This window comes from Chiloscyllium plagiosum, chromosome 20 (assembly GCF_004010195.1).
Source record: "Chiloscyllium plagiosum isolate BGI_BamShark_2017 chromosome 20, ASM401019v2, whole genome shotgun sequence".
NCBI lineage: Eukaryota > Metazoa > Chordata > Chondrichthyes > Orectolobiformes > Hemiscylliidae > Chiloscyllium > Chiloscyllium plagiosum.
In genome coordinates, this window is record NC_057729.1 from 18133157 (window position 1) to 18205245 (window position 72089).

Sequence of the window (72089 nt, forward strand, 5' to 3'; positions counted from 1 at the left end):
TAAATTGATTTGTCATAGCTGGTATTGAGCTTCTTGAGTGGAGAGGCAAAAGGAGAGTATGCCTTCACAATCCTAACTTGTACGTTGTAGATGGTGGACAGGCTCTGCAGGAAAAGGTGACTTATTTGCTGCAGAATTCCCAGCATCTCACCTGCTCTTGGTTTATATGGATGGCCTGCAGTGTTTATATGGATGGCCCCAGTTCAGTTTCTAATCAATGGTAATCCCCAAGATGTTGATAGTGACGGATTCAGCGGTGGTAATGCCTCTGAATATGAAAGGTCCATGGTTAGACTCTCCCTTGTTGAAGGTCATTCTTGCCTGCCAGTTGTATGGCTCAAATGTTGCTTATCATCCAAGTCTAGATGTTATCCATGTCTTATACGTATGGACATGAGCTGCCTTATATGTGAAGAGTTGCTAAACATTGTGAGACCATCCCCCTTTCTGACCTTATGATGGAGGGAAGATACTCTGACAAAATTTTTGTTTTCTCTTGATGAGAAAACAAGAATAACCCAGTAGTCATTTTATTTTTCAGCGAAGTACTTAAGATACTTTTCTATAATAAGCCGTTATATAAATGCAAGTTGTTGTTAACAAACAGCAAATTCTGTATCCCCCAGCCCTCCCTATAATATCATAGTGTTGAAATGGGAGACAGGTCACAAATCTTCTATGATAAATCATTGTTTTTCAGGGCATCAAAACAAAATCTCCACTGTTCCCTATGTCTCTCCTTGCTTCTCTAACCTCAGGTTTTAAAAGCCGAGGTTGGTATTGCCTAATCCCTACTGTCTGATATATGTTGTCTTTTCTTTAGCTGTCTCCAACTTTCGTGTTGTCCTGCACTCTGGGCCTTGGCCCTTCACCTTGGTTTCTCAATAAAAATGGTAATGAGGTTTTCACGTTCACCTAATTGTACTGTATAGTTTCATTACATACAACTACATAAAGTAAAGCAATGTGGAACAGTGTCAATATTACAATAATCAATTCCTTCTCTTATTATACACACTTTCTGTTCAACTTTTAAAAGTAAACATAAATTAAAACCTTATGGTGTGAAAGAAAGACACGCAGTTCATTGAGTTCATTTTGTCTGTTTGGAAATGCATTTTTGCATCACCCATCACTTTGAGTTTGCTCCTCCCTTGAATAAACCTAACAGCCCCACTTTATATTCTGCACTTTAATGCTCTGCTTTTCTGCAATGTGTACTATTGGAACCTTGTCAAATTCTTTTTTGAAGGTCACCACAGAAAAAGAATTAACTACACAAGACAGCATTTTCTTCTATAATTTCATTATTTTGTGTCCTTATTTCACTTGAGTTGAACTCATGCTTTTAAAGTTTATAGTCTATCAAATTCATTTTAACTTTCAGAGATTAATTCAAAAGTACATTTTAGTAATTGGAAAGAGGCCTGTAAAACATTTTTAATGACTTCTGAAATGTGATTAGTAACGTTCCATTTGAAGTGAAGAAATTATGTGCAACAAATCAGTTTCTTTGATGTCATGGAGTTAGCTTTCTGAAATATTTGATTTCTTGCTATCCCAGGAAGTGAGGTTATCCAAAAATGTCTCAAGCTTGCACGTTCATCTAAGTAAGCAGCTACTAACAATTTTAGCAGCTTTATCTCAATAAAACTAAAAAGGGTAGATTGCAAAAGTTGGAAATCTAGAAAATTAATGGAAACATAGGAAAAGTCTCATATGTAAAGAGAAAAGGCAGGTTACAACATTTTATATGTTCTGATGTTGGCTTTGCACTCAAAACCATTGTTTTCTCTTTACATTCTGTTTTATATTGTATACATTATTAGAGGTAGGAACTAAACTGTTATGTATAAGTTTTTCAGAAGGAAAGATTTTCACAACTTTACTTGCAAGTGTGTAATAAGTAATGAAACCAGTTCTAAGCAATTTGTTGCAGTCTGTGCAGATATTTCTTCTGGACATCAGAATTAAACAAGAAAGAATTCTCATTCCTTGATGACTGAAGTATTTTTAGTCAAATGACACAAAATCTCTATCTATATATCACAGTCCTTTACATCGTTGCTGATTCATATCTCGTCTGTTACCTTTCTCAAATGTGGGTAGATTTTCCATTCAAATTTTCATTTAAAACATTGTCATAGAAATGGTACAATAATATTCTCTAAATAGTTGCACATTGGTCATGTTAGCATTCACTGACCCAGCCTACAATTTCAGAAACAAGAATTCAAATTCCATTGTAGCAACTCATGGAATTTAAATTCAATTGATGAATAAATCTGGATTAAAAAGTAAATTTCATTAATGATTATCATGAAACTACCACAATGTTGGAAGCTAAAACTATCTACTGTCTAATTCCCTTAGGGAAGGGAATCTGTTACACTTACCTGAGCTAGTCTACTTGTGACTCTGGGCAACAGCAATATAGTAGACTCTCAGCTGTCTTTAACGCAGCCTAACATGCATTTGGTTGTATCAAACTACAAAAAAATGTCAAAGAAGAACAAAACTGAATGGCATACCCATCGTTGATGTAGACATCAGAAGCAACAATGGCTCACCCTGCCATGACAAGTCTTCATTGCCAAAATTCAGAGAGCTGTCCTACAGACCGGTCAAACAATCATCATTCTCACTGAATGATGACTTTACAGTTAATAGCCTCCATCAACATTCCTGGGTATTTTCTATCCCCACTCTAGGACTGACCAAATGTAGGTAGTAATACAAAGGCACACAATTAGGAGGGAAAGGCCCTTGAAGTTTTCAACATTGACTTAGGATCCCATGAAGTCTCAAGCACAGTGGAGGCTAGAAAGCTGCACCAGAATATACAACGTGGTCAGAGGTCACTTCAGGAGGAACTGCCAGATCTTCTTAAACTGTATATCTGCAAAGGTAAAGTTTACTTGCATAGGCCAGGAACAGCAGGTAAAGAGGTTACAATGTTGAGAAATGCAGGATCCTCTCAATGTATGATGTTGAAAGATGAGGAGATATGTACCTCTGAAGGACTGTTGCCAGAAATTCACAGTGAGGCAAGAAGCTCTCACTTACGTAGAGTGAGGTTAGAGTATCCAGTGAGTTGGAGTACTGGACAAACTCTCAGCTCCAAGAATGCATTTTGTCCTTGCTGGCTCACAGGTAGGAGTGCTGCCTACTGTGGTTGAAAAGCCAATGGAAACTCAGGCAAGTAAACTATTGTAGGACACATATCCTGGGATTTTTTCTGGACTGTGTAGTAATGAGGTCACAAAGTCAGCAGTTGAAACAGGAGAGATCAAAGAGTACAGATAAGAAGGCTGAAGTGGAATTAGCAGAGGCCCTGTTTGATCAGATGTTTGACACAATCCAGGAGCAGATGGATGACACAGCAGACATCTTTAGCTCAGATAAATTAACTGAGTTATAGCAGAAAGTTGAAAATTTAAAGCAATTGATTCAAAAGGCATGCACAGAAAAAGAATCCAAATGCATCCCTGAATGCTATTATCTTAGAAATGATGTCTTAATGATGAAATGGATGCCATCACATATTCAGGCAGATGAGAAATGGGCAGAAGTTCATCAAGTTGTATTGCCAGTGGGTTATAGAATGGAGGTGTTGCGAGTGGCACATGAATGACCATTTAGGGGTGAGGAAAACCTCAAGCTACAAAACAAAAACATTTTACTGGCCTGGGCTACACAAGGATGTATTTGAATTTTGCCAGACATGTCATACATAGCAGGTAATTGGAAAACTACAGGCAGTAATAAGACCCACACCTTTAACGCCTATTCCTGCATTTGAGGAACCTTTTACAAGAGTCTTAATTGAATGCTTACGTCCCCTACCTAAAACAGAAAGTCGGAATTAGTATTGGTTAACAATAATGGATGTGTCCACTAGATTTCCAAAGACCATTCCATTATGTGGCTAAAAGAATTGTAGGGGAGTTACTCAAATCTTTCATTGGATATGGACTATCCACAGTGATACAATCAGATCAAGGGTCAAACTTCACATCGAATTTATTCAAGGACGTTATGGATAGCTTAGGAATAAAACAATTCAAATCTGCTGCGTACCATCCAGAGTTGCAGGGAGCATTAGAAAAGTAGCATCAGGCATTAAAAACCATGTTGAGGGCTTATAGTCAAGACTATCCAGATGATTGGGGTAAGGGAGTTCCGTTTGTATTTTTTTGCGATCAGAAATGCACCAAATGAATTGACCAAATCCAGTCCACTTGAATTAGTTTTTGGGTATGAAATAAAAGGACAGCTAAAATTGATTAAAGAGAAATTAGTAAATCAGAATTCAGCGACCACAGATTTGGACTATGTGTCATATTTTAGGGAACGATTAAATAGAGTGGCGGAGTTGGCTAGACAGCATTTAGAAGTATCACAGCATACAATGAAACAGGAAGCAGACAAGAAGTCAAAAGCTCACAATTTTGTTATTGGAGATAAGGTATTAGTGTTACTCCCAGTAATAGGTGAACCTTTAAAAGCAAGGTTTAATGGACCTTATCAAGTCAAAGGGAAATTGAGTGAGGTGAATTATTTGATAAGGACTCCAGACAGAAACAAATCTCACAGAATGCATCATGTGAATATGCTCAAAAGATATTTTTACAGGGAAGGAAAGTCAAAGGAAACTGGGTTATTGGTTACAACACAGAGTGAAGAACCTAGTTCAGAGAATTCTGAATTGGACATGCCGCAAATTAAATTGGACAATGAGGAAGTTTCAAAAATTGGGATAAATTATTGAGTTAACTTCCAGAGGAAAATCAAAATGACTTGAAAGAGTGATTACTATCACATGGGGAGATATGTAGAAATAAGCTGGGAAGTACGAACTTAATTATGTATGATGTAGGTGTAGGAGATGCAACATGCTTCTAGGCATAACCCACTAAAGTTGGCACAGGTTCAAAAGGAGATTGAACGCATGCTCCAAGATGACATAATCGAAGTGAGTTACAGTGACTGGAGTCAAAATCTAATGATACTCAATGGTTATGTCTGGATTTTGTAAAGTCAATGCTGTTACAAAGATGATGTACAACAAATTCCCCATTTGGAAGACTGTATTGAAAAGGTGGGACAAGCAACTTATGTTTCAAAGTTGGACTTTCTCAGAGGATACTGATAGATACCTTTATCTGAAAGAGCAAAGACTATTTCAGCTTTCATAACATTGAATGGACTGTGTCAGTTTAAAGTTGTGTCATTTGGTACGAAAAATGTGTCAGCCACATTTCGGAGACTAACCAATAAGGTCATTCTCTGGATTATCAAATTGCGTTGTATATATAGATGACCTGGTGATTTTTAGTCACACACGGAAGGAACATTTGTAACATTTATCAGACTTGTTTGATCGACTTCGGATGCAGACTTGGTGATTAATCTGACTAAAAGTGAATTTGCCAAAACCCAAATCACCTTCCTGGGCTATGTTATTGAGACGTGGCCCCACAGGATGCAAAAACAAAAGTAATTGGGGAGTTTTCCATACCATTGACAAAAATATCAGTACTATGATTCCTGGGATTGAGTGGATTTTATTGAAAATTCGTACCAAATGGTAGCAGTGTGACTGCTCCATTCACTGAATTACTAAAGAAAGGCAAGAAGTTTCAGTGGAGAGCGAACTGTCAGAAGGCATTTCAAAGCTGTGTTAACCACTGCCCAGTGATAGCCAAACCTAATTATGCAAAGCCATTCAAGGTGGCTATCGATGTGAGTGGTGTGGGTGTCAATGCTGTGCTCTTACAAGAAGATGATGATAAGATAGAAAAACTTATCAGGTATTTGTCCAGGAAACTGAATATTCTTGAGCAGAGATATTGGACAGTTGAGAAGGAGACTTTGAGCTTGGCGTGACATTACAACATTTCAATGTAATCATATACACTGATCATAAACCATTAAAGTTTGTGGAGAAATTTAGGGACAAAAATACCAGACTGCTTAGATGGAGCTTGTTGTTACAGCCATTCAATTTGAAAACTCTGCATGTGGCAGGATGAGAAAACTTGATTGGCGAAGCCTTGTCTAGACTTGAATGAGAAACAGAGGCATTTGGTAGCAGGAGTAAAACAGACTGAAACAGAAATGTAGTAGTGCATGTTTGCATGATTAGAAGCAATATATTGTATATTTGTGTTGTGGTGTACTAATAATTTTAGATTAAGGGGGTCTTAAAATGAAGCCATCTATGGATTTTGATTTTTTTTAAGGGGGGGAGATGTGATGAAGCTGCTCCTTTAACAAGGTTATGCTGTCCTAGGTTTGTTTTCAGAGAGGTCAGAAAAGCAGCAATTCTGAAAAGTCTCGGTTTGAAGGGAATTGGGGCCGTTAGATAGTTGCTAACAGATACTGCCTTAGGCAAAAGGCTTTCAAGTTAAAAAAAAAACACTTTTACATTGAAAGGGGAGTTCAGCTTTTCTCTAGTTTGGTTTGGTTTGGTTTTAGCTGTCTGGCTGTTCACTGAAAACAGGCTGCTGATCCAAGAAACAGCTACATGGAATAAGGTGTTCCACGCTGAATCTCTCTGCCAGCTCTCTCTCTCTCTCTCTCTCTGTCTCTCTATCTCTCTCCTGTAAGACCTTGCATTTGATTTGATTTCTTTTTGCCGAAGAGTGTTTATCGGGATTGTTGCAGGAATTTGGAACAGCATCATTAATTTGAGATAGTCTGTTGGGTTTTCAGATCGGTTAGTTATTCTCTATTCTGTTCTCTTTTGTTTGTGTTTCATTCGGTAATCTTGCAAATAAATTCAGTTTTTGCTTAAAACTAAGTGGTTGGGACAAGCTGCATCTCTCCTGGAATATCCACTCTCCACCTGTTTGAAACAATTGTCAAAGTTAGGGATGGGGCTACTTTCTTGAAATGTTTTGAGGGGTTCTGGCCTAACAAGTACATCAAAAAAGTTAAAGCTCTGCCAATTCTGATATTTTTACTTGTAGTTTAAGTAATTTAAGGGGATTTGGTCTGGTACATAACAGGTACCTATCCAACAATGTGGAAAATTGCTCAAATGTGTCCTGTACACCAAAAATAGGGCATATCCAACTCAGCTAATCACCACCTATCACTCTACCCCTGACCAATAGTAAAGTAATGGAAGATCAAGCAGCATCTGCTCAACAATAACCTGTACACTGATGCTCAGATTGAGTTCTGCCAGGGCCAATCAACTCCTGACCTCATTACAGCCTTGGTTCAAACATGGACAAAAATGCTGAATTCCAGAGGTGAGATGAGAATGCTTGTGACACTGAGACAGCATTTGACCGAGAGTGGCATCAAGGAGCCCTAGCAAAATGGTAGTCAATGAAAATCCGTGAAAAAAACCTCTCTGCTGGTTGAAGTCATACCTGTCACATAGAAAGATGATCGTGGTTGTTGGTGGTCAGTCATCTCAGCTCCAGTAGTCTAGAGGAGTTCCTCAGAGTAGTGTCCTCAATGAAGCAGGCTATGTTGACATACAGCAAGACATGGACAATATCCAGGCTTGGGCTGATAAGTGTCAAGTAATATCTGTGCCACTCTAATGCCAGTCAATAGCTATCTTCAATAATCAACAATTTAACCCCTTAAAAATGAATGGCATTATCATCACTGACTTCCCCACCAACAACATCCTAAGGGTAACCATCGGCTAGAAAGTGAACTGGAATAGTCATACAAATACAATGGCTACAAGAGCAGGTCAGAGGCTAGGAATACTGCAGCAAATGACTCACCTTCTGACTCCCCAACACATGTCCACCATCTGTCAGGCTCAGGTGAGTAGTATGGTGGAATACTCCCCACTTGCCTGAATGAGTGCAGCTCCAACAACACTCAAGAACCTTGACACCAGCCAGGACAAAATAACCTGCCCGACTGACACCGCATCCACAAAAATCCCTGAGGTTTCAGTAGCAGTAGTGTGTACTACCTACAAGATATCTATCTATTATCTATCTTCACCAAAGATAAATACTTGTGACCTGTACTGTTTAGGCAGCAGATGCATGAGAACACCATCACCTGTAAGTTTTCCTCTAAGCCACTCGCCAATATATTGCCATTCCTTCACTGTCACTGAGTCAAAATCCTGGAATTCTCTCCCCAATGGCATTGTGGGTCTACTGACAGCAAATCAAGAAGGCAGCTCACCAACACCTTCTCAAGGGCCTGACCTGCTGTGCTGTTCCAGCAATAAAGTTTCAACTTTGATCTCCAGCATCTGCAGACCTCACTTTCTCCTACTGACAGCAAATCAAGAAGGCAGCTCACCAACACCTTCTCAAGGGCAACAAGGAACAGGTAAAAAGTGTTGGCCCAGCCAGCAATGTCAAAGCACCATGAGTGAATTTAAAAAACTGGAGAATTATCCATGGCATCACCATTACCAATCAGAGCCAAATGCCAATCAAGCAGCATCCTGTTCCTATACTTTATGAAATGTTATTCTCCTTTACATTGGTATTCTTGCAATAGGTCTGAGGAGTACAAAAGGAAAAGTTTGGGAAAAAAGATCTCCTTTTCCAGCAATGCTTAAGTTCTGTACTACCATACAACTTTCGGCTTTTACTCTCTGCCCCTAAAAGTAGATAAAGCTCAGGTCAACATATGCTTCATTAAACACATTGTCAATCAATCATTCCATCTTCTATAGTTTATCGTCATAAACAGCCAGGTCTTTCTGCTTTTGCAGTCCCTTTTGAATTGCTGTCACATCCTTACTGGAGTATAATGCCCCACAATTATCTGCAATGGCCAGAATTTTACCTTGGTGGTGGCAGAGCAATAAATGGCATGTAATGAGTCTGGATATGTTGTGATCATCCACTGAATGTTACGTAGCACTGACACTGTGCTGAACGGGATTGAGTCAGAATACCTCCAGATCAAAACGACACAACCTTGAATTACTGTGATCATCATCATCAAGATTGTGTTCCTCCACAATCTGTGACCACAAGGAATGGCATATCCTTCAATCTACCATTATCACCAAGTCAACAGATCAACTCTGGATCGGTGAGGAGAGTGGGAAAACATGAAGGTGAGGCACTGACAGACCTAAAAATAAGATTCCTACCTGGTGAAGTTACAACTTTGACTGCATATAAGTAATTGCCAGAAGCAATGTGTGATAGATAGAGCTTAGAATCACATGACCAATGGTTCAGATCATAGATTTACATTACGAATCCATCAAGTTGTGAAAGGTGATAGTCAATGAAACATCCCTACGCTCTATGATACCAGTCAATGTGAAGTGGGAGATGGTACGGGGCAGGGTGACACTAGGCACATGGACACACAAGATGGCCCCCGAGACATCAGTTGGCCACTTGACAAATAAGATGGACGTCAGACCACAACATGGAGAGAGATAGCAGAGCAAATACAGACACGACCTGGGGACACCAGAATGCCAGCACAATGCACTGACAATCTAGTTGATTAGTTTAAGGCAGGTGGGGGAGAGAATACACATGAATAACGTATGCTGTCCACCGAAGTGTCTGGGTCCAGCCAACACCTTTGATAGAAATGCTAACAGCTTGATACGGACTCAATAGAGAGTGCTAATAGCCAGGGCTGCAGTAATTGTCCTTCTCAGGAAGAGCAATTAGTGCCCATTAATATAGCAACGGACTTCCGTGCAGACATTGAAACTGATAATGTCTGTGCTGAAGCTAACAACATACGAAGTGAAATTAACAAAGGCTGCGCTGGAACTGACAATGACTGTATCCGAAACTATCAACGATTCTCCCGGTCTCTCTCGCTCTCCTTCTCTCTCCGTCTCCCTCTCGCTCCCCATCTCTCTCTGTCTCCCCATGTCTCTCTCGCCTTCTCTCTTGCCCTCTCTCTCGCCCTCTGTGTCCGTCTCTCTCTCTCTTTCACTTTCTCTCCCTCTCTGTCTCTCTCGCCGTCTCTCTCCCACTCTTTCGTTCTTTCTTGCCCTGTCTCTCTCTCGCCGTCTCTCTCTCCCGCCTTCATTCTATCTGTCTCTATCGCCGTCTCTATCCCTTTCTCTCGCCCTCTTTGTCTCTGTCCCCGTCTCTCTCTTTTTTCTCTCTCTCTCTCTCTCGCCCTCTGTGCAAGATCACAACCACTAAGCAATTTAAAGGGGAAGGAGCCTCTGAGTGTGGGGAATGATTATTTAGGGTCTATCAGGAATGCTCACGGCAAGCAAACCCAGATCGGGGGGACTGGGCATTCATCCAAGCTTTTAAAGATGGGCTCCCTAGTGCCCACCAAGCCATCCTGAAAATGGGAGTAATAATGTCCCAGGATTATGATCTAGTTGTGTAGGCTAGCGGGGTGCAGGATGCAGAGCTCCTGCAACAAAGGCAAGACCTGACAAGCGCCTACCAGAATGGAGACAAGCATAGAATAAAACTATCCTGCCACAACTGTGGCCAGCAGGGACAATTTGCTAGAGAGTGTAAGGTCCCACGAGCAGGAGATAGACCAGGGAACACTGTAAAGTACTGCAGCCACTGCAAAAGAACTGGACACATAGAAGCAGTGTGCTGTGAAAAGCATGGGGCATCCCCAAGCACCACCAGGAACACTATGGAACTACGGGAGTACCAGGTCAGCAGAGCTGACAACCAGCTGCCCCATTCATGAGAGTAAGGGAGAGGGGAGAACTTACGTACCTGCAGAAATAGGAGGGAGGAAATGTGAAATGCTAGTAGACACAGGCACGGCCATATCTGTTACAAACTTACCCTTATCCCATACAAATCACATGATTCACTTAACTGGAGTAGGTGGGAATAAAACACCATCTTACCTAAGGGAAACAACCCTTGTAGAAATAAACAATATATATATGTATATATATATATATATCCCCATGAAATTCTATGTATGCCAAAATAACGAGGGCACCATAATGGGCAATGACCTCATGAGAGAATATAATGTTCTAATCAATTGTGCAAACAGGAATTGATTTGGCCCAGACAGGACGGTCGGAAGACTGAGATTGGGAAACTTACAAGTCATCTTGAGACGAGTAAAGTGGCTACAGCCACCAGCAGGGACAAGAGCCTTGAAAAGGGGGAATTCAGAGCCATCTGCACCTCCATCCCCAGAGCATTGCAGAAACAAAGTTAGATACAGGTCTACTTAACACAGACCCCATGAGCGTACCCCAGACCTGAGCATAAGCCCCACCGGCAATACCCAATAAAACCCAAAGCAGAAAAAGCAGTTGCAGAGATAATGCAAGGATGAGTGAAACAGGGAATCCTGAAAGCAACCACAACTACAACTAATTCCCCAATGCGGCCATTAATAAAGCCTGATGGGAGCTACTGGCTCACCATTGATTATACAGGACTAAATAAGGTCACCCTGAGATTGCACCCCATTGTAGCAGACCCCTCCACCATCTTAAATGGCTTGGTCCCTGAGCACAAGATGTTTACTGTTTTAGACATAGCCAACGGTTTCTGGTCTATCCCGTTACACCCTGAGTCCCAGAACAAATTTGCTTTATGGTAAGGAACGGGCAGTACACGTGGACTCGCCTGCCACAAGGGTTCCACAACAGCCCCATTTTCAGGGTGATGAGTAACATTCTGAAGAGAATAGATTTACCAGAGGGTAGCACTGCCCTCAGATATGTAAATGATATCATAATTGCCTCAGAGTCCAGGTCAGAACACCAGGAAGATTTATGTCTAGTATTGCAGGAATTGGCAACTGTAGGGTTAAAAGTCAGCAGAGGGCACATATTGGCAAAACGCAATTCTTATAACAGGGACACCTTATATCCCAGGAACTCAAGAAGGTAATCCAACAGATGGCGCAACCTGCCACTGTCAGAGGAGTCAGAAAGGTCATGGGGTTATTCAACTATAGTCGGAGCTTTATACCCGAGTTCGCAAAATTGGCTGAACGAATCCAGAGACTAACTAAAGGAGGCAAGTCTGCCTTGGAATCTGTAATCTGGGGGCCAGAGCAGGAGGAGGCATACAGTAAGCTTAAAACTCCACTCATATCGGCCCTCAGGATAGGGCTGCCAGATCCCAGCAAGGATTTTCACATCCACTGTGATAATGAGGGAGGATTTTACTCCGCAGTGGTCACCCAATACCACGATAGCAGGGGAAGGCCCTTTCAGTACTACTCGACTACAGAAGGGCCAGTAGTCACTGGGTTGCCCAGGCGCATAGCAGCCTTAGACTGTCATGCTTGAGCCGTTAGGGTTAGCAAGCCCATAGTAATGACAGGGAATGTCATCCTCCACACTAAACACATCCTAGTAATGATGCTAAACACAGGGAAACTCAGTGCCGTCCCCAATATGTGGGAGCAAAGTGGGAGGCAGTTCTTTTACCCCCAAGTCGGTCTGTGGTAATAATTAGGGATACAGGAGAAAACCCAACTGAGGGAATTCTAGACACAGGGGAACCACACAACTGTGGGGATATAGATGGGGATGAAGATAGGGGGTGAGTAAAAGATCCCCCCAGACAGCCAATGAGACCCTCTTCATGGACGGGTCATGAAAATACGTAGCAGGGTCGCCCCCAACAGGACGGGCTGTGGTAAATGATAACTGAGAAACAGTTATGTCCGGAAGGATTGATGGAAGTCAGTCTGCACAGGTAGCAGAACTGGCAGCACTCACCAAAGCACTGGAACTAGCAAAAGGAAAAATCGTGAATATATATACGGACAGTCAATATGCCTTCAATGTAGTCCATGACTACATGGTGGCATGGGGTAGAAGAGGAACCCCTATCAGACACTAATTAAGAACTCAGGCACTATTGCGTGCCAATGAACAGTCAAAAGAGGCTGCAGTAATAAAGATAAAAGCTGATCAAAAGGAGCCAACAAAGAGAGTCCAGGTTGGCTAAAATTCAAAGGAAATCAGGCAGCAGACCGAGCAGCTCAGAAAGCCCGAGAGCAAGAAGCCATTAACGTGACTGCAATAGCTACTATTGAATTAGTGAAAGATGCTATCCAAATTCAGCAGCTACAGGAGGACACCCCGTAGGAAGAGAGGGAGCATTGGAAACTGCAGAGGACATTCAAAGGGGAGGGTGGTGTCTGGAGGCAAGCAGGCAAGGTGGTAGCACCAGCATGTATACAGAACACGTTACTTGAACTGCACACAGGCTCTCCTATACAGGTAGAGAGGCCATTATAGCAAGCCTAGGGAGAGAGTGGTGGTGGAAGGGAATGGGAAGAGACGTGGCCAAGTACTGCCATAGATGCATGGTTTGTCCACATCATAACCCAGGGAGACCCATAACAGTTAGGATGGGACACCAGCCCAGACCTAGGGGACCCTGGGAACACCTTCAGGTGGATTTTACAGGGCCACTACCACCTTCCCGTGGTCATCATAGAGCAATTCACCCGGTGGGTAGAAGCATTCCTGACCAAAGGCTGCACTACGACCACTGTAGCCAGAATATTAGCAGAGGAGTACTCACAAGGTGGGAGGGCCCTCCCAGATGACTCTGACCAAGGGACACATTTTGCAGACAAAGTCATGAAGACTATCTGCCAATTACTTGGCATTAGACAAAAATTTCACATTCCCTATCACCCCCAGAGCTCAGGGATGACAGAGAGAATGAATAGAATGCTCAAAAATACTTTAGCTAAGGCTATGCAAACTCAGGCAGAATATGGGCTGAAGTGCTGCCAGCCATACTAATGAAATTAAGAGCCATCACGAATCAGGCAACCGGGCTAGCACCATATGAATTAATGACTGTGCGAGCAATGCAATTGCCAGAGACAATAATCAAAGGTGGCACCGATATGGGTCCACTAAAAGACAAAATTCAGTGGTATGTAATAGAATTAAGCCCCCAACTGAAAAGGATGCGGAAATCTGTAATTGACAAACAGGACAAAAAAGACAAGGGCAGGGGAACTCGAAGCCTTCTCTGAGGTCCCAGCAGCAGGAAGCCACATCCTAGTGCGAGCATTGTCTGACAAACCAGGCTTTGCCCCAAAATGGAATGGGCCATACATCCTATGGAAAGGCACATGGAAGCACTGGACCCAACTAAAACCTTTTAAAGACTCCTGTGACCAAACTAATGTCATTGACCATTCCCTAGGTGCAAACAGGAATGACAAACAAGACGTCACCCCGGGGAGAGTACCGAAAACCCAACAGAACAAACCACACAGAAGCATGACTGCGCCTCCTGACACAAACAAAGACTTTGACTGATAACTTTATTTTAACTGCAACATGTATATACCAGTATGTATTTCACTGTGTTTAAGTGTCACAACTGTTGGGAGCATATCAGGATTTGAGGATAACCCTATTTGTGGCCACCCAGGTGTGGACCCCTCATGATCTGTATACAGTGGACACTTCGGGAGCGCCATGAACAGGGCAGATCGGGAAATACAAATGGGGACTCCAGGGTTGATGCGTGCAGCTGGGCAGGACCACTGGTCCATGGGGCTGGGCCCCCCAGCCTAGGGAAGGGAAGACCCATTTAAAACCTGGTATTATCCACTCTGTTTCACAGGACAGGGATGGGGATGCGTTTATGCTCTGGTTCCCAAAAATGACTCATGCATCCAGACACAGAACACTTATCAGCGCTGTAAGGGCAATAGGGGACAGTTTATCTGCATCTGCTTGAACATGACCATGGGTGTCATGTGTGGTCAGTGCAATGGCACCCATGTCAGCTCTGCCACATGGATGTACCTGTTCGATACTTACCAGCAAGGGGGATCAGGGATGACATAGATGGACAAACAGAAGGACAGGGCAATGTCTGTTACTGAACGGTGACGGGATTTGTTTTCCTATTTAAGGACTTCGGCAACAGATAGCACAGATGTCCAAAACCTGTTCGCCGAAGGGACAATTGCACCCCTTATTGTACCGTGCCCCAGCAGGGGACATATTTGGAGAAGGATAGTGACCCGCTTCATCAGTCAGGAGTTCTGTGTTGACTGGCAGGCTCCCACCACTTTGGGATCATCATTGGGGTATGGATTCCTGGGATCTCTATCTTTGAAGGGCGCTGCTGGGGTTGTCAGCACTAAAAACCAAAATTACCTTGTATGTGGCCTGACTATCCTAGGCAATAGTACCTCGAAAGCTCTGGAAGCAATTAACATAGAGCTGGCTGAACTCAAACTCTACGCACAGCAGACACGTTACAAGGTAGATTATCAATTAGTATAGCACGGGGGAGTTTTTACAATTATTGGTGGCAATTGTATTACCCATGTTATTGATGACTCTTATAACATTACAGAAGCATCAAGAATATCCAAGACCAGACAAACAGTTTTCGACGGAGCCACAATTACAGACAGCTGGCTAAATTGGTTGCTGGGTAAATCTTGGGGACCCTATTTGGCACACAGTTCTCCTCATTGCACTCATGCTGGTATTCTGTGTGGGCCTCGGGTATTTAAAGCTCTGCTGTAAGGCACTACTGATGAGAACTATGCCAGCAGCGAGTGTCACCATGGAAGAGCTCCCAACGAAATTGCCACTCCATGATATGCCTCGGGAAGAGGCACTCCTAGAGATGACCTATCCCTACATGTGAATTGGGTGGTCTGTGGGAGATCTCCGAAGTCACTTGCTTCACCACAAAGGGGGGGAGTGAAGTAGGAGATGGCACGGGGCAGGGTAACACTAGGCACACAAGATGGCTGCTGAGCCATCAGTTGGCCACTTGACACATAAGATGGTCACTGGACCACAATATGGAGAGAGACAGCAGAGCAAATACAGACACTTGAAGAGCGCAGCTGGGGCTACCAGAATGCCAGCACAATGCACTCACAATCTAGTTGATTATTTTAAGACGGGTCGGGGAGAGAATGCACATGAGTAACGTACACTGCCCGCTGAAGTGTCTGGGTCCAGCCAACACCTTTTATAGAAATGCTAACAGCTTGATACAAACTCAATACAGAGTGTTAATAGCCAGGGCTGCACTGACAATGTCTGTGCTGAAACTGACAACAACCGCACTGAAATTAACAAAGGCTGCACTGGAACTTACAATGACTGTATCGAAACTATCAATGATTCTGCAATGATTACCACAAACAAACCATGTTGCAAAGACAATAATCTCATCACTGACCTATTGTGTTACAAGATGTATAAAAGTATCTTGACGTGTGTTCCGGGTCGAGAGAAGAACCGCAGCTGACCACTGTGCTGTTGGTGACTTTCTCTCCCCAGAGCTCCCGTATTTCCTTGTGCAATAAATTCTGTCATTGAACCCCGACTCTGACTCCGAGACTGGTGATTTTCCCCATAACAAATGCAAAAGACAAAGCTGCAGTATGTTCAATTATCTGTAAACAGAAGATCCATCTTGGCATTCACCAGTGGGTCCTGAGGCCAAACTTGAGCCAATTTCATTTATTGTATCTGATGTTAAGACTACAGTGAAAACTCTGAATTCAGAAAAGGATATGGACACCGATAATATTCCAGCTGTAATATTGAAGACATTTGGTCCAGAAAACACCTTCCTTGCTCCCACCTGCCCCCAATTCCCCTGCCTTCTGCACCAATAATCCTATCCACCCTCACATAAGCTTTTCTAATACAATTGTGACAAAGGTGGATAATGTAGTTAAGTTCTGTCTATAAAAAAAAATGAAAAAGCCAATTAACATCTAATGAGTCTCATTTAAATCACCAGAAAATGTGTTGAAGGTTGCCGGTATTGCTATCATGTAGCACTGAGGAACAGCCTGCTCATCAATGCATAGTTGGATCCAGCGAGGGATACTCAGCTCTGGACATCAATGAAGCATTGCCCCAAAAATGGACAAAAGAACTGACTTCCAAAGATGAGAACTGATTGATTTCCCTTGACATCAAAGTACCTTTTGACTGAGTGTGGCACCAAACAAAATTAATTCGTTGGAAATAAAGGGGAAAGTTTCCACCGGATGAAGTCATGTTGGGCATAAAGGAAGATAGTTGTGGTGTTGGAGGTCAATTATCTCAGCATCAGTATATTATTGCTGGAGTCTGGGACTAATCATTTCAATTGTTTCATCAATGGCCTTCACTCCAGCATAATGTCAGAAGTGGGGCTGTTTAAGGATGATTGCACAATGTACAGTGTCAATCACAACTCCTCACATACTGAAGCAATCTGTCTCCACCTGCAGCAAGACCTGGACAACATTCAGGCTTTAATTGAAAGGAACATTCACACCTCATGATAGCTAGGAAATTACTGCCTCTAAAAAGACAGAATTTAACCATCTCCACAAACGCTCTGTGAAAATACCATCACTTAATCTCATGATATCAACATCTTGGATAACTAGAAACTTAACTAGACTCATATATAATTCTTCTGGTTACCAAACTAGGACAATAACTGAGAATTTTGGATTGCTTTCTGACTCTCCACAATCTGTTCACTATCTACAAGGTAAAAGCCAAGTCTATGATGAAAAACACTGCAACCACATTCTGTAAAAAGTTGATTAATAATTACAGAACTATTACATATTAATAATTGTGTCAAGAGCACATCAGTAATTTTGAGCACGTTAGTTACTTAGCTGATGCATACAAAATGCTACTGAGTAGAAAAAATATGGCAAAAGCTCAAAGGAAGAGGAGTGACTGGAGATAACCAATTACCAGCTCACTCCTAAAGTGATAAGGTTGTTGACCGGATTGTGGCTATTTGAGAACATCATGCGTTTTTGGAAGCGTTCTCCTGTCCTTGAAATCTGTAATCAATCTCTTCTGTCTGCACTCTGTAACATCTGGAGAACTCATTCCACTACTGACACGACACAATATTTTGTAATAAATTTCTAATGTAATATCACTTAGGCCTATCTATCCAGGACATTTTGGGCTTCCCTTGTTATTTTTTGCTGAATTAAATTATTTCATCCCTTCAGTTATGAGGTGAGGCATTCACACCTGTCATAATCTACTATGTTTTATATTAAGCATACAGGCAGCCATGTGTGGCAGTTTCACTGGGTTGTGCATTATTCTGATTACTGACTTGCATTTCTATATTCCTTAGTAAAACTGGATTGATTTCCAGGTTCTATGTTCATGGAGACTCAAGAGAAAGATTGATCATGGTGTTACAGATTCTGGTGGCTTTCTGTTGTTGTGCTTCAAGGATAATTGGGTTTGCACTGCTGCATTTGTCCTTCATCTATCTGACTTAGAACTGGAATAGTGTGATAGTTTCTTGTTGTGAAGATGTGACTTTGTATTCCAAAGATTATATGATGGACGTTTCCAATCAGTTTTCTTTTGGGCAGATATGTCTGGTATAGGAAGGTTGGTGCTCAAGGAGTTGGTTTCTTTTTATTAGTACCTTCATGCACTTGTGCAGAAAATGTCTGGCGTCTCCTCATGTTTCAGTAGCAACAGTGCTACTTAGCAAAATTGAACAGTGTCCATTGAAATCTCACATCCAGCTTTATTGGTCTTGCTTCCCATTGATAATCATGGTATTGATTCATCAGTTGAAGGATGGGGAAGGGAATGGGGTGTGGGGGAGTTTATTTTGTCTTTGTTTAATCTGATGCCAAGAGAATTCATTTATGGTTTCACGTTCCTACTTGGAAAAATCCTACTCCCAGCTGTGTCATCCCGGCAATGAAATGAGTGAAAAGCACTTATTACTGAAGGAAAGTCTTAGGAGAGTGACATTTATTTTCACCTACCAATGGCTAGATTAAGACCAACCATATCATGACCTGAAGCTCTTGATGTGAAAGCAGCACCAACAGAAAATAAGATAACAGACAGATGCCATGTGGCTAGACTCAAAGGGAAGGCCACAAACAAGAAAACTGTAGGGCAAAGCTGATCAGTACATAGTTGCAAACCCAGAGAAAAAAGCAGGCAAGACACAAAAAGAATTACCCAGAATTCCTGTGGAGAGACGCCAGCAAAGCTCTGTGACAGGGTCACTTTTCATTTTGGGAGTGAGAAGTTGAATTTCAGGAATTTTGGGGGAGTAATGAATGAGTGAGTTAAATGACTGAATCATAAAAAGGTGGCATGCACATTTTAGGCCAAGAAAGAGCTCTGAACCTGTATTGGGAGGACCAAATTATAAACTGGGTGTTATGGGTTGGTTGGTTGAACAGGAATGCTGGAAAGGTACTACCTCATTGACTAAGAGAGGGTTGGTTGACATGTAGTATATGTTAATCATATCTGAAGATTTTGGGTGGAATACATCTGTTGGTGAAACCAATTTGAGGGCCATGTCAATTGCATTGTAAAGAGTTACTAATCCAGTCCCAGAATCAGTAGATTCCAATCACTCCAATTGTGACATGGGATCTTTTAGAGTCAGCAAAGCAAGCTGATAAATTAATTTAACACATCCTGCAAAAAAACTATCTCCAACAATATATTGCTCCTTTGGTTTTGTACTTAAGTGACACCTAGGATTATGTGCTCAGGACCTCAAATAGGTTTAGATTTATCAGTTCTACTGCTGATCTAAACTAACATGTCAGTCAGAGGGATTCTAGATTATTTGACAAGGTTATGGGTTTGAAAGGGAAATCATTTCACTGTAATTGTCAAACTAATATGTCATGATTATTTACATTCCATACATAAAACTTTGCAAAGTCATGCACCTCTTTATGAATTAATCACTGTAGTAAATTCTATCCTATCTGCTACCTGAGAGTAAGGTGTGCCTACAAAGAAAATTATTGATAAGCTGCAGCGCTATGATATAATTTTATCTCTATTTGCAGGTTATTCATAACGCAGGAGTAATGAGCACGTCATGGAGTTTGAGCTCTTAGATAACCCAAACCAGTTTCAGTTTATTCTGTTAATTTTATAGTTCAACGAGGACAAGGACATTCAAGGAACTTAAATGCCCACTGCTGTCTTACGTTATAACCATGGGAACATTGAACTTTTACCATTGTTTGAACCCCATGACATTTATTTGGGTTTCCCAATAACATCTTTGCAAAGCTTGACACTCTACTGTAGTAGTATCTAGGAAAACATAAAAGCACAATCATACAACAGCATTTTTTCAAACATGCAAACATTTTACTTTTTAATTTTTTTTAAAGTGCAATATTTGCATCACCTTTATTCAGGTCTTCTTTCAGCTTTTATCATTCCATCAGCAAAGAGGATTACTGTTTTCAGCTTTTGATATGGCCGCTCTTAATGCAGTCGGAGGTGGGTGAAAATAAATGCCGGGCTCCTAAGACTTCCCCTTAGTAACAAGTGCTCTCACTTCATTGCTAGAGTGACACACCTGAAACTAGGATTTTTCCAAGGAGGAATTTGAAATCAAAATGACCAAATTACCCAGTCTGATCCAAACATTAAACCACTGCTGGATTAGCGATAACGGTAATTCATACCTAAGTTACTAGCGCATACATTTCTAATGAAGAAAAATTAAAGTGGCCAGAGAACAGACACAAACATTCTGTCAGATGATTTTCTCAAGTTACAATGTATAGCAAACTCTCACCTGTGGTAGGAAAACTGCCATGTTCACAATTTCAGTGTGGAAACAGATTCAAAGGAAATCTTCCACTTATTGTCCTCCACTCCTTGAATGAATGCACCAAGTCTTGTTGGGTTGGATATTGCAGTTGCAGCCATCCTCCAGCACCTTGCACAAATAAAGATTGAGAGAGGGTAGATGAATTGAACAGATATTTTGTGTTGGTCATCACTAGATGGGCTCCAAGTAATATCCTGGAAATTGCTGTAAATTAGGAATTGAAAGGAATGGAGGAACTCAAGAAAATTATAATTACTAGGGAACTAATACTGAGTAAATTGTTGGGATGGCAAGTAGACAAGTCCCCGGGTTCCAATGGATTCATCCTAGGCTCTTACAGAATAGCTTATGAAATAGTTGATGCATTTTTTAACTGTCCAGAATTCATTAGATTTGGGGAAGGTTCTTTTAGATTGGAAAATATCTAATTTAATTCCTTTATTTAAAAAGTGAGGGAGGCAGAAAGCATGAAATTACATGCCAGATGTCTTAACATCTGTCTTTAGCAAAATGTGAGATGTTGTTATTAAAGATGTTATAACAAGGCACTTGAATAAGTTCAAGGTAATCTGACAGTCACATAGTTTTGTTAAAGGATAATCATGTTTAACAAACATATTGGAGTTCTTTGAGGAAGCAATTTGTGTTTTAGATAAAGAGGAATCAGTGATGTGTTGTATATACATTTCCAGGTGCCATGTCAAAAGATACTGCAAAAAATAAAAGTTCATAATGTTGGGGTAATAGGTTGGCATGGAAAGTCAATTGGCTGGCTAACAGGAAGCAAAGAGTAGGAATACAATTTTCAGGCTGGCAAGATGTCACGAGTGATGTGCCACAGGGATCAGTGCTGGGCCCTCAACTCTTTGTAATCTATATAAATGATTTGAATGAAAGGACGTAAGGTACAGTAGCTTGATTTGCTGATGACAAAAATTTAGGAAGGTAGGACACCAGCTGATGAGTGTCAATGGACAATTTAAAAGTCAAGGCTACATCTAATTGCTCAGTCTCCAAATGGACATGCTTTTCATCAAGGATAATTAGATAGTCATCAGAAGTAATGACAATCATTACCTCTCATGCCCAACTATAATGCCTGCTACCCTTTAATACAAGGGCAGACCACACAGGGAAATTTCTAATCTATAAAGTTTAATTAATGACTGGACAATGTATTTGCCAGTTAAAAAGTCAAAGCTGTGCAGACAACTTCAAACAATGTAAAGATTATCCAGCTTACTTAAGGTAACTTGGCTTGACTGAAGCTGTCTTCAGACATTTTTGATATTTTTTATCTATTTAGGTTAACACAATATTTTTACCATATAATGCATCTTGAAGAATTCTTACTTAATTGTTCAGGCTATTGCTGTCTGTAGGAGTTCTCTATTTAACTACTTTAAAATTTCACATGCTTTACTGTTCACACATGAATACGAGTACTATAACAACCTCACAGATCATGGGACAGGCATAAAGTTGTTCTCTCTCAAATATTTCTCTTTGGAAAATCCCATCAATACTGAAGTCTTTGATGAGCAAAAGTTTTTTTTAAAAAACCTGACAGTGTTGTTGATCAATAAACTGGGAGAAACTTGCTGCTGTAAACTGTATATGATAATAAAAAATCAAAAGTTAATCATTCCTTTCGTTGAGACAGCTCCTTTCAGCATGCCAATTCTACTTGCCCACTATATAGTAATTGTATAGTTTTTTTTACCATTACAAAGAAGAACAAAGAACAATGCAATAAGGAACAGGCCCATCAACCCACCAATTCTGCATTGACACATATGGCTTTTCTAAATTAATACCCTTTTACCTCTGTGCGGTCCATATTCCTCTATTCCCTGCCTATTCCTGTATCTGCCGAGATGCCTCTTTAACATTCCTATTGTATCTGCTTCTACCATCTCATCTGGCAGCACATTCCAGACACTCACTACCATCTGTGTAAAAAGCTTGCCACTCACATCTCCTTTAAACTTTCCTCATTTTAGGTTAAACCAATGTCCTCTAGTAATTGACATTCAACCCTGGGAAAAAGACTCTGACTTTCCATTCTATCCATGCCTCTCAAAAATTTAAAAATCTCTATCAGGCCACTCTCATCCTCTAATTTCAACTGGAAACCAAACTGAGTTTGTCCAGGTCTTCTCCTAGCTAATAACCTCCAAACCAGGCAACATCCTGGTAAACTATTTCTGTGCATTCTCTAAAGCTTCCACAAACCTTCTAGTAATGTGGTGACCAGAATTGTGCACAATATTCCAAATGAAGCCTTACTAAAGTTCTTTCCAGATGCAACATAACTCTATGCCCCAACCGATAAAGGCAAGTATCCCATATGCCTTCTTGACCACCTTATCCACTTGCCTTGCCTCTTTGAGGGAACTGTGGAACTGTATGTCTAGATCCTTCTACATGTTAATGCTTCTAAGGGTTCTGCTATTTAGTGTATACTTCCTTCTTTCCAAAATACATCATCACACATTTATCCAGATTAAGTTCTATCTGCCATTTCTCTGACAAAATTTCCAGCCTGTCTGTGTGCTGCTATATCATTTGGCAATCCTCCTCACTATCTGCAACTCCTCTAATCTCTGTGTCATCCACAAATTTGCTGTGCTCTTCCAGCACCACTGATCCAGAATCTGGTTTCCAGCATCTGCAGTCATTGTTTTTACCTCACAAATTTACTAATCCAACCATCTATGTTCTGCTTCAAATCATTTACAGGTGTATATATATATATATATATATATTACAATCGATAGGAATCTTAGAACTGATTCCTGTGGAACACCACTGGTCACAGATTTACAGTTAGAAAAATACCCTTCCTCATCAACCAACTTTGTCATTTTCTCAAACAACTCAGTCAAGTTTGTGAGATATGAACTCCCCCAAACAAAGTCATACTGCCTGTCACTATTAAGTCCATATTTTTCCAAACGTGAACAAATCCTATCCTTAGGAGTCTTCTCCAATAATTTCCCTACTGCTGATGTAAAGTTCACTGGCCTGTAACTTCCCGAATTATCTCTATTGCCATTCTTAAACAAAGGAGCAACTTTGCTATTCTTCAATCCTCTGGGGCCTCACCTTTGACTAAAGAGAACACAAATATTTTGGACAATGCCCCAGCGATTTCCTCTCTCACCTCCCTCAGTATTCTGGCATAGTTTCCATCAGGTCCTGGGGACCTTCATGCTTTTCAAAACACTGAACACCTCCTTCTTTTATATATTGACTTGCCCTAAAATACCTGTTTGCCAATGTCATTTCATGGTGTTTTTCAGCCCTTCTAATTCATTGTTTAAGTTCATTCCTGCTTTCTTTATATTCCTCAAACGTGTTGACCGTCTTCCATTTCCCAAACCTTACTTATGCTTCCTTTATTTTACTGACTAATCTCACAATTTCTCTTGTTCTCCAAGATTCCCTGAACTTTCACAGGAACATGCTGGTCCTGAACTCTAATTAACTGGCCTAACAAAGGTTTCTCTCAGTCTTGAATGCTCTAATTGTCCCAGGCTGCCACTGGTTTTTGCTGACTGGTGCTGTTTTGTCGACAAATAATGTTTCCTACTGTCCCTCCTGAATACCTGACTCAAATATTAAGACTATGTTCTTGATTTTTCCACTAGAGTAGACTTTTGCTGTATATACATCATTGAGTAGCATTTTAAACACCAAGGTGAGATTATTCATCATTCTTCTCAGCCCATAAGAATACATTCCAACTTAATCCATCTGTCCTCATAGCTCAAACAGCTAAGGCCCAACCTTACTTTGGGGAATTGCAGCGTACTCATTCCAAAAACTGTTCATGCCTGATCTGCCAAACCAGAAATCTGTCCTGTTCTTCCCACCTTCATTCAATCTGTTAAGGAACATTGTGTTAAAGGTATTTGATAGGTACTGACAGCAGTGTTATGATCCATCCATTCACCACAGCTGCTGAGTTTCCCTTTCTTTGGCAGCTCGATGAGTATTTCTTATCTCCAATCCTCTGGGATATCCTCTGCAATTCAAACTGTATTGAAGAGGTCTGTGCGCTCTATTAAAATGCTGTTTGTGCCACATTTCAACAGATCTACTGGATCTTGTTGATCCCAGGTGCCTTTATTGATCTTTAGGCTTTTTGAACCTCTGATCTGGCAATTTCTCCCAGGCTGAAGTTCAGATGTAGAGGTGTGGTGCAATCATCAAATTTAAATGTTGAATTGGGGCTGGGCTGGTTTACAATCCGAGTAGAACTTTATGCTCAGTGAAGCAATGACCTTTCAGGCTAAACTATACCAAATATTAATTGTGCCATTTTTTTCACCTTTCATGGAATGGTTTTCTCATGGGGCCCAGAGAGTGTTCTCGTCTCATTAACTATGTGTCAAACCCTTTTTACACATCACTTGTCTGACACTAACCCCATCCTTTCACTGACTGGAGGCAGAAGTACTCATCACTGCCTGGACATCCTGGAGTACCTAGCATCAGCACTTTACTTGAGGCCAATGTACCCTTGCAGCCTATAGCTGTTCTGCAAGGTCTTTTTTTCCTGGGTATAGCAAACAAGGGGAAATCGATTCCCCATTTTGCAGCCAGGGACCTGGAGGTCCAGATGGATGGGATGATGCAGAGAGGGCCATTTTCTTCCCCCAAGACCACCAGAGGATGCCCCAATAGTAGACCCTGCCAGCCTGATTCCAGGTTGCCACCCAGGCCAGTGTGGTCTGCAGAGGGACACCCAGCAGTGCAGAAAGAAAGTCAATGGTTTTCTGCATTCCAATAGGTAAGGGTTACCATCTTCTCTCTGCGACCTCACACTCATTCTCTCTCTGCTGTTGCCCCCACCTCCCACCAATGATCATGCCATTCCACTCTCACTGTCACATGCAGCATCTTCCCTCACCGTCTGTCATCCACCCAGTTCCCCCACACCAGCAAACCTGTACTCCCCTGCATCTCTTACTCACAAGGGACCCCTCACCATCTTTCCCTCACCTACACTTGCACTAACAGCTCTGCCACCCACAATAGGCTGCCCGCCAACAGAAAGAGCCAAGCTGGGTGGTGCAATCCCTAACAGTCAGCCCCTCGGTCCCTGGGAGAAGCAAATCCTGACTATGCCCTGTCCTGATAATGGATGCCATCATTGACTTACACTGCCAGGACAATCGGCCCTGTCTCCTTCAACTTGGTTACACCCCTTAGTCTGTGAGACATGGCCACTTAGCTGATGCATACAGTGAATTTGCTGTTTAGGTGGCTGGCACATTGTGCAGACGTGACATTGACATAACATGGTGCTATGTATAAACACGGCCCCGCCTTGAATGATGACCACAGTAAGTGTTTGGCTTTCTGTCTGCACTAAACAGTAAGGCAAGACAGAAGTACCTTGAGCCTGTTAGCTCTAGCTGAGGCAGACAGTGTTGCAGCAGCATTGCAATGGGAGATTCTGATGCACTCTGAAATGCAACAGTGAAGAGCTAATGCAAGGCTTACAGGCAAAAAATTCAGAATATTCAGAAACAGACAGATTTATACAGAAATTGAAATAAAGCAAAATCATTTTGACGTTTTATGTGGGCATTAGAGATAGAGAGGGGTTCAGTTGGCTGGACAGCAGGTTTGTGATGCAGAGTGATGCCAACAGCATTGGTTCAATTCCTACACCAGCTGAGGTTATCACGAAGGACTCTCCTTCTCAACCTCTCCTCTCACCTGAGACATGGTGCCCCTCAGGTTAAACCACCAGCAGTAATCTCTGTTGCCTTCCTTAATGGAACAACATTAGGAAGTCTCCAGTTCTCTGGAACTTTGCCTGTGACTAAAACGGATACAAAGATTTCAAACAAGGCCCCATCACTTTCCTCCCTTGCCTGCCTCAGTATTTTGCAATTGATCTCATCAGGTCTTGGGACTTGTCTACCTTAATGCATTTTAAACAGCTAACAGTACCTCCTTTTTTGTTTGAAATGCCCTAGAATGTCACCATACCCATCTCTAGATGCACTATCCAGCCTGTCTTTCACCTTTGTCAATACTGACATGAAATATTTGTTAAGGACCTTACTCACTTACTCCAGCCACATGCTGAAATTTCTTCCTTTGTCCTCCATTGGACCTACCCTTTCCCTAGCTACCCTCTTGCTCCTTAAGGATTTGCTTTTGCATCCTCTTCAATGGTATCCCCAGGCAGCACCTTCATCTGGCAGCTGAGCTGCACAGCATCTCCAGCTCCTTGTACCTTGTGGTAAGAATGATCAGACTGACCAGATCCAGAAGATCTCCTCGGTGAGGTTACCCGAAGACCAGAACCAGCCTTAGATGAGAGAGGAAGGTCAAATTGATGACTGCAGATCCTGATACATCAGCCAATCTTCAAAGACTGAGGAACAACCTCTGTCCTAGCCTTATTGATTGTGCATTACCGACCTTTTCCAGCAACTTTTCAAATACAATGGTAGATCTGTGGATAGGGTGTAGTCAATCCTTAGAAGTGTGCATCCAAAGTAGATTTTTGTACTAATGTAGATTTAAGACTGTGCATTTTAGAGTTCTGTGAAGAGTTTAAGAGAGTTTAATTAAAGTATAATCGTAGACTTTCATAAATTTTGTTTTTCTTTAACAAAGTGTTCAATAAAGTTGTGCTGCACCTTGTCCCCTTTCTTTATCTGATGCCTGATTTAAAAAATATTACTGCAGACTGGTCCAGGTTAGTCAGGGTACACTTACGCACCCTTTCACTTTACAACAGTAATGTCATTGGATGAGATGAGAAGTACCCGAAAGGATACTCCAGTAAATCAGATGCCACCAAAAAGGAAAGAAAACTGACCAGATGTTGGGCAAAACCAGGTGCTTACATTATGAGTTATACAAACTGTAGATTTCCAAGACACAAGCCCAAGAGTGAAAGATAAAATATATGTTATGATCAGTACAGAGGAACCTTGATTATCGGCATTGGATTATACGAATTTCAGATTATGCAAACAAGATCGCAAGATCCCAATGCTTGGCTAAACTATGTTAACCGGCATTCAATTATCCAGTATTTGATAACCGAATGAAGTACTCTCTGCCCGTGTCGTTCGTATAATTGAGGTTCCTCTGTTATACAAATTGGGAGGAAACCGTAATGAAATATTGAAATAAGAATTGATAAAGTAAAAATTTGCGATTAACTGGCATCTGGTCTGGGACCTGTGAGCCAGAATTACTGGGAGGAAATGCATCATTGTTTATGGAAGTATGCTTTCAAAGATATTAAGGCCATTGTCGTAGCTAGTCATATGGAACAGCTCCGCAGTAAAGAAATGGAGATCTTAAATTTAAGAAGCATACAGAGAGCAAGAGAGAAGAACTAATTAGCGACAATTGAGAAATTGAGGAGAGGCTGGTCAAGAGACAGAGAGGGATAGAGACCCTCAGACTTAATGAGAAGTTCGAGGGCACGAAGTTAAAATTAGGATACACGAACACCAGCTAGCCACAAAAAGACACGACCGTCTCTCCCTCGTAGCCCTACACACGGATGAAAAAAAACACCATTTTGACTGGGACAACACATCTATCCTGGGACAGGCTAAGCAAAGACATGCCAGAGAATTCCTAGAGGCCTGGCACTCCAACCACAACGCCATAAACAAATACATAGATCTAGATGCCATCTATCAACCCCTCAGAAAACGAACAGGAAATGACATCACCACAAACCCCAGGAACCCCATCCAGGAGAAAGATATAAATAGAAAGCAGGAGACAACAGCTTCGCTTCACTTGGAGGTCGCCACTGATGATGTTACCTAGCCAGGTAATGAAACGTCTGGATATCAAACCTACAGCTCAGCGAGCAAACCTACACCCTAGGATAAATATATTTAAAGCTCCTGGAGCAGGAGAATCACAGTATAGTAAACTGACAGCAAGATCAGTGGGAGATTAGGGATTGCAATGCTGTCCAGAGAAACACGGCTGAGCTTGCAGAACAGAGTAAAAGTCTACAAGGGGCAATCAGGATCCTGTACCAAAAATACAGAAAACAGAGTTCGTTCTGCCAAACACTCGAATTGTCAGAATGAGGGGCAACGTTTTCACGCCAAGGGTGTTGCATGCATGGATTGAGCTGCCAGAGGAAGTGGTAGAGGCTGATACAATTACAACATTTAAAAGGAATCAGGATGGATAGATGAATAAGAAGGGTTTAGAGGGATATGGGCCAAGTGCTCGCAAGTGGAACGAGATTAATTTAGGATATCTGGTCGGCATGGACGGAGTTGGACCAAAGGGTCTGTTTCCGTGCTGTACATCTCTCTGACTCTGTGACCGAAATTGTTATTGTTGGTGCAGAAGGGCATGTTGTGCACCTTTGACACTGTGGGACCCCCCGGGGTTAGTGTGCAGATCATAAACGGGGAGGATTCAGAGGAGGAGGCACACAATTGTGCTGCCCTGAGTAGTGAATAAGGCTCACACCTCCCTTTGTTGAAAAATGTGAACCCGCTCACGTCCCGTAGAACCCAACTACTCACTGCACCTCCACAAACCACTGGTGTCCCAGGACAGCCTGCTGAGCTAATAGAACCTCCCACTGAAGCAACCTGAACCCCTACCCCACCTGCAGTTCAGCTGCCTCCTCTTCTGCCCCTGCACCTGCCCAGTGAACCCTTTGAGCACCAGTTGCTAGAATGGTCAGAATAACAGCCCTATCATGTACACCAGCCCTTTCTGCATCACCCAGCTTTCTGAGATTGTTAGGAAAATCCCTATGTTCAGACCATTGATCGAGCCCAGGCATTCTTTGATCACATGCATCACTCTTGGGTCCTGCCAGGATTGAATGATACTGAACAAGGGAAATTCATTTCACGATGTCTGAGTACAGATGTCCATTCCACTCTATCCAATCCCCAGGTCATCTAGGGGGAGGTACTTCAGTGGGTATGAAGGAGGCAATCCTGATCGCAGTACGTTACAGCAGATGGGACCTTGTGGAAGGATTGAATAAATACAGGAAAGAGGAAAGCAGACTACCCAGCTGCATTTGCCAGGTGCCACTGGAGACTTTTATAGGAGACTTTATCGACAAAGTTAGGGCCAAACTAACACCACTGCAAACTCTTGGTTCACACACCACTGTGATTGGCAAGAAAGGACATTGTGTGAGAATTTCATTGCAGACAATGATGTCCACTCTGAGTTTCGGGTATTAAAAGGATGACCTGGATCTCAGGGAAAGAGACCCAGGAACTACAGCACATTAAACAGAGCAAGGGAGGCAAGATCAATCAGGTGAATGTAGGAAATGTAGCACCGAACCCTACATACTCCAACCCCCTAGGCCAGCGCACTGGTCCCGTGTGGCGGAATGAAAGGAGTGACAGAAATAGGGGATGCTACTCCAGATGTTGTGCCCCCCCTCCCACAACGAGAAGTAGGGAACAATTGTAGGAAGATCTTAGGCAGTAGCTACCACAGGGAGAATGCTATAATTGTGAGCCACAGGCCACTTTATTCGAAATGGTTGGGGACTCCACCAGTAAGCACCACAGCAAGAACAAGAACAGAGACTTCGTTCCTTGCCACTAGAGGGACAGCCGAGGCAAACCACAGTGAATGTACTGAGGGAAATGACACACGCTATGTGTTACACATCCCAGAACGTGTTGGTGCCCAGACTCTCCATAGTGGGCATGGGGCCCAACGTAAAATAGTGTACATTGACCCCGGTAGGGAATGAGGTAGGAGGCCACCCTATTGAGTTCCTATTGGACACAGGAGAATCCAGATCCTTAAAACATCCTGCGATTTAGATAATACATGGTGCTCCAATAGAAAGATCATCCTTAGCAGTCTCACAGAGCATCTACAGAAGGGAGTAGAGACAGACTCTTTCAAATTTACATGGGGAATGTGATTTGTCAGCATGTGGCAGTGTTACTGAGTCTCCATCCAAAGGCAGGACGCACCCTGGGTTGGGACCTTACATGGAGGTGTCATTTGTCGAGCAACTGAGCATTTAGAAAGAGTTTTTACCATGAGGGAGTTAGGGATGAAACTCACTGAGATGCAGATGACCCAGCAGCAAATTCTGGAATAACACACAAAAGCATTCGCCAGCCATAAACATGACAGTGGCCTCTACTTCCTCAGACAGCTAAAGAAACCTGGCATGTCCACAAGAACGCTTACCCATTTTTATAGAAGTGCCATAGAAAGCATCCTATCCAGATGCATCACAGCTTGGTATGGAAACTGCTCTGCCCAAGTGGCACAGTGGCACAGCAGTTAGCACTGTGCAGGTCAGGTGAATTGGTCATACTAAATTGCTCTTAGTGGTAGGAGAATGGGTTTGGTTGGGTTACGCTTCGGTGGGTCAGTGTGGACTTGTTGGGCCGAAGGGCCTGTTTCCACACTGTAAGTAATCTAATCAAACAAACTACAGGGAGTTATGAACGCTGCCCAGTCCATCATGCAAACCAGCCTGTTGCCTCGGAAAAGCAGCCAATATAACCAAAGACCCTGGTTATACATGTTTCTACTCTCTTCTGTCATCAGAAGACACAAAAGTTTGAAAACACACACCAACAGATCCAAGAACAGCTTCTTTCCAGCTCTTATCAGACTTTTGAATGGACCTCTAAAATATTAGAGTTGATCTTTCTCTGCACCTTCTCTGTAGCTGTAACACTATATTCTGCATTTTGTTCTATTACCTGACATACTTATAGAAGGTATGATTTGTCTGGAAATCATACAAAGCAATACTTTTCATTATATCTTAGTATATGTGACAACAATAAATCCAATCAGATCAAAACTGATAAATAAAGAAGGTAGAAGAATTGAACCGGGTGTAGTATCTGTTGGCAGTGGGTGATAGAACAGTTGTGGGAGAACTGGAGCCAAGGACAAGTCTCATCTTGAATCAGGGATGAGCAAATAGAGCACTTGTTCCATGGGAAGAGTGACCCCAATATTTTGATTTATCAGTAATGGCAACCAACTAAGGTCTGGTTTGACAATGGCAGCAAGGGAACCGCAAGAAAGACCTTCGGCATGGTACTAGATATCAGAGATATAATGCTGAACAAAAGCAGATTAAAAGTCTGTGATGGTGAAAATATCAGCAATATCCAAGATGGAATGTGATTAGAATATAATGGCACTCTATTGCATGCTGTTGGAGAAGGGGGAAGCCATGTGGGTACCACTCTGGAAAAATGTCAGCAACCCAAACAAGTTTTTTGCCCCAATCCTGTGTATTCAAACAGACATGCTTTGTGTTGTTTCGGCCAAGCACCAGTTTAAACTACACCATTGATATCTGGAGCTTGAATACTCACATCACTCAAGTAGCGTACAGGGTGGGGGGAGAATAGTGCATCACAACTCCCCTCAATACGGAACACACACCACCACTTTCTGCATTAGGTCTCACTTATCAACCAGGGTAGACCTAACTGAGCTTATAGACAAACACATAAGAAGTGAGATCTTTGGCAATGTCATTGAAAATCTCCGATGGATCTTAGGAGATTACTTGGAAAAGTATGACTCTGGTGTTGATCTCCTACAGAAAAATTGTCAACAGGTCCAGACACAATTGGCTAATGCACACAGCATTTTCACCATGGTAGGCTGACAGACAGAGCAAGAACAATAAAAAGTAAAGAAATTGAATCACCAGTTGGTGAGATGAGTTTTGGAATCAAGGCTCAAATGTACAAATCCACTCTTGGTTTTGCCTCCTATCATACATCACTGTATTGTTCATTCTATTTGCTTTAACATATATCACCATCCTAGCAGATAAATTCTTTTAAGTCAAAATGGAAACTCAAAGAGTTTGAATGTAGAAACAGCATTGATCAGACAGCCCTACTCAGCAAAAATTGAGTACTATAATTTATGGCACATAATATCCTGGACAATTTGTAAATACTTTGCTCACCGCTGCTGTACAGACTCTACCATGTATATGGATATTTGTTTAAAATTTAATAATTGGCTAATGAAAGTTTTTATTCTTTTTCTCTATTCTCTATTGTATTAGAAGTATTATTGCAAAATCGAGTAGATTAATGTTAGGTATTTAGACCCTTCACCTGGAAGCTTGCTAGTTACCTGTGCAATAGTGTGAGCAGTGCTGTGATCCCAATCTGTTGACACTCAATAAATCAACAGTGGGGAATGTTGTCAGGTGACCCATGCATTCCAGGATTGTTACAGAAATATTGACATTTTTTTTCATGAACATGGATAAAACTTGAAATATAGAAGTCAAGTTTAAATCTAGCAAGACTCTGCAAATTTGCAAACTGTGGAGCTGGAACAAACTGCCAGGCCTTGGACAGTCAACTTCCTGTCGAAACCAGACAGGCCTGAAACTGCCTGACAGCTGCTAACAGCCACATTGTTTCAGAATGAACCATTGCTTGCTCCTCCAGTGAACCTGCTATGTTGGAAGAATGCTATGCAGACTTGGTGGCACCCAGCTCAGTAGGAGGCCAGAGGCACAGAGTGACAAGGACAGCATCTGACAAGATTCAAAACCATGTTCTGCAAACCTCAAAATATGGAAAGTTGTCACTTCATTAGATCCTGCTGTCCTGACGCAATGCTAGTATTGGACACAGGCCACAGGATCTTTGAGAGGAACACAAAGACAGGTTTGAAAGGGGCAACCTGGACCCCCAGCTCTCTTTGTTTTTTACACCTTCTTCAACCGAGTGGCCAGAGAGCACCTTAGACTGGTAGCTGAGCTGCACAGTATCTCCAGCTCCTGGTACTTCATGATGAGCATCATCAGACTCACCAGACTCAGAGAGACCACCTCAGTGAGGTGACCCAAAGACCAGAACCAGCCCTAAATGAGAGGGGAAAGCTCGAATTGATGACTACAGTTCCTGAAACATCAGCCAAACTTCAAAGATGAAGGAAAAACCTGTCCCAGCCTTACTGAAAGGAGATCACCAGGCAACAGTACAAATACAACAGTGGAAAGCTATAGATAGGGTGTAGCAAATCCTCAAAAGTGCATTTCAGAGTTAGATAGTTAGCATAAATTTGAAACTGGTTACTTAGAGATTTAAGACGTTTTATTGAAGAGTCATCTGAAGAGATTGATAGAGTTTGATAGATTTTAATAATTGAAATACATAGTAGATTTTGATAAGTGTTGTTTTTCCTTGATAAAGTGTTCACTACAGTTGAGTTAAAGCTTCTCTGTACTCTTGTCCCTTTGTCTGTCTCACCAATACGCACCTAAGTTAAAAAATGTTACTGTAAACTGATCAACATTAGTCAGGGCACATTTACCCACCTTTGCAATGCTGTTGTTGTAAAGTGAAGTATGCTATATTAACATCTTCAAAGCCTTATACATGACTTCAGCTGATTTACAAGACAAGCAAGGATGTCATGGACTCTTTTGACATTATCACAGAAATACAACCAGACTGCATACTCCCACCATTTTGTTGGGATTTCATGGTGAGGGTGATGGCTGGTGCAGACTTTGACTCTTCCATTAAAATAAGTCTGGTTGCAAAATCTGGGTTTTGCAGGTGTCAACACCTTGCTGGTCAGAGAATCATATACTCCAACCACTCTTGATGGTAGCGACATCAAGGTTGATCATTCATCAGCTGTGACTGGCAAAAAAGAGGAAACCAAAAATAAAGCAACACATGCAATTCTGAAGGTGGTACAGGAACACAGGGATTGAGGATATTTCTGAGAAATTGTTGAAGGTAGCAGGCCAGTTTGAGAAAATGGTTAAAAGGCCATTCATGATGCAGGGCTTTATAAGTAGAGTAGTAGGGCACAAAATGAAGCAAGCTATGCCCTTTTTTTTAACAAAACATTAGTTCAGCCTCAACTGAAGTATTGTGTTGAATTAGGCAGGACATATTTGGCAAGAATATAAAGGTTTTAGGGATGGTGCTGACGTGATTTGTGAGTTTGATTCCAGGGATTTGAGACTTGAGTTATGTGAATGCACTGGAGGAGCTGTTGTTGTTGGAAAAGGAGATTGTTACTGACTCTTAAATGTTTAAGTCTGACACAACTATGAAGAAGCACAGGTATAAATCTTTCCCATCAACTTGTTCAGTCATGGTGTGATACACCTCTGGAACATGTGGGATCTAGATTTTCTGGTCCAGAAACAGGGCCGCTATCACTGCAACACAAGAGCCCAGAAACACTAATATAGATTAGATTCCCTACAGTATGGAAACAGGCCCTTGGGCCCAACAAGTCCACACTGACTCTCCGAAGAGTAACCCGCCCAGACCCATTCCCCTACCCTATATTTATCTCTGACTATGTGTTAGCAATTTAACATGGCCAATTCACCTGACCTGCACATCTTTGGATAATATACACAGACCATAATCACTTGGTCTTTGCTGATAAATTTTAAACATGAAAGGGAAGATTATTCTGACAGAGTTTGTTTGTTCAATAATAGAACCATCATCATATTGCTGGAAAAAATTATGTAATTGCTGATACATACACAACCTTGTAGTGATGCTAGAACTGTCTGAAAATTTGAGAAGAAAATTTGACAAGAAGTTGTATAAAACCTGCCTAAAAAATGACTGAGTAACATTCTTGGGTTTTACTATATACTTGTCATGTTTACCTTTGGATGAAACAAACAGAAATGTCATTTCATCTCTTTCAACAGTAGAAATGTGTAAGGACCACTGATATATTCCTTTGGAATACAAACTGGGAAAAGTTGAGGCTTGAACCCTGCTAAGTTGCAGGCAACCATCTGTTTCACTTACAACTCAATGGTCAAAAATGGAATCCTGTGGTGTTCACTTATTGGTTACACAAGGTAATGTAGACCTTGGAGAAGTTGGATTCGCTACCTTTATGACATAAGCTGGCACCAGGTGTCTTTGAGTTGAAAAGATGCCTAGCTTTTGGATAGTTAGGTTGCCACTTGTTACAGAAAAGAAGCGGGTAGTTTCACTCAAATGTCCAGAAAATGTCTGGAAAGATGAACTTCTAATTCAAGCAAAGTCTTAGATTCAACTGACTGGGTATCAGATTGAAGATCTTCTGTGATCAATAATGATGTAATATCATCATCAAAATTGTTTAAAAAATGGTGAAAAAACTACCTTATTATTGTGGTTTGCATTCTTGATCCATAGAATATGTTGCTTTTGTTTTCTATTCATGATGTTTTTACAGAATTGTCTTGTCTATCCAATTAATTTATGAATTAATGTGTGTATGTTTGGATCTAAAGAGAGTGAGGTTTAAGTCTGATAGGTTTGTTTATAATGAATAGATTTTATATTCTTGTTTATTGATGAAACCTAATGTTAGTCTCTTTTATCTTGCATATTAGTCAAATTCAGGCAAATGAACCTTCTTCCTGATTAAGTTGGACATTTATACATATGTAACAACTCATGTAATGGTGGAGCTTGATTATGAGCACACTCCTCCCATCAGGGTTGTAAATATTCCATGGAAATATTTACATTCTGGTGACTATTTGACCAATTCCCTTTTGTGTGACAAATCAAAATATGACATTGTCCACCACATTCAGTGAGTTTAGTAAGTGTAACATCTCAAAAAATTAGGTATGTCTGACAATGGTCCATGGTGCACCAGTGCATCTTTGGAAGATTTTCAGTGTTCATCATGTTCGTTCTTCTCCTCACTAACTTCAGTTGAACAGTCTCGTACAACTCGTTGTCTCTATTGTGAAATCCAGAATCAGTAAATGTAAAGCGACTTGCCAAGATTCTTGGATAGCTATATTAAATTTATATAGCACTCCTCTAGGCAACAGTAGGCTCACTGATAGTACTCATTTGCAAAACTGATCTATACAGTCTCTCCCTTCCACTCTCTCACCACCCAACCGTATGTATGTGGCACATTATGAGGAAGAAGGGAGAAATTCTTATTAGAGAATGATCAATGAACATGCAGACAATTATCCTAGCTTGAAACAGGACGAAGCATAAGATTTTGAGATTTTTGCATGAACATATGGGTGTGTGAGAAAATATTGCATAGGTGTGTCCAGCCTAGGTCACATGACATTGCAATAAGAAATGGTCAAGTGTCAGCAAAGTAATAGATGACATATTTGAACAACATATTATCAACCATTCATCGCACAGGATAATATGAAGTCATAATACCGGACAACAATTACACATCGACAATATATGGTGCACCTACATCTGCAACTACAACGCATTTCAGTGAGAATCTACATCACCAAGTAATGATTGCTGTATAAGGACTGACTCTAATCTTGTTAAGCATCTTGCATATCTTAAAAGAGATCCCATTCTTTAAATGGTTGGGATAAAGGCAGGTTTGGTGCAGTGTTTTATGTGCTAGAAATTCCAGACCAGACAGGCCTCAATCTTTATGACAGTTACATTACATCATAACTCATGATGTTCTGTTATAAAGGAGTGCGCCTCACCTTCATTCTCTTTGTGTAATGGAGTCAGTATAGTGTATTCACACAATTAGCTATGTGTATATAATGTACACTAACATTAGTAAGCACAATATACAGTTTGTGTGTGTAAGTGTTTGATATGGTAGCCATGGAAATAATTAGTGTTGTTAGTAAACGTCAAGGCAGGTACCTCAATAAGAACCAAACTCTTTACAGTATGTGTTACAAGGGCTAATATATAGAAACAACAAAGTGCCTCACTCATGGTGTAATAGTCAGCTGAATTTACAGGATTAATGGAGAAAGGTGGTGGGCCCAATCAGGGGCCTTCATTTGTCGCAAATCTTCTCCAGTTTGGCTATCCTGGAGAAAAGGTTTCTTACACGACCGGAGGGTTAACTGGCTCATTTCATGATCTCCCTTCACACATTGACCAGTTACACAAACATTGCCATTGCAACTTGATTCCACAGGGTGGACATGATTTTATTATGGCTAGTGAATTTTCAACAGGGTCTATTGTCCAATGTAATTGTACCCAATGGTTTGTTCCCCTCCCCGTTGTCTGGATGATTCCTGAAGGGTCAGGAGAATGCCTTTCACATTCCTTGATGGTGATTGTCTCTGATGGGTTCCTCTGGAGAACCTGGCTACGTTTTATTGGCTTAGAAATTTGTAAAATACAATTGTGAAAATGCTACAAACCACTTTCTCGGATAGCCAAGGTCATTTTTAAAAAGAGCTACTGCTCAGTCTTATAAAATTCAACCAGTGATTTCAACTGTCTCAAATAATAGGTCATTGCATTATAATATTGTTTTAACACTGGAATTATTTGAAAAGTTTGGCAAAAAGCAGTGGAATACAAAAGAAAACATTTATTAAATGTCTCCTGTTCATTTTAATAGAAAATTGAAAAACGTTTACAAATCAACACATAGAAATCTTTTCAGTAGTACAAAATTGCTCAATAATAGCAAAGACCCTGAGTTTCTAATTGTCATTGAAAAGTGCATTGTAAATTTGTCCCATAACAGGCTCATAGTTCTGTAACTGAAATTTTTAATTACTAGGGAGACTAAAGCATTATTATAAACTTTGATTTGTTGCATTTCTATGTGGAGTAATTGATTGAGTAATAGTATTTTCAATTACACCATTTCTAATAAGTATTTGACCTTAAAAATATTGCTTAATTTATTGCAACAGAGATTATGGGGTATTGTGTCAGCTATCTTTGTATGTCTCACATGACTTTCAATTCAAATGAGTGGGATTTAATGCTCCCTGGTGAACAGATGTAAAGCAATGGGTGGCTATACCATGTGGCAGTAAGATATAGGGTGAAAGCTCCACCTTTTTAATTCCCCTTGATTAAATTCAAGGATAGCCTTCCTCCCAGAAACCAGTTGAGATTCAAAGACACCACCTGAGACCTGGTTAAGGGCCGTAGCGTACTGCCTCTGGTCCAGCCCCTGGCCATGTGGACAAAATATAGAAGTAAACCTTACTGGGTATTCTTATGGGAAATCCTTCTTTCTTAGGCATCCTGAACCCAACAGATGGGCCTGCTGGCAGAAATGCCAGAAACCTTGGAAAGTCACTGAGATGTCCTTGACAAGGAGCATTCTGTATCTCCCCTCACCAGGCCATCCTCATACAATATGACCCACTCACACTGGTCAGAAAGGTCCCAGCAATGATTCGCGTAGTAGTTCCCATGGCGGTACTGGCAATAGCCACACATCCCATTGTTACTGCCAGGACTGGAGAGCTATTGGCTGAAGTCAGACTTTCACACCTCATTAGAAATCTGATTTAATTTGCCCTCATTGGAGCCAGTAGAGCCAATGGAGAATTTAATCATAATGGTTTTCCCATAATGCTTGTGTGAGGTTGTTGCAAATGGAGGACCCCACTGCTGCGTCATAAGTGTTTTGTCCATTGATTGTGATGCAACTGTATATCAGACAGAGTGTATAGCAGGCAGCCAATATGATACATCCCATTTTACACTACCAAAAACTAATTTCTACACCAGTTCTATGTTTTGTGATTATATATATATTCTGTGACTCTCTGCCAGTCAATCCAGAAAGGTTCCTGAGAATTTCTGATGCAAAAACAGTAAACATTGGAAAAACTCAGCAGGTCTAGCAGCATCTGTGGATAAAATGCCGAGTCATTGTTTCAGGTCCAGTTCTGAAGAAGGGTCATTGAACCCGAAACATTGACTATGCTTTCTCTCCACAGATGCTGCCCAACTTGCTGAGTTTCTCCAGCAATTTCTGTTTTTGATTCAGATTTCCAGCATTTGCAGTACTAGTTTGCAGTACTTAGAATTTCCTCCATGTTCAGAATCTCAGCTTCTGTTGACAACTTTGACAATGTTCATAGTGGGGAGTTGTCTGCCTCTCGCTGTCAGTAGTGTCCAAACAAACGCCTAGTTTCTTTCACTGAAGTTCCGTATCAGAGTTAACATTGAAACAGTCAGGCACTTTCAGATTATCAGAGTTCTTTCTGGTGACTTACATCTTTTGGGAAGGTAGCATTATGACCAGCCATAATTTATATCTTAACTTGTCATGATGTATTAAGCATCAAATGTTGGATAATACAGTTTTTACTTCACCAGCAAAGGCTATTGCCAAGCAAAAAGGTCCAACAGTATAACTTACTGCATTACTCAATTTCTTATCAGAGCAGCCTTAGGATTCAAAATGTAAACCTTTGTGGGTCAGTGAATGTGTTGTAATCTTTCCATTCCCATAACATTCTTCTGGCCTTGCAGTGCCTTTTTTCACTGATTATAAAACGCTGAGCTTAACAAGAGTCTAGGCTGTGCTGTGCTCTCGAAGAATCACAGTACTCCTGAAAAGAAAAAAATATTGCCTGATGCAACAGCTATATGTAACAAATAAAGAAATGAATGTAAAACCAGTTTTCCAAACAGAAATATTTTTCACTTTCTAGCTACGCTTGTTTGTTAGATTCAAGACACAATGTTCTTTTTTACAACCCATTTACCTTTTGCTCCATTTGTCTTGTCTCAACCAGCTCTACATTTAAATCGGCAGGATGTAAAACCTGTTGCATCAAAGCTGTTTTGTAATGACAGCTTCCAATTTTGGATTATAACCAAAATTACACAACCCTTGGAACTCATCACTGTTTTTTCTATTAGTAAATAGTATGACTAACATAAGGTATTTAACAATAGACATTTACAGCTCTTAATAGTAAGTATTAAGGTGTTACAGGGAGAGCTGCATTGTGTTTATTTGCCAGGCCACAATATTCCTTGGAATACTAACATGTTAGCTTTACTCTGTTTCACACTGTAGAAGTCAATTTCTATTCTGCCACCTGGACAGTAACATGGCACAGGAGGCCACTTGCTCATTGCAGAAGGCACAAGAGAACATGAGGATTTTCCTGGCTGTATGGTGAAGGCTCCCTGATACAGTTTCACTGTCAAAGAAGTTTCCAGCTGTGTGACCCCATACAGAGGAATGCAGCCAATTTAAATAATTGAAGGTTCGATTAAGGGTGACTTCCCCAGCTTGCCAGCAATGAAGACCCCCATAAACCCCTGTCAGTCTGGGAAAGTGCAAGCCTTCTGGACATGGGCTTTCTGTGAATGCCCCAAGGGCGATAGGAACAGGATCCTTCATCCACTAAAGAGAGGGTGGGGGGAGGCCACACACATAACCTTAAATGGACATCTGGAGACAACCTGTCTGAATGGCTCCTTAAATTGCTCTCTCAATCACAACCAATTTCTGCACTGCCCATCCATCTCAGTTGAACGACTGTATCAACAAAGCTGCAGAGCAATCAGTTCATTGATAGAGCCAGCAGATTCAACATCCTATCCATTGTCCTTAATCAGATGACAGGTTCAGAGGCAACCAGCTGCAATGGCCACTTGTAGGAAAATTGCTGAGCTAGTCTTAATGCTACAAAGTGCAGGCTTCGAACCCCACACACACCTCTACCCTGAATAGATCCTGACATCTGGGGCCCAAAGCCCATACACCATAGGGATCACAACAAAGCATTTGCACCTTAAACCTGTTCCTTTATTGAATGGAAGCATAGCTCATCACAACAGAGATGAGGATCTGGCAGTTTCCTTAACAACAGCAATTCATATAACATTTTAAATGAAGATAAAGCATCCCAAAGTTCCACTTAAGAGTGTTATCAGACAAGCTATGACATAGCTTGCAGTCACGGAAAAGAATATTATGAGATGTAACATAAATCCTACTTCTTTGATCAAGCCTTAAGAGGGAGGTGAGTAACTGGCTTCCTTTGCCAAAGAAATACTGAATTTCAAATGAATTGCAGTGATCTTGTGGTATCATTTGACAGGACTGGGCAGAGAATGATGGAAAATATTAAGAATAAACCAATATGTATCATTTGAATGTAAGCCAACTGCAAATTTTCAGAAGTATCAGCAGCACACAAGGACAGGAAAAGGGGAAAATCAAAGCAACAGGGTCACCTATGCAAAATTTCAAAGTAATGATTTGAAGACAATTGTAAATGTACCTTAACGTCTGTGGAATGCTACTGGGATTTCCCGATTAGGCACCAGTGTCCCAGAATGCAGTGTTTCCACAGGATCTTCATCAGTTGCCACTATTTTGTACCTTGGCACCAGCTGCAGTGGAGATAACAAAACCCTGATTAGTAAAATCTGTGACTGGTTGATTGCTGTATTTATATATAGTTAGCAAAACAATGGTGATGCCCAGCACACAAGACTTACCCAACAGAGGGCTAACTGCAACTGTAGCTCAGCCAGCCGCCGGCCTATACACATCCTCTTCCCAACCCCAAATGGCACATGTGCAAAAGGATTGATTGTATGCCTATCCTGTAGCCATCGTTCTGGTTTAAACTGCATTCCATCATTGAAATATTCTTCATTCCACCCCAATGCATGACTGTTTATCATTAAAATAGTCTACAGAAAAAGAAAGAAAACCACATATCCTTATATTTAGAATGGAAGTGAGATCATTCTGGAAATGCATTTGTTTAACCCACTCAAACCCAAGACTCACATTTCCATGATATGAACAATTAATTGCTCTTAGATTTTATAAATAGCGAGCTACTCTCCAGCAGCATTAGCAAATAAAAAGAAAGAATGTGGCCTCTTTCCCTATGTGCAATTGTTTCTCTGTTTATCTTTCACTATCTAATTCTATTAGTTTGTGTTGATGTGTCTTATCTTTCACTATCTAATTCTTTCAGTTTACTTCTATTTGTCTGCTTTAGACACAGTTACATATTAAACATGATTTTGATCTTAAAGCGCTATAAATAAAAGCGTGACAACAATTTGGCAACAGTTTGATGATTTAACAGAAGCTACTGCCCAGCTGCAGAAATCACGATTGACGTAGGTAGTCTCTTGAAATAGTACTTCAAATAATTGTCAAGTGACAACCCAGCTCACTTGGCACCACTCAAAAAACAGTTGTAGGAAGTTTATTTGAATGAATAATCTGGGATGATATCTCAGTGTATTACTAAAATCTGTTTGAGATACTCAGCTGTTGATGCAGGGGTCAAAATACATATTCTTTCTTGAGGGTTCCTCTTGAGATTTTCAGAGGAGTTCTTTTTGGTTTAGAGCCATTCTTTCTGATTTTTAGGGCTCCTTTCTCATTGTCATTAAAGCCTTTTTTAAATGATGGAGTCATGTAGTAATGATATGTTCTATATTTGTGCTGACATATGGGGTATTTGACTCACACAGAAGCAGATTTAGAAGAATTAATCTGTATTCTCAATAGTCAAGCTTGTATTTTTCTTCACTCATGGATTGTGGGTGTCGCTGGCTAGGTTAGCATTTATTGGCCTAGAGGAGGCTGTGGTGAGCTGTCTTCTTGAAACTCTCCCATGTTTGGGGTGTAGGAACCTGTATGGCACTGTTGGGAAGGAGCCCCATGACTTTTACCCAATGAATGAACAGTAATATAATTCCAGCTCCGACTGACACGTGGCTTGGGGGGTGGTCCTTGTATGTGGCAATGTTCCCATGCAGATGGCAGAAGTCACCTGTTGTTGATGAAGGAGCAGAAGTGATTTAGTTCAGTGCATCTGCAAATGACACATACTGCTGCCACAGTGTGTCAGTGATGGAGGGAGTGAATGTTAAAGGTGGTGGATGGGCTGCCAATCAAGTGTGCAATTGGATGGTGTTGAGCTTATGAGTATTGTTGCAACCACACTCATCCAAGCAAGTTTAGTCAGTATTCCATCACATTCTTGACTGTTGCTTTGTAGATAGCATACGTGCACTGGGGAAATAGAAGGTGCATAATTGCTCACCTCTGGCTTCTTCAAATTACTATACTTATATAGCCTGTCCAGTTCAGGTTGTGGTCAATGGTAACCCCCAGGATGTTAACAATGGGATATTCTGTGATAGAAACACCTTAAAGCTCATGGGATGGCAGTTAAATTTCTCTCTTGTTGGAGACGGTCATTGCCTGGTACTTGTATGGCACAATAGCTTGCCAGTTAACAGCCTAAGCCTGGATGTTGTCCAGATCTGGCATTATCTCCATTGGACATAAAGCAACAGCACACAAGGAAAGCATTAATTTTCTCGGCACCAAAGTATTTAAATTAGCATAATATAACAAGCATGTTAGCAAAATATGTTTTTTTTTAGAAAATAACTGAAACATTCTTCTATGCCCTAATAACCATCATCCTCAAAGTTTATCCTATAGAGTGGTCAGGTCAGAAATAAATGGTTGCATGCTTGTCTTTGACGCTGTCATTACACCTCAAGTATTTCACAATACATGAAATGCTTTGAGATGTATTAATGTGTGTACGGCATGAGCTGCCAGAGGGAGTGGTGGAGGCTGGTACAATTACAATATTATTAAAGTCATCTGGATGTGTATATGAATAGAAAGGGTTTAGAGAGATATGGGCCAAAAGCTGGCAAATGGGACTAAATATCTTGGACCAAAGGGTCTGTTTCTATGCTGTACAGCTTTATGACTCTATGTGATCATATAGAAACACTAATCTTTAAGAAATAAAACCATTCAATATTAAATTATAAAGGTCATAATGTTCATTATGATAGCATCCATTATACATCCTCCTACAAAATACTTCATGAATTTCTGCAACTTCAACCTATAGTTTCCATATTCACTTGGAAGGAATTCATTGTCTCAGTGACCTCAAGTTTTCCTGGTTCCCAGATAGCTATGTTTTCTAATGTTGGAAGATGTAAATGTGCTCTCTCCTGATTAGAGTCACTTTGTATTGCAGCCCTTTATTCCCCTTTGAAGTCCTTCCCCCTGGTGTTTGCAGCTTCTCTTTTTAGCCTCACTTGCCACCCACTCTCCTTTCCCCATCCCCTGCCCTACAAGCCACCGTCTCAGCCCCTTGCCCTCTCAACCCAGAGGTCTCCTCCTCCTCGAGCCTAGCAGCTTGACCATCTTCTGTGGCCTCCAAGCTGACTTTCTTAGATCTCTACACCCTCTTTCATTGCTGCCACTCAACTTCTCCATGTTGCACTAACCACAAACTGGTTCCCTCTCACATTTACTGCTGATAGGTGTCTGTCACTATAGGAATGGCAGGTGAGAGATTTTTAACAGTCCCACTTATGAGGTGACTTTCCATTTTCCCAAGCATTTTGGATGATGGTTGGATAAGATAATAAAACGAGAACCTCTCAGCTTGTTCTGGTTCAAGTGAATGTTAAAGATCCCTTATTGATGTTCAAAGAAGAGCAAAGTGATCTTCTGGTGTCCTCGACCAACATATGCCTTAACCCAACAATGTTAATAACAATTCACTGGTAATTAATTATATTGTTCTTTGTGAAAAACTAGTCTGACTAAAATAGATACTTTATTATATTTAAATAACAGTCATTTAGCTTCAAGTGTAATTTGTTACCTGAATGATTTTAGGATGCAATAAATGCTGAGTTTTGCCTAGCACCATCATATGAAAAGTCCTACAAACTATGGGATGATGAATAATTTAAGATGTTGATCAAGTAACAGCAAAATGGAGCATTGTTATTTGTATCTGAAATGTCATGTGATACTTACTCCCTTCGGTAGTAAATAGTCACCAAGAATAGTTTCTTCGTCCAGTGTACGACTCGTGAAGGGCACAGAAGGTGTAATCCTAAACAGGTATTTGATATTAGTGATTACTTTATTGAGGCATTTTGTTACTGCATTTTAACAGGATTACAATCTTCTTTGTAAACATCTTTGTTCATTTTAAAAATTAATTGGAATGATCATTATAGTTGTATAGAATGGAAAGATACGTGCAATAGTGAAGTGTGATCAAATATTACACACTAAATAGTTCTGAAGAAAATAAATCTAAATGGGGCAGATACAATTGCAATACATCAGCATTTTAGTCCTGTTCTGACAAAAGAATGCTTGACAGAATAGAGTCTGGACTCTTTCTCAGTAAAAAAACTAACAATTCATGTCTCATTCTTAAAATGATACTGAAGTAATAAACTGAAAGTTTGCTAGTTCCACTGTAATTCACTAGTGTGATTTACAGTGCATGCTAAAGAATGATTGGATGATTATAGAATTGTTTGCTTTCAGAATTTTGTATATTTCACAATCTTGGCCAAACCATATAATGAGAGAATTGAGTGCTTGTTCAATAGAAGAAAGCTGTACAGTAAGTATCATTCTAGCTGTGATTAGTTGCTTATTTTCGACTGGGATTATATGCATAATATAAGCAAAACAAAAAAAATGCAGGATTGGAAATCACAATATAAAGCACAGAACTATTAAATACAAATGTAGATTTATTTTTAATTTACTCATGCAGTGTGGATGTCAGTGGCTGAGCCAGCATTTATCACCCACCCCTAATTGAGCAGGGTGATGTTTCCCTCTTATTTTGAACCACTACAATCTGTTTTGTGGTATAACGCACAGCCAGCTGGTCAAACAAACCTCATAGATTCCTTTAGACAAGCCTTCAGGTAAGGCATTTTCTTAATATCTTTTGCAGTTGGGATCTGGTCTTTAGACAGCACAGACAATATTTCTTTGTGAAGTTCATCTTGTGCCTTGGGATTGCGAGACAGATTGAAGATAGCCCAAAGCAAACTATTGGCTGTCTGTAATATAAGATAACGTAAAACATTAGTGGACTTAGTGCAGAATTTTCATTTAATTGCTGTCAATTAACTAAACTGTTACTATTTACAGTATTTGTACAAAGCTTTTCCTTCACCTTGAATTAAAGACACAATGATGTCATGCATGCATAATAATAGGAGGATCAAACTTTGTAATTTAGCTCTTCACAAAATTTAATCATATTAAATTGATTGAATTAAGACTTGTGGGAAATCTTGCAAATCTTCAATATCGTGGCGGTTAATTCAAAATTTATAGTTACAGCTTAAACAATTATGGGTTTGGATCAAAGTTTTACAGTCCTGTCATGTAGTCATTAATAATAGGACAATTTCACAACTAACAAGGAGAAAGCTCAATGGATCTCCCATTCTAAATGCTTGCAGTGATCAGCATCTGGATGCAATAGGCAAGACTGAAGACTTCTAATTTTCAGGGTAAATGAGGTAGTTGCAAGGCAATATTTCCAGAAGAAATCTTCAATTACATCCCAGGCTTACTCAATTCAATTTTTGAGTAAATCTCAACCCAGATGGAAAACTGGTTCTGTCAATTCATAATGAAATATAAGGAGATGGCAGATGAATTGAACAGGTATGTTGTATCAGCACTTTGTAATGGAAGAAACACCCCAGATGCAGCAGTCAATCAGGAAATGGAATGTAGGAAGGAACTCAGAAAAGTTGCAATATCATGGAAGTGGCATTGCGCAAATTGTAGGAGCTGACAAGTCCCTGAGTACTGATGAAATTCATCCTGATGCCTTAAAAGAAGTGATTAGTGAGATAGTTATTGCAATGGTTTTAATTTACCAACATTCTCTATCTGCAGGAAACATTTCACCAAATGGGAAGACAGCAAATATAATTCCTTCATTCTAAAAGGTAGGGAAAGAGAAAGCAGAGATCTACAAGCAGTTGGTTAGACATCTGTTATAGGGAAAATGTTAGAAGCTACTTTTTAAAATATTATTATGGCTTTGTGAAAGGGAAATCATTTTTAACCATTTATTGGCACTCCTTGAAGAAATAACACATGGTGTGGATAAAAGGGAACAGGTGGAAATACTGTACTTAGATTTCTAGAAGGCATTTATTAATGTGAGACATCAAAGATTACTGTCGGAAACACAAACATATGAAGATATGAATTAGGAGCACAAGTATATCATTTATCTCTTCAAACCTTTTCATTCAATAAGATCATGGCTGATCTGTTTTTGGTCCAGATTCCACATTTCATCTGTCCCCAGTAATCTTTGGTTCCCTTTCCTAACAAGAGTCTACCTACCTCCATCTTAAAAATATTTAATACTTCTGTTTCCACCATTCTGCTTCAGAGAGTCCCACCTGAAAGATTTTATTTTTATTCATCTTTGTCCTAAAAGGGTAACACCCTAACTTCACAACAGTGTCCCCTAGCTCTGGATTCATCTACAAGGGTGAATATCCACCTCCACCTTGTCGAGACCACTCGAGACCAGGTAAACTTTAATCAAATCACTTTTTTAAACTTCTGTGAAAAATAGCCAACTTATCTAATCTGCCCTCATTTGACTGCCTATTCATTCTGGATATCAGTATAATAAAGCTCCTCTGAATTCTCTTCAACACAATTACATCCTTGTTAAATAAGGAGACCAAAACTGCACAAAATATTTGAGGTGTTGTCTCATCAATGCCATTTGCAACTGAGGCATTTCATTTATGTTCAATTTATCTAGTAAGAACTTATAGCTTTCTATTAGTATTCTTATTCACTTGCTGCACCTGCATATTAACTTTTCATGTCTCATGCACTTGAACAGTTAGATCCTGCTGCACCTCAAAATTATACAACTGGTCTCCACTTGAATAATACTGTTTTCATTAGAATCATAGAATCCCTACAGTGTGGAAACAAGCCCTTCAGCCCAACAAGTCCACACCGACTCTCCAAAGGGTAACCCACCCAGACCCATTCCCTTACTCTCTTATCCTATATTTAACCCCTGAATAATGCACCTAACCTACACATCCCTGAATACTATGGGCAATTTAGCATGGCCTAATTCACCTAACCTGCACATCTTTGGATTGTGGGAGGAAACCGGAGCACCCAGAGGAAATCCATGCAGACACAGGGTGAATATGTAAACTCCATACTTGCCCGAGGCTGGAATCGAACCCATGTCCCTGGTGCTGTGAGACACTGTGCCGCCCTATTATTCCTGCCAAGGTGAATATTTAGTATTTCATACTCGATCTGTCAGTGTTTTGCCCAATCTCTTAACCTATCTATACCTGTCTCCATCCTGTGATGTCATCTCATGAACAACACACCATACTTTGTGTCATTTAGTAATTAAGCCTTTAATCCACTCAGGTAAATGCTGAATATAAACACTAAATGTTAAAAGCCAAGTACGTACCCCTGCAGGCTCCCAATCATCACATCCTGAAATCAAATTTCAATTTCACCAGCTGTTATGGGTGAGGTTTGGACCCATATCCTAATGCCTTGCCATTGGACTATTAATGCAATGCCATCACCACTAAAGCATTATTTCTCTGCATGTGAAGGATTAATAATTTGGCTAGGATAGAAGATTGGCTAGCTAACAGGCAATAGAGTAGACATATATGGATCATTTTCTTATTGGAAGACTGTGGTACACAGTTATGCACCACAGAGGTCAGCGTTGGGGCCATAGCTCAACAATGTTTCTAAATGATGAAGGTAACAAAGGCACAGTTATTAAATTTGCTGATAAATGAAATATAGATAGGAAAGAAGGCTGTGAAGAGGACATAAGAAAGCTATAAAATGATATAGATAGGTTAAGTGTGTGGCCAAAGATTTGACAAGTTGGATAAAATGTAGGAAAAGTGGCCAATTTAGAAGGATGGATAACAATGATGCATACTCTTTAAATGATGAGTAATTACAGAGCTCCAGAGGAATCCAGGTGTCCTACAGTTATTGCAAATGGCTACAATATCTGTTCAGTGAGTAATTAGGAAAGCTAATAGAATTCCATTGTTTATTGTGAGGGAAATTCAATATGAAAAGAGGGAGGTTTTCTTCAATTGTACAGGGGGCTGGTGCAAGGCCATCTGGAATACTGTGTTAGTATTGTTACCTCATTTAAAGAAGGTTGTGAATGCTTTTGAAATGTTCAGAGAAGATTTACCAGACTAATATCTGGAATAAACAAATTGTCTTAAGAGGGAGGTTTGGACAAGCTAGATTTTTAGTCAAGAGTTGGCTTGATTCAAACATACAAAATCCTGAGGGTTCATGACAGGTGGGATCAGGAGAGGTTGTTTCCTCTTAAGGGAACATCTAGAACTAGGGATGTCAGTTTAAGAGTAGGGTGTTGACCATGGAAAAAAGATGAGGCAAAGAAATTGAGAATTCCTTTGGAACTCTCTTCCTCAAAAGCTATTGCAAGTAGAATCTTAAAAGATTTTTAAGGCAAAGGATAAATTCTTGATTACCAAGAAGGTGACAGGCTATTGGTATTGGTGGGAATGTGGAGTTTAATTTACAGCCAGATAACAGGAGCAAGCCCAAGGGGCTAAATGATCTACTGTTTCTCCAAACTCATTTGTGTGTTCATAGGTGGCCAGTAGTCTTGTCCAAAATAGGATGGGACCTCAACAAAATATTTAAATCTGAGTTTTAATATGTGCTTATGCTTGTCTTTTTGTGGACTGGGCTCTGTACCTCAGCTGAATGGAATTCAGCTTTCAGAGTTCTAACCACTAGACATTAAAGGGACAATTAGAGGTCACTCTGGAACAGTTTTCCTAAGCAATTCCTGTGGCACAGGAATACATTGCTGGTCCTTCTGCGCAATCTGCTCCTCCCAGAGATTGCCCATTCTCCACTCAGAAGAACTAGTCAGCTTCCTAGAGGAGTTGTTGGATTTTCCTTTGCCTGACTCCCCACGCCCACACAGAGGGCTACAATTCTTATCTAGCATTGCCATCTAACTAAGATATTTTTTCTACTGATACCTGACTGTGGTATATTTGGTTATATTGGACAGATAATGTGCAACTGACCTATTCCCACTGTCGGCCCAATGTGCACAATAACTGCCCATCGCCTTTAGCAAGAGTAGATCATTTAGCCCCTTGGACTTGCTCCTGTTATCTGGCTGTAACTTAAACTCCACATTCCCACTGACATGAATAACCTGTCATCAAGAATCTATCATTTGCCTGAAAAATCTTATAAGATTCTACTTGTATTGGCCTTACCAAGGTATCCTTCAGTTAGCATCAAATTTTCAGCCTCAAGTCTTGGGAAAGAGCATGAAATCATGGCAATAAAAATGAAAAGAGAAACTCAGAAGATCTGGCAGCATCAATGTACAAACAAATTTCAGTATTTTGAGTCTAGTATGACCTTTTGTCAGAACTAGAACATTCTGACTCCAAGGTGAGATTGATATCACGTGAGATAATAGTAATTAAGATTGTAACCAAGTGTTTTCTCTTAGTGTAGGTCGGAGCTACATCTTTTCAACAGCTGCATGTGGATTTCTGTCAAAATATTACCGTTTCTACTCCTCCAATCTGGAGCTCAGTGATTGCTGCATACAACTCTTTTCTCGATAGTTCACTACCATTGTAGATTTCTGAGAGGAAGTCATTGGCTGGGCAAGCTGAGTGTCGATTCAATCTTCCATCAATATGGCACTTTGCTAAAACAAATTGCACACAAGAAAAATTAAAATGACAAATACACAAGCAAAAATAAACAAATGAGCAAAATATACAAATTCAAATCACTGTACCAATCTCCAGGCATTAAAGTGGTTTTTGCAGTTAGCTTCAGTTATGAGGACAAACTACTTCTTGACAGTATCAAATTTTTCATGGAATTATCATTTAGACAACCTAAACTCTTTCCTTTTCAGTTCAGATATTTTCTTGGTAAGGTCAATTTTAAAAATTGACGTATTCAAATACATTTTTCTATGCCAGATCACTAGTTGACAAAGATAAAAAACAGATGATGGCATTTAATAATTTCCATCAGGTATGTTGAATAAATAACTCATAAAATTGCACTGAATGGCATTGATTAATGGTCTTAAAAAAGTAGACTATTAATTTTCTTAAATACATTATTATCCAGAACTGAGTTACAAGAATCTGAATTCTTGAACAATCTGTTTGGATTCAGACAATTTGTGTGAGTGACATACAAACTGTTTTTATTTGTTCTGTTTATTGCTTTTTGCCCTCCTGACCTGCTAAATGTTTAACATCTACTCAAGATGACAAACAGGAGATTATCTAAATCATCAGGCTCAAACAGTACTGTTTGGTAAACAATTATCTGAACAAGAAATAATTACCTTAAAAAAATAAGTTTTGTTTGATATAGCTGTGGTTGAGTTCAAAACTAAGGACCATAAAAGTAGGATAGTCACCAGTAAATCAAATGAGACAATCAAGAAATTCCTCTTGGAAAGGTGGTTAGAAAATGGAACCTGATAAATTGTGAAGTAGTTGCTGTGAAGAGGATACGTGCATTTTGGAGTGAAGCTAGTCAAACTAATGAGGGGGAAAAGGAAGCAAAGGTTGGGTTGATGGTGTTAAATGAATTACATTATGAGAAGGCTTATGTGGACCATGTAGATGTCATAGATGTGTTGAGTCAAAAGGCATGTTTCTGTGCTGTAACTTCCATCTAATTATACATAGCCACATTAGATCTAATTTCCACAATGTCCCTGAACTTATATGAATCCAGGATCCACTGGATCATTTCATGAGCCTACAAACAGTCCTGGCAGCATCCAGTACAGAACTCTTCTCCGTTCAAACATTTCTGCCCATGCTTCCTTTTAAATTCCAAAATTCATTAATTATTCAGTGCTTTTAACGTTCTGATTTCATCATAAGATTTCCTGTAGTTTCATCATAATGTTTGATTCCTCTAACACAAGTGAACAAATGTTGTGTATTCCAGTGCTTTGTTTCAAAGCTGGTGAAATTAATAGTTTTACAGACAATAGGCTTACAATGAGCATCATTCTTGAGGTATCAGCTTTTTCAGGTGCTATTTTAGATTCTTTGAAACTGCTGTTTGGATTTTATTTGTTTTCTAGTTTGAAATAAGTACTACTAGCCATAACAAATTGTCTTTTTCAGTAAATAAGGTTAAAGCTAAAATGATTGTCATATTACTTTGACAGAACATAAGCAAAAGAAATATAGGCAAAGAACATGATGACTACAGGTTAATCAGTTAGAAAGCAGAACAAATATTCTCTGATGTGTTAATATCCGATACAATGCCCATAAATCATGCTGAAAGTGCTTTATCTTTGCTAAACTACTTCAGCTATTTTCACTCACGCAATAGGAAAGTAGGTGTGTCTGTCAATAGTGCCTCGAATGAATAAGCTATGTGCGCAACTAGAGTTACATATCGCTGTCAGTTCAGCGACCTTAGTCAATGTCTCATGTTAACCTTAGACTGTTATAAACACTTGGCTCCAATACCTACCCAGGTCATTCAGTTTACCAGTTAGATGACGATCCTAGAGCATGTCATTCCAGTGAAATGGCATTAGGTTCAGCAATCAATCACATGATCCAAAAAGAAGTGACTTTAATTCTGTTCTTTTCAGATTTGATAAATGAATACCCATATTGTTAAAAAATGATTGGGTAAAATAGTTGTCAAATTAGACACTAATTGATTCTTTAGCAACATTTGATGTTTTCCAACTGTAATGACTTCTAAATATCATTTAACTATTTGATAATGACAAAACTTTTGCTTTAATGAAGAGAGACAAAACTAAAAACAGAAAATTGTAGGTTAGTGAGTCTTACTTTTCAGCTGCTAAAAACAAAATAGCATCTACATTACAGAAAAGCATTATGATGCACATAGTGATACTTGAACTAATTGTAGCTGGTTGGCAGAAAATTTGAAAACGTAGGTTATACTTGGCCAACTCAGTAGAATTTTTGATGTCTAGGTATGCCAAAAAAACTCAGTTCAGTGTTATAATATTCTTTGTAATTTTTGTTTAAGCTTTATGTTCTTTAGGAATCAGTTGCATAGTAATTTTCACATGATTGTTCAGTGTTTGAAAACTTCAAATCCAACTCTGTTGATTGAACGGAGGTCCCTTCTATGAGCAGGACAGATTCCACATGTGAAATTAACTTGTGTAATCTAAATGGAATTCCCAATCACGGTGGACTTTCTTTAATGACCATGATATCTTTTCAGCCCAACCTCAGAAAAGTTACACTTATTTCCACTTCTGGCATCAACCATCTGATGTATTTTTGAATGAGCATTTTAAACACCACCTGTGAGCTAATTTTGTGCTGCAGATTATACACAAAAAGAACTGAATGAAAAGCTGCAGAAGTCATTTTTTGGTTTATCACCTTGCAACTGGTGTAGCTTTTTATGCATAGAAAATTGGGAAACAACAAAGGATGATGATGTTATGGGGTAATACGCTTCCAAAACTATGCAATCCTTTTCATTGCATATTCTACAGAATCATGTCTTTTAGGTTTCTAGTTTATTTTGGGTGGAGCTTCAGCCAGTCCAATCAGAATGGAATAATGGGTAAATAAAAAGTGGAGCGTAAATCTACCACTTTCAAATAACAATTATTTTGACAGTTTTATACATGCAGAAACAGACATTAAACTACTAGCATGTCAAACTGCAAGAAATACAGAACCACAAGTTCAAAAAAACTATTGCTTTGAAACCATTTTGTTAAATATGAATCAGTGAAGGAAAAAAAAAGTCTATTTTCAGGTAGAAAAATGTTTCCTATTTGCAAGATATTAACTCACCACTTCCATACTTAGTAAAATCATCAGTTAAAAAAAAAGTTGCCTGCAGGACAATGCCCAAAAAACAATAGCAAAAGTTATTTCCCTCCCATCAATCAGGACTACAATTTGACAGTAGAAGTATTATCATAATCTCTTTTTTTTTAGAATATCAATATATCAAATTTGAAACTGCCTGAAAGTCAAGACTTCCCACAAGAATGTACTGAAGTTTGAGTTTTAGGTATTCATAGCTGTTCAAAGATTTCTATGGTCCCTATGATTAAAACATTACCTTTTTGGTATATTTTGTTGAAATTATTTTTGTTATAATTTATATTACTAAAATGCACTTTCATCAGACATGTACCTGTTTTGAATATATTGTCCCAAGCTTCAGTGTGGTCCTTCCAAGTCTTAGTGTTTAAACGTTTATGGAGCCCAACTGGAGTCACCATCATTTTACCAAATGTATTCATCATCTAGGATATACAAGTAAGATGGTCATTTGCAACTTATATACAGGGAGACGATAAATGTATTCTGAAGAATGAAATTAGCTTCTCTTCATTGAGTTTATATATATAGTTTATGTACAGTTTATCTGCAAAAGATGCTTCTTCCAACATGAAAGATGCAAGTAAACTGTTTAGTTACTTGCTATATTAAGTCAGATGTCACAGCCAACCGTGTTGATCTACATAAAATCATTTTGGGATCCCACTTATTTTAGGGATGTACCTAAATCTCGATTGCTTCATTGCATCTTAACATTCAGAATAAAATAGAGAGCACAAGCAACTCGTAACATTCTATAAGGTTCCATAAGAAGAATCAAAAGTAAGTGTTTCACATGTGGGCCTTCACTAGAACCCTGAACCTTGTGTTTGCTTTGCTTTCTTTCCATTTTATCATTTTCTTTCCATTTTATCATTGTAATTGATAGCAAGCTTTTATCCAATAAATATGCAGGATGTTGCAGAAAATTATACTTGTTTTAAATGTAATTTTAATTAGATATTAATTCAGTAATCGGAGTATTTTATTGAGTTATGTAATTAGTTAAAATGCTGCAGAAAAATTGATATCCTATAGCACTTATTAATCATTTATTGTAAATTCATTTATCACTGTGTACTTACAATTTTAATTGCCTGAATGAAGTTCAAAGATTCTTCAACAACATTTTGTTCCAGAAGACCAAATCTTCTATCATACAACACCAAACAAATTGCTGAAATTAGAAAGTTATTGATAAGTACATAATGCAATTGCCAAAATACAAAAATATATATGATATATTAAATGTCATTATTCCTTTTACACCTTCTGTATCTGTACACTTTATTAAAGAACAAAAAATAGTAATTTGCAAACAAAAATATTTAATTCAAATATATATTAATCCCAATCTATGACAGAGCAATTAAGAACACTGTATCTGAAGGATGGAAAAAAATAATGCCACACGTGTACTTGTCTTTTTTAAATGTACTTTCTGAGATTTCTGGGATGGAATGCAGGGCAGAGGTCAAACGTTTCCCCAAGAGAATTTTAGCAACCCGAGAGAGGGCAAGTCTGAAAATTTGTTTATATGATCTTTCTCTTGCATCATTCATCTCACAAAATTTGTATTATTTTGATACAGAATGGTACATGTAACGTTTGGGAGATCTTGTCTTCTGGGGAATTTAGAATGAAACAGGCAGCTTAATATTTGGGGAGGGAGGGATGGAATTATAAAATAAAGAGCGGGATCGCTACTTAAAGTATTTTCTTCTTGGTTTCTTCTAGCTAGAAATATATTCAAATGTTCACAAATAGGTTGTGTGTGCATCCCCCACTGATCGCTTGGTTTTTATGGTATGATCGGTTAGAACTGAAGATCAGAGGTCTACAATCTGAGTGCCTATCTCTTTCACCAACTTCACTTTCATTACTAGTAAGAAAACCTTGACCTTATAAAACTTATTAACCCCATACTGACATGTTTAAAAACAGCATTGTGTGTAAACAAAGATCAAATAACTTTTGTATCCATTTCAATTAAATATGGTTGGTGTTTAATTTACTGAAATGCAATTTATCAAATTTATTCCCACAAAAAAAGAGTTCAAATGCTTAAATAATCTTAATCCAATTACCCTAATATTTAAAATGGATTTTATTCTAAAACTGGTGAATAAGACCGCAAGGTGGAATTTGCAGCTCTATTGGCCATACAGTTGTTTTCAATGTGTTTGGCGTCGAAACAAGAGCTTACTTTCGAAGGACCATTTGTTGAGTTCCTGGTACAAATCATTGATCTTTCCGGTCTCATCGCGAACCTTCTCCACTCTGTCGACGAAATCTTTCAGAACCTGACAAACATTTGACAACAAAAACGGAGTGAACAAATATCCAAAGCAGGAGTTCCTGGAACGCACGGTTTGCAAAGGGGGGGAAATCACAGGACCTCCTACTTGAGAATCTGATCGTTACATTTTCAACTTGCTCTCTTTCCCTATTTACAACACAATATTGATTTCCCTGCAGAACACACTTTTTCTGTAACGATCGCCCAGTTTTGTGGTGGGAAGTCAGTCCAGCCTTTTGTCGTTTGGTGAATACCGTCCCCACGATGTCAACATTTGGAAGGGATCTCACACGGAAATAATTTTGAAAATCTCACTGTGTAACGAGGAACTTTTCTCAGCGGGCCCACCTGACCCGCGCACCTTATTACTGACTTGCCTCATGTTGACTGATTCCTTTGCAATGTTTCCTCGTACCAACTCTAATCACCAACTTGCAACCCTAACCCCCCACCCTATTCATGTGGCAAACCCTAGCTGTATTTCCAAGCACGTAACGGTGCTTTCCAACGATGCCGAGCACTGACCAGGTGCTGGATCGAAGTGCGTGCAGTGAGGCAAACGCGGTTTTTTTTTTCAGCGAACAGCGAACTCGGTCGTTTCAGGGAGATCAAGGCGGTCCCTTTGCTTACACCGATATCTGTTTGCATTGGTTGCAGAGCTCAGCTTTGGCGTACACTTTATGTAATCCCCCGTGTCAATCTTTTGAACTGCGCTGTGGAAAAAAAAAGTCATCTTTTTTTCAAAATGTGTGGCTCTTGACAGTCTTACAGAACCCTGTGAGATGGACAGCTCTCGGATTCCTCTGTTAAACCAGTCGGCGTGGAGCCTCAGTCTTGCCTGTTCACTAAAGTCAGCGCCGCGACAGGGAGGATTTGATATGAACCCCTCGGTCTCCCCTTCAGATGGATGTAAACGCCATGGGACCCGCACTGAACGCCAATATCCTTACCCCATTGATCCTTCCGTCCAGTTTTAACACTTCCGTTGGCTTCATTAGCTTTCGCTGAAAGATGCTCCTCACCCTTTGCCAATCTTTTCCTTCCCTAAAGACAAGACAACGAAAAAGAATATATATATATTTAAAAAACCGAGCGATCTGCGGATGCCGGAAATCAGAAACAAAAACTGAAAAGCTCAGCAGCATCTGGAGAAAGAAATCAGAGTTAACGTTTCGGGTTTTAAAAAAAAAACCCATCAGTGATTGCCTCGGCTATGTCTGGAAGACAAGGGTTTGTCCGCGCGATCTTATTTTTTACCATTTACTAATTGTTTTGGAGCAAGCGGCCCACGTTGGCAATAATGCAGGTTCTCAGTCTGGTATTTCGGGGGGGTTTTTTTTGCAAATATTTAAAATAATACTAACTTGTAATTTCTAACACAATGCGCTCAATGGGTGATTTGTCTGTATAAATAGATGTCGGCGTTTCTGCTAATGATATGGTCGGGCTAGCCCGTCTTCCGTCCCACCCGTGAACTCACAGTATGAGGAGGCCATACGCCTCATCCCTGTAATCTCGATAGGCTTTCCACGGTTTGATCTCCAGGCGCTGAGGGTAATTGCTTTCCTTACGGTAAAGAGCTTCCAGGAGACACGGGGCCCCGATGTGAACGGATTCGAACGGACCCAACTTCATCTTAAAAATCTTCCCAAACTTCTTGTGAAATTCCACCTACGGGAAGGAATACAACACGCGCTTAGTTAGACTGTTAGGGGGCGGTTCACTTCGTTCATGGGTGCAATGCATCCCTCTCTAACCTTATCGATATCTGTCTCCTTTTAAACGAAATACATATAGATCGGTTGAGCTACTATTCCCTGTAACTTATTCCCTGCAGTCGCTCACGGCCCTCCCGTAGCTGAGTCTAATACTGTTGCATCCCTTGATTTACCAGTGTTTTGTGCTGCTTTTGGAGTCCTCCCCTCCTAATGATCTCCAGCAGACTCCCCAGCACCGGCCAGTTAGTGGGGCCAGGGAGAGTGTTGTGCCCAGACGGTACCAAGAGTCTTTCTGAGACACTGCCAGCAGTAGAAACCGGAACACTGCCCCGCCATTTGCCCCCTTGTCTCAAAAACTGCAGAAACATTCCGACGTTTCGGTTCTGAAATCTCATTTTTTTTTCTTGAATCTCAAGTGTTAAACTAGGCAGCAAGAAATTAGCAGCTTCTGGTTGGGGCTGCAATTTCCTTACCAAATTTATAGAGACAGCGGCTTGTGTGGCTCCCAGGTTCCTGGCCAATCAGGAACCCCACCTGCTTGGTGTGGCTGACAAGCCCATGGTTTTTTTGCTCTCTCTCTCTCTCTGCAAACACACGGAGTGCCAGAACAAACTGTGGCGTGGACTGTAGCCGTTGCAAAGTTGGCTCGCACCTGACTGACTGACTGTGAGTGCACCTCATTCAATCGCGTCAATCGTTTCAGGCCAGGGGCACTGAGGTCCGGCTTCGTTTGCACAGCAACTTCAATTAGGAATCCCATCTGTAAACAAAAGTCAGGACGAGAAAGAAACAACCTCTATCAACAACTTCAGTTTTCTCTTTTTTAAAACCAAAACTGAATTTGGGAGTGATAGAACCTTGCATCCGATAACTTCTGTTTTAACACGAAAGCTAACATGCACACTATCCGCAGAAATCTTACATTCCTGTATTCCACCGCCTGACACGTTCCCATTATGAAGCTGAAATGTTTCTCTCTCCTGTTCTGAGGAGCGGCCTCTGGACTCAAAGCTTTACTCTGCTTTCTCTCTCCACAGATGCCGCCAGACCTGCTGAAATTCTCCAGCAATGTCTTTTTTTTTGTCATCTTCCCTGTTCGTTTGTCTTGCCTTAACGAAATGTTCGTCCGGGTAGCAGTTTCGTGGAAATATTAAAGGAGCGAATGTTATTTAACATCGCCAATCTGAGTTGTCTCTATGTGTATTTGTTTCCGTCTAAATAATATGGTGTCACCTGGGCACAGACCGTCCATGATAACTTGTCGGTTAAACGCAAGCGCCCATAATTGAGGCTGGCACGTTCGTGTGAATGCCGCCCTGTTGAAGGTGCTGGCTTTCAGGATGACACATATTAAACAAAAACCCCGCCCCATTATACAACTGCAAAGGCTACAACGCATGGCACAGTTCCGAAAGGTGAACGGAGCTGGAGCTCTCTTCCTTTTACCTAGTTCCTTCAGAAGACAAAGAACTGCTTATCACCAAAACTAAGAACAATGGATGCTGGGAATCTGAATCGCAAACTGAAATTGCTGGAGAAACTGAGCAGGTCTGGCAACATCTGTGGGGAGAAGGCATGGTTAACCTTTCAGGTCCAGTGACCCTTCTTCAGAACTTTAACACTGCTTTCTCTGCGCAGATACTACCAGACCTGCTGGGTTTCTCCAGCGATTTCTAATATTTGTTCATGTCTCTGTTGTTTTGGATGGTTGTGTGGAAGAAACAGTGGGGTTTGCTTAAACTAACAACTAGTTGACTTTCACTGGAAGTGAAAGTGGTATCAATCTAATAGAAATGAACGTAGAATCCTTACAATGTAGATAAGAGACCAGCTGTGCTGACCTGCTGTGCTGTTCCAGCAATAAAGTTTCAACTTTGATCTCCAGCATCTGCAGACCTCACTTTCTCCTCGAAGATTTCAACCTACTGCGAATCCTCTTACAAGGATGCCTTCCTTGAAGAAGCTCTCTGCCTCTCTCTACAAAGATTTCAGTGAGTCCCTCTCTCACTGCACACCCCAGGTCATCTCCTCTGCACAGACCTCTCCGCAGCATCCAGGGAACAGGAGATTCGACGTTTCGGGCACAGGCCCTTCTTCAGGAATGAGCAGAGAGTGTTCAGCAGGAGAAGATAAAAGGTAGGGAGGAGGGACTTGGAGGAGGGGAGTTGGAAGTGGAGGAGATGCGGTGGAGGGCACCGTCGACCACGTCGCCTTCCTGACCTGCAGTCTTCTTGTTGACCTCTCCGCCTCCATCCTACTCCGACCTATCACCCTCACCTTGACCTCTTTCCACCTATCACATTTCCAACGCCCCTCCTCCAAGTCCCTCCTCCCTACCTTTTATCTTCTCCTGCTGAACACTCTCTGCTCATTCCTGAAGAAGGGCCTGTGCCCGAAACGTCGAATCTCCTGTTCCCTGGATGCTGCCTGACCTGCTGTGCTGTTCCAGCAATAAAGTTTCAACAAGAGACCATTCAGCCTATCGAATATGCATCAACCCTCCTAAGAGCATCTCATCCAGACCCACCCAATCCCCATTTCCCACAGCTAACCCAATAAACCAGCACATCTCTAAACACCACAAGGTAATTTAGCACTGTGGCCAATCCAACTAACCTGCGCATTTTTGGACTGTGGGAGAATGTGCAAACTCCACACAGGCAGTCACCCGAGGCTGGAATCAAACCTGTGTGTCCCTGGCAGCAGTGTTTTCTAAGTTAATTTCTTTCCTTCTCCAAAATGATCAGATTTCCAATTTTAAAAAAAAAAGAATCGAATATCTTATTCTTGTCTGCTTTCCTTTCTTTTTCTGTTGATTTCTCTGCTATTTCTCCCACCATTTCTGCATTCTCCACCATACCATACCATGCTTTTTTCATGACTATCAGTTTCTCTTTATAACAGAAACATGTTCTTCCTTCTTTAAACAATTTGAAGATTACTTTTACTCCATTAGAGTCAGATACCAAAAGCTGTCATCTAATCCCACTGACCCTTCATCAACCAAAGCACTGTTATACATGAGCACGATGTTATGGGGTGACTTGGTGGCTCAGTGGTTAGCACTGCTGCTAGGGACCCGTGCTTGATTCCAGCCTTGAGTGACTGTCTATATGAATTTTGCACATTCTCCTAATGTCTTGTGGACTTCCTCTCACAGTCCAAAGATGCACAGATTAGGTGGATTGGCTATGCTAAATTGCCCTGTGGTGTTTCAGGATGTGCAGGCTAGGTGGATTAGGTGTGGGAAATGCAGGGTTATAGGGATAGCGTGGGTCTAAGTAAGATGCTTTTTGATGGGTTGGTGCATACTCGATGGGCTGAACATTCTCTATCTGCATTGTAGGGATTCCCTGTTCTTTTCTCTTGGATTAGATTCCCTACAGTGTGGAAACAGGCCCTTCGGCCCAACTAGTCCACACTGACCCTCCTAAGTGTAACCTCCAAACCCATTCCCCATATTTATCCCTGACTAATGCACCTAACTCTAAGGGCAATTTAGCATGGCCAATTCACCTAAATTGCACATCTTTGGACTGTGGGAGGAAACTGGAGCACCCAGGGGAAACCCACATAGACATGGGGAGAATGTGCAAACTCCACACAGACAGCCGCCCGAGGCTGGAATTGAACCCAGATTCCTGGTACTGTGAGGCACCAGTGCTAACCACTGAATCACCCATTAATACCACTTTCATCTCCAGTCGAACAACTGCTGTCACTTTACCTACTTCTTTGGCTGTTTCATACTTTGATTTGTTTCTCAAATTATTTTGTAGATTATGATGGCATGATTATACTTAGCGTCAAGACTGTGGTGCTGGAAAAGTACATCAGGTAAGGCAGCATCTGAGGAGCAGGAAAATCAATGTTTCGGGCAAAATCCCTTCATCAGTAATGAGGCTGGGATCCACGGGGGTGGAGAGATAAATGAGCTGGGGGGAAGGTAGCTGAGAGTGCGATGGGTGGACGGAGGTGGGAGTAAAGGTGATAGGTCGGGGGAGAGGGTGGTGCAGATAGATAGGAAGGAAGGTAGACAGATGGGACAGGCCATGAGGATGGCACTGAGCTGGAATGTTAGAACTGGAGTGGAGGAAGTGAGAGGAAGCAAAGGAGAAATTGTTGAGGGTGAGTACCAGTTCAGCCAAATGAATAAGAGTGTCAGTGGAAGGGTACTGGTGGGGACGCCGGGAGAGGAAGAAGAAGGATTCAAAGGAAATTATTACACTTAGTGACTAGGCAAAAGTGAGGACTGCAGATGCTGGAGATCAGAGTTGAAAAGTGTGGCACTGGAAAAGCACAGCAGGTCGAATGGGGGGGGGGCAACGGGGCTGAGAAATAAATGGGAGGGGTTGGGAAACACGATAGAGGTGGAGGGGTAAAGGTGGTAGGTTGGAGCAGATAGGTAGGAAGGAAGATGGACAGATAGAACAGTTCAAGAAGGCAGTGCCATGTTGGCGGTTGGAACTGGGATGAGGTATGGGGGAGGTTAGCGAGTAATTGCAAACAACTAACTTTAGGGATCAGTTGACCACAATGTAGAGTGACACCAGCAGCATGAGTTCAATTCCCACACTGGCTGGGGTTACCAAGAAAGACTCACCTTCTCAACCTCTCCCCTCACATGAGGCATTAAACCACCACCAGTTGTTTCTCTCTAATGAGACAATGTGACTATGATGACTTTATCTGTAAGAATAATTATGTTCAATTGATTTCGATAGATATAAATAAAATGCACCATATTTTGCGCAAGGTTGTAAATATATCCATACATTGAACTTTTCCAAAGCATTCATTCTTTTCTGTAACAGCTTAAATTTATTTGCCGTGTGAGAAAATCATGTCACTTTTTTTTACTTAGTCTGGACATCCATTATGAATGAAGTTATTGGTACTGATTAGCACAAATATGGATAGATATGCAAAATTACCGCTTAAAAATAAAGAATGCATATAAAAAGTAATCACCTGACTTTTCTAAATTTAACAATCTGGTAGCAGAAGCTAAACATAAACAATCAATCAATCACATTGTTCAATTTAATTTCAAACAAGTTCCTGTCGCCATCAAGGTCTGTGACCCAGCTGTATGTGTAAGTAACAAAGAAGAACATTATAAATAAATATAAAACATTTCTGGCAGAATCATTTCTTTACACTGTTGATTCAATTGCTTAGGGAAGACTTCCCATCATGCCATTAAAGCCATGTCATAGCATAGCTTTTAAAGCATGAATTGTAATCAAAATGGAACTTTCTGGAACTGACTTCTCTTTTGAAAATGAACATTAAAGATACAAAAAATGGTCACTTGGAGTTACTTAATTGATTGGTGAGTTCAGACTTCTAACTGTATTGAAAAGACAAAATGATGTACCTGACTAAAAAGAGTTAAAATCCTGTCTTGAGACCAACCAGAAAATAATTCCTGACCCAAATGTTTTATTTTCCAAAAGCAAAAGTGATTTTCTCAGGTTCCCAAGGTGAATGAGCGCACACATTTGTAGTGGGATGATGGTATTATCACTAGACTATTAATCCAGAAATGCAGGGAATGCTCTGGTGACCCGCATTCATATCCCTTCATAGCAGGTGATGCAATTTGAATGCAATAAAAGTCTGGAATTAAGCGTCTAATGATAACCATTGTTGTTTGCCAGGGAAAATCCCATCTGGTTCACAAATGTCCTTTATGGAAGGAAACCGCTGATCTACATGTGACTCCAGACCCACAATGTGGTTGACTCTCAACTGCTCTCCAGGAAATTAAGGATGGGTAATGAATGCTGGCCTAGTTAGAGACACCCACATCCCATTAATGAATATATTTTAAAAAACAAAAGGTGAACAAATTGGACTCTGTTTTGTGAAGGATTTCCTGTCTAAGAGATATATAACAAATGCAGAGACAGCAACAGCGACACTTTTAAAATCTAGAGGCTGCAATATCATAAGAGTTCTCAATTCCACAAATACAGAAAACCAACCTCCTGTACCAAAGCTGCAGGTGACTAAAGTTTGTGACATGTTAAAAATCCATCACTTCAAATATATCATTCAATAATTCCAACAATATGACTGTGGTTACTGATGTCAACTTGACTACACTTAAGAAAATAAAAAAAATCATCAGGCCTGTATGGTCTGATTTCCAAGATAAACAAATCACTGTTGTGAATCATTCTTTTGTTTATAACTTGTAAAAATGCATTATTTTCTTTAACTGCAATTTCCTCAAGTGCATTTCTCTGTATGAGTGATCAATATACCATGAGATTTTCTGGGATGAATAGATGATTAAACAATCCTCTTTATTTAAACCCATGAAAGGCTTGCCACTAGTCTTCAAATTATCTCAACACTCAGGAGCGAAAAGCACACATATCCTCCTTTTCAAAAACACAATTATTAAAGATTTGGAGATGCCGGTGTTGGACTGAGGTGTACAAAGTTAAAAATCAAATAACACCAGGTTATATTCAACAGGTTTAATTGGAAGCACTAGCTTTTGGAGCACTGCTCCTTCATCAGGTGGTTGTGGAGTACAAAAGTGTAAGACACAGAATTTATAGTAAAAGTTTACAGTGTGATGTAACTGAAATTATACATTGAAAAGTACCTTGATTGTTTAAGTTTCGTATGATCAAGATATTTTTCAATGTATAATTTCAGTTACATCACACTGTAAACTTTTGCTATAAATTCTGTATCTTACAGTTGTGTACTCCACAACCACCTGATGAAGGAGCAGTGCTCTGAAAGCTAATGCTCCCAGTTAAACCTGTTGGACTACAACCTGTGTTGTGTGACTTTTAACAATTATTAAAGGAAGTTAGGGAAAGGAACAGGGGTTTCAATTCTTTCTCTTCCAAGTTTGCAACATTTTCAATGCTCATCAGGAGTGCCATTATTTAGATGAAATGTTAAACCAACACCCCTGTACTTGTTTAGGTCGTTGTATAAATCCAATGGCACTATTTTGAAGAAAAACAGGGATGTGCTCTTCATGGCCTGGTCAATACTTATCCCTCAATCAACAGCCTGCCAAAAAAAACCAGACATTCTGGTCATTACCATGATGTGGAGAAGGAAGGAGTTGCTGAAGATGAAGTCATTATAGCTCATCACCACAAGATGTTTTGCCTGTTTATTTAATTCAGCATCTTCTATTAGATACTTATCCATGAGAATGAGTGTCCTGAGATATTGATGAGGCCAGCAGAAATGCAGACTGAGAATGTTTTGAAGGCAACATGGCTTTTGTTCTTTTAGAATTATACTTAAATAATCTTCCTTGCTGTAGTGATTTCAGAGTTAGAGATTTTTCAGAGTTCGACAGAGCTTTCAGAATTGAGAAAGAAGGAGAGAGGCTCTAATGTGTGGTCATAACCATTGAGTCTTGCACAAACAATTCTTTCATTTGAATTTCTCGGGAACAGCCAATGGGCTGACTGGGCAACAGGCAACAGCAATGTCATTGGATAGGAATGGCAATGATCTCATCCTGATGGAGCATTTAGATTTCTGTTTCATGGAGCCACAGCCAATCTTTGAGGTGGTGGCTAAGCAGTCCTCATGGCCTGTTAGAAAAGATTTTGATGGAATATTGAGACATCCTAGATGTTGCTTAATACAATGGCATTCTGAGCCACATTAGAAATCTTTGAGTTTCTTTTGAAACACTCAGTGACCCACAAGGGAAACTTTTGCATCGCAAGTGAAGGTATTATCTTGGCTATTAGATGGTGTATCATGATTGGTTCCATAGATATACTGACGCAAGTGGGCACCAATTCGACTTGGACAGAATGAGCCCCAAGCTGTGCACCAAGTTCCATATTAGGTTAGTGTTAAATGCCTCAGTCTCCTTTACTGGCAGGCTTTCCAGTGCAACAAGCAATTTAACATGTGTACCTATCAATTTCCTAAATTTCGCCCATCAAAATATTTATTTAAGTCGTCTGGAGCAGAACTGTGCGACCTTGCCCTCTGCTATCCTTTCTTCCATTTCCAGCAACAAGACACTGATAACAGTGTTTCTAACATATCCTTGCTTTCTCTTAATGTCTAAAATACATGCAGTGTCTTTCATTGAGCTGGCAGCTGAGAGACTAATATCACGTGATGCTGTTCCTTTGTATTCAATATCTTCTTCCTCTTTCTCCTTTGTTTGTGAATATTCCAGTTCTTGTGTACCTGTAATGAAAAGGAACACGGGTTTGTTTATTTTGAGGGAGACTAGAAAGCATAAATGCATGCTCACACTATTTGTAACTTGACAGTCAGAAGAGACTGAAGGGTGAGGGAGAAGTGGAAGCAAGAAGGAAAATTTGCTATTTGGATATCTTTAATAACTTACAAGTGCCTCTTCCCATAATTACTATATTTTGTAGTCATGCCCACCTATCTGGGATCACCTGGGTAGCTTCACTGCCAACAATCCTTTTTGGTATTAGTCTAAATTACTGATACCAAGTGGAAGATTGCTCATGTGAGATCTTCAGCAGAAGATAGGATCAATCTTTATAAGTGGAATAGGTTTATTGGATAGTATTTAATAGCTAGTGTGGAACATCTGAGATATATAAATCTTGAAGATAGCAAGCTGTAACTAAGAGTAAGATCACATTATACTCATGAAACATTCTGCTAAATGACTGAGAGACATCTGAATAACCTAAAAAAATGTCAGCACTGTCTCCTTCATGAGAATTAAAATGTATTGTCCTTCAGTTCATTCCTGTTGTCTTCTGTTATACACCAACATCTCCCGTAAGAAACAGATGCATATAAGTAAATATTTTGAAATATGGTTGGATGATGTAGCTATTGTGGTTGCACAATTGCCTATGTGAGAGAGCTGTGTGTTGTGAGGTGAAGTTTGTAGTGGTGCTAAGTGTGTGACAGTGAGTTATTGAATTGAAGGGTTGAGTTCGATGGTTAGAGATTTTTGAAAGATTGATGATAGGAACATGGTGAATTAACAGGGGATTGATTTCATGCTCCATTGGTAGGATAAATCATTTATGCTTGCTGATACCCAAGAGCATGCACAGTTACAGCAATTGTTTTACACATGTGGTCAAATAGTGACAAATGCCCAGTAAGGAAAATCATTTAATGCAAGAGTATATCCCTAAGAGAAATAAAGTCTTAAAATAAAAGTTACTTTAGTTTTTAAAAATCAAATTCATGTTGTGCACTTGCATGTGCAATCTGAAATAATCACCAATGAATATGCACAGTTGGCAATCATCATCAGAACATTGGTGTTAGTAAACATGTTGTTTAAAGATTGAGATCTACCACCTTGATAACTTGTCAGACTGTTCAGTTTCCTTCTGTATTAGCAATTTTTCTGAAGCCACAGTCTTGACATTGATCTTCATCTCTACTTCTACCTACTGCTCCCTGAGCATATGTGGAGATCCTCCTACCTACCTGCATCAGTTGCATTTGTCTCCTCCATGTTATGCACCAAGGCCTCTGGTGCAATCTCGGAAAGCTGAGGTGAACAGTCTCTCATCATATTCTTCAAAGTATGGTACTGCTAACATTCCTCCTTGCAGCCACATGCAGATCCCACTGAAGAACTGCAGGCTGTCTGGAAGCAGGGCTAACCAATCACATTGGTGGTCCAGCTTCTGATGTATGCAGCAAATGAATGATGTATATAATGTGGCAGCACAAAGCAATCATTTCGAACTGACAGTAGTACAAATTTAACATGCAGCATGATGAATGAACTTAGTTGAATTGCGTGTTTGCAATCCCCACAATCAATTTTGAAGTTCCCTGATTTAAAGCCCATAATGCTTTATTTAGATTTAATCATAAAGAATGTGTAGAATTTGATGAGTTGTAAAGGTATTAATTCAACGACATATGCTATTTAATAAATGGCAACAGAAGTCCCCGTGTGCTTTGATTGGTTTTCTATGGGAAGATAAAGTGGATTTACAGGTTTAGGAGACGTTCAGTCAGGTCAAAATAGAGTCACTGAGTTCTTTCCAGTAAATTCTATTATCAGCAAATCTCTTTGCCAAGAGAAGTTTGTGAAATTATTGCCAGCGTCATTACCAAAGGCGTAATGAACTAGACTGCCGTGCACAGAGTAGGCTTGTTTTATTTACTCATCAAATGCAATCAACAAAATCTGATCTTTAGATTTGACTGTTGCCAGTGAGCTATAAATTCCTGACCCCAGTCTCCTAGATACACATGTGTTTCTGGTGCTCTGGGGATTAGAGCCAGTGAACTGGATTTCAACTTCCTTTTTAATTTTAGTTACTCTAAACAACCTGCTCTGGCATGTTATGACATACTACTGAGCAGGTCGGACTTGAATGTGGACCTTCTTGCTCAGAAATAGGGATTCGCTGGATCCTGGTTCACGCTTAGGCACGACCTGCCCTCCGCCTCCAATCACTGGATCCCTCGCCAGATCCCAGTTCATGCTCAGGCGGGGCCTGCTCTCCGCCCCCAATTGCTGGATCCCTCGCTGGATCCTAGTTCATGGTCAGGTGGGGCCTGCGCTCTGCCCCCGACTGCTGGATCCCTTGCCAGATCCAGGTTCATGCTCAGGTGGGGCCTGCTCTCCTCCTCCAATCGCTGGATCCCTCGCTGGATCCCAGTTCACGCTCAGGCATGGCTTGCTCTCCTCCTCCAATCACTGGATCCCTCGCCAGATCCTGGATCATGCTCAGGCATGGCATGCTCTCCGCCTCCAATCGCTGGATCCCTCGCTGGATCCCAGTTCATGGTCAGGCAGGGCTTGCTCTCCGGCTCCAATTGCTGGATCCCTCATTGGATCCTGGAACATGCTCAGTGAGGGCCTACTCTCTGCATCCAATTGTAAGATCTTGGAATATGCTTGGAAACGGTTTGCTCGCAGCCTGCACTTGCTTGATTCCTCGCCAGATCCTGGATCATACTCAAGCACAACCTGCTCACAACCTCTGGTCGCTAGGTCCTGGAACATGCTTGTATAGAGCCCATCACCAATGGCTCACTGAAGCGAAAGACTTTGAGGAATAGGGAAGAAAGAAAAAAAATCAAGAAAAGCAGATGGGAGTGAACAAGTTCAGGAACTTGAATGCAGCTCTGCTACTCCACCGCCATCTTGGTAACTGTTTAAGACTACAGGGAGTAACAATGAACAATTTTCAAATGGCAAGCAGGAGGAACATAGAGTAGAGGAGTGGGTCTGGGTGGGTTGCTCTTCAGAGGGTTAATGTGGACTTGTTGGGCCAAATGGCCTGGTTCTACACAGTAGGAGTTCTATGTGTTCTATTTGATGTTTCAGCATAGCTGTTGGGATTGGATAGTGCTCCTAGCTAGGTTGTATTAAAGGGGAGAGTGAAATGTAGTTGCTCTTGGAGTGTTACAGAGTGGTCATCACTAGAGCTGAGAGGCTTGGCCTTCATGGGGAGAATGAAATTTTGACAGGAGCAAGGAGCAGCCAAGAGCATCTCCAGCCCAATCTGCTTGGCCTGGCTCATTGGAGCTCTTCTTTTGACTGGATAGGAGGACTACTACTCCTCTGCCCTTCCCATTCATCCATTGCTAAATGCATTGGCTGTCATTTACCACTTAATGTATCCACTCATGTCTGGTTCCTGCCCAAGGCCTGAACTCAGCTCAATGCCAATTAAAGGTTGACCCTGTGGAATAAAGGAAATTGTTCTTTACTCTAATATTAGGTACTGAGCATGTGTGAAAGACTATTATAGTGAGATCATATCAAATAGAACTGGTGCCTGGCTCCTATGGTTGTCTTTACTTGCCACCTGCTGAGTACAGTTACGTTCAATAAATTCATTCTCCCCACTGCTGTGCCTTGTTGATTGGGGGTGGATGGGGAAGGGTTTCTTCTGGAAGAGGGGTCTATTGATCAGTCATTACCATCAGCCAGTGTGGTTCTCTGTCTTGACCTGATCATTCTCTGTTTCTTTGATGTGAATTCGTATTGGAAGGCAATGGAGATTTTAAACTCCTTAATCAGAATTATTGAACAAAAACTTTAAAAAGTGACCTATCTTACGTGTCCATACCCACTTTGCAAAAGCAAGTGCTTAAACCCTTCGAATTACAAGTACTTGTGGATGAACCATTCCTTGAGAGTGTAGAATTTCTAATGGTAAACTCTTAAGATAGGCTTTTATACTGCCTCATAATTAGTGGTACTTTCCTGAGGCCACCCTTTGCCTCCTCAAACTTATGAACTAAATGGCCAACACATGCACACAGGTTAAAAATAAGAGGTGAGGCTAAAAAATATGATAGTTTTTAAAAAAAATCATATGGACCTGTCTTTGAATTAGTCATGAAGAGCAGATACAACAATAATGTCTCTGTGATTGGGTGGCACTAGTAGCATTGATCTTGATGGTCAACCGGTAAATTTTGAGTTCTTAGGCTTGTAGGCTGGTTGAAGTTTCTTTTTACCTGATTTTTTAAAAACTGTTTTGGAGTGACAGTTATTCTTCCTTGTTTGCTGTGGTGCAGAGATGCTTACTGGCTGTTCTACCACATCTAGATGCATCGTAGTCCATAGCAGCATAATAAAAACACACTCTAATGTTGATTCTTGCTTTTAATCTGTGGTTGTATATTCCTGGAAGGGCAAACCACCAAAAATATTTGCAAGAAATTGCTGTCTACCGACAGTTGGGACAGAAGGGTAGGGTGTGTTGGTTTCGGATAGTCAGCCACCTTATTATCTCTAGTTGCTGTCTTGCTGCTTGAAGTTTATTTGACATCTTAATGTATTACATTCCATCACTGCTGCACTGGAGTCTTGCCAGCAAACCAATGACATTGCACATTGGTTATTTTGACTCTGTAGCAGTCCTCTTTTGAAAAAAACACATTTTCGAATTAAGAACTAACATTGTCTGGAATAATTTAGGGTTGCAGCCTATTTTATTACACATTGCTATGAACATTTAGAAGTTTGTGATGGATTGCTAATGCTGAAGTGACCTACTGTTAGGACATGGATATGTTCCAACCATTGGGATCCTGGCCTCAGAATGAAAATTCAGCCATTGGGATTTGCCTATGCATAAGATACACCCAGTAAAAAGATGGTTCATTCACTTTGTTCAGTTTCTGTAAACATTTCCAGGAAACTTTTACACCGTACACAAGATTTACTAGGTAATTCTGAGATACAGAAATGACACATAATTACTTAGAAAACTTATGCTACAGCAACATACATTTATATAATATGTTTTCATAATGGAATTTCCCAAAGAACTTTACAGAAGGGGTATTTGACACTGAACAGCAAGCTAGAGGATGTATCAGAAAATATTGTATGCAAAAGGGTAAATTTTAAGAAGGTTTCTGAAAGTTGAGAGAGAGGTTACAGAAGTTTGAGAAGAAGATTTGAGAGTGTTGATGATGAAATAACTCCACAGGGGCCAGTATCCTATCACCAAGTCACCCTTTATTTACAAATGGAGAATTCTTGACACTGATCCAGCTTCCTTAGAGCCAGCTTTCAGAATGAACAAAATTCTTTTCTGTGTTTGTACAGGTGTTGGACACAGTGAAAAACAACAAGTGCGTAAATCTTTATTTATATTCCACCACCAGGAAGAAAGGAAACACCTGAGTTGGAGGGGGAAATAATACACTCCACTCCCTGTGGCACCCACCTCTCCCTGAACAACTCCAGGGTGTTGGTGGATACCGCATGCTCCTTCTCCAAGGACACCTGGGCTTGAACATTATGGCGGAAAAGGGGCAGTCAGTCGGCCCTAACGACCCCTTCCACTGCCCGCTGCCTGGACCTGTTTATGGCCAGTTTGGCCAGGCCCAGGAGCAGACCCATAAGGAGGTCTTCAGACCTATCCTCGTGGCTGAGTACCCAAACGTCAGGAGCGTCAGGAGCGTGGGACTGAAGGAGACATTCCTGGTTTTTAAATTTTTTTTTGTTTTGTCTTTTTTCACTTTTTTTTGTTTTTTT

At 40.5% G+C, this 72089-nt stretch overlaps 1 protein-coding gene across 2 annotated transcripts; it reads right to left on the reverse strand.

Moving 5' to 3' along the window:
* Window positions 1-37910: 37910 nt before the first annotated feature.
* Window positions 37911-58691, reverse strand: LOC122560047 (1,25-dihydroxyvitamin D(3) 24-hydroxylase, mitochondrial). 2 transcript variants are annotated; one of them, XM_043710241.1, is made up of 12 exons: window positions 58582-58691; window positions 57871-58061; window positions 57341-57434; window positions 56298-56394; window positions 55177-55268; window positions 54405-54516; window positions 50768-50913; window positions 46032-46198; window positions 45144-45222; window positions 41810-42007; window positions 41590-41701; window positions 37911-39900 (listed from the first exon to the last, which is right to left on the reverse strand). In XM_043710241.1, the coding sequence occupies exons 2-11, from the start codon at window positions 58023-58025 to the stop codon at window positions 41591-41593; spliced, it is 1251 nt and encodes a 416-aa protein (XP_043566176.1). In that variant the 5' UTR covers window positions 58026-58061; window positions 58582-58691; the 3' UTR covers window positions 37911-39900; window position 41590. The 2 variants fall into 2 exon arrangements, with proteins under 2 accessions (XP_043566176.1, XP_043566175.1); XM_043710240.1 differs by lacking the exon at window positions 58582-58691 and adding an exon at window positions 58282-58572.
* Window positions 58692-72089: the final 13398 nt, after the last annotated feature.

Coding starts and splice junctions, on each gene's coding strand:
- LOC122560047 (XM_043710240.1), bottom strand. CDS start 58,503: ATGAGATTTCAGAACCGAAACGTCGGAATGTTTCTGCAGTTTTTGAGA. Junction 54,517..55,176: donor TCATTCAGGCAATTAAAATT/GTAAGTACACAG, acceptor TGTATATCCTAG/ATGATGAATACATTTGGTAA. Junction 46,199..50,767: donor AGATTGGAGGAGTAGAAACG/GTAATATTTTGA, acceptor CTTATATTACAG/ACAGCCAATAGTTTGCTTTG.